At 46.6% G+C, this 70496-nt stretch overlaps 3 protein-coding genes across 3 annotated transcripts; 1 reads left to right on the top strand and 2 right to left on the bottom strand.

Annotated features, from left to right (window-relative positions):
- Nucleotides 1-15615: 15615 nt before the first annotated feature.
- PRDX2 (peroxiredoxin 2) lies at nucleotides 15616-32984 on the bottom strand. The gene is made up of 6 exons (XM_060240652.1): nucleotides 32750-32984; nucleotides 26030-26135; nucleotides 24510-24663; nucleotides 23385-23507; nucleotides 22638-22768; nucleotides 15616-15915 (listed from the first exon to the last, which is right to left on the bottom strand). The coding sequence occupies exons 2-6, from the start codon at nucleotides 26130-26132 to the stop codon at nucleotides 15830-15832; spliced, it is 597 nt and encodes a 198-aa protein (XP_060096635.1). The 5' UTR covers nucleotides 26133-26135; nucleotides 32750-32984; the 3' UTR covers nucleotides 15616-15829.
- Nucleotides 32985-34950: 1966 nt separating this feature from the next.
- Nucleotides 34951-42968, top strand: RNASEH2A (ribonuclease H2 subunit A). The gene is made up of 8 exons (XM_060240651.1): nucleotides 34951-35160; nucleotides 37448-37519; nucleotides 37702-37828; nucleotides 39722-39809; nucleotides 39896-40033; nucleotides 40478-40565; nucleotides 41046-41169; nucleotides 42625-42968. The coding sequence occupies exons 1-8, from the start codon at nucleotides 35034-35036 to the stop codon at nucleotides 42761-42763; spliced, it is 903 nt and encodes a 300-aa protein (XP_060096634.1). The 5' UTR covers nucleotides 34951-35033; the 3' UTR covers nucleotides 42764-42968.
- A 5421-nt stretch (nucleotides 42969-48389) lies between these two features.
- Nucleotides 48390-70080, bottom strand: RTBDN (retbindin). Its single transcript, XM_060238347.1, has 5 exons — nucleotides 69906-70080; nucleotides 58584-58668; nucleotides 56869-56997; nucleotides 53613-53721; nucleotides 48390-49061 (listed from the first exon to the last, which is right to left on the bottom strand). The coding sequence occupies exons 1-5, from the start codon at nucleotides 70072-70074 to the stop codon at nucleotides 48765-48767; spliced, it is 789 nt and encodes a 262-aa protein (XP_060094330.1). The 5' UTR covers nucleotides 70075-70080; the 3' UTR covers nucleotides 48390-48764.
- Nucleotides 70081-70496: the final 416 nt, after the last annotated feature.

Raw genomic sequence — 70496 nt, 5'->3', positions numbered from 1 at the left:
CTAGCCAATTAGAGTAACTAGATTCTGAGAGCATTTGAGAGATTAAGACTGGAAGGATCGAAGTTATAGTGTATTCGCAACCAATATTTAACAGTTAAGAGCCATGCCCTAGTTTCAAGTGGGACCTGCCCCGATTCTAGGCATAGGGCTGCATAAGGCACACAGCATGGCATTCCCAAAATTTTACGAAGAAATTTGGCTTGGATGCGTTCCAAGGAATAATCAAACGCACCAATCCATAATGCCATACCATATTCACACCAGTTTAAATGGCTCAGTGATAGAGCATTTGCTTCACATGCAAAAGGTTCCAACTTCAGTCTCTGGCATCACTCGTTAAAAGAACGAGGTAAAGACTTCTGCCTGAGATGCTGGGGTGTGGCTGCATGCCAGAGTAGACAGTACTGACGTTGCAAGACAAGTGAACAGGCACAGTATAAGCCAGCTTCATGTGTTCAACCTCAACTGTTGAATGCAAGACAAGAGAATGACAAATGGGACTGTGATGGAAGGGAAGGAAATTCCACAGCTGGGGATCACCAAGAATTCCTCTTCGTATCTCCTCGTTACTACAAAAAAGGAGCTCAGATGGTTCCATCAAGAAGGTGCCTTGATTTGATCATGATAAGTCATAATGATCCAAAGGAATTAAGGCAGCTTTAAGAGAAATCTGGCATTCAAGGTTTATAGGCCAAACTAGAACAATGCTCAGAGACAACGATGAACAATGGAGCACTGCAGTTGTATGTAGGGGCGGGGGAAGGATTAACAGAATTTAAAGTTCACCTCAGTCAGCTTCCTAGTTGACTTGGGCTTGGGAATTCAAAGTTCATTTATTTTATTTATTTATTATTTATTTATTACTTTAAATTTCTATCCCGCCCTCCCCGCAAGCATAAAAAAAGGACTTCAACTTACATCATATTACACGATAATCCAAAATCGGGTGATTGGTTTATGGAAAGATGGTTTGTCTTTTTGGAGTATGGAAATAACAAGGATTCTACAGATGGTACTATTCCATCCAAATACTTGAATTTGATGATTTATTAAGTATATGTCTAAATTTCTTATATAGAATTTTTCTTAGGCTTGTTGACGTATGACTTACTTATTACCTACCTTATTTTTCATTCCACATTTATGAAGTTTTGTAAAAATTGTCTGATTTGTTTGAGTTTGTATTGCTTTATAAAAGTTTTAATAAAAATTAAATTGTTAAAAAGAAGAAGGACTTGGCTTAGTGGAAGAGCTCTGCTTTGCATGCAGAAAGGTTCAGTCGCCAGCATCTCCAGTTAAAAGGACCAGGCTTCAAGTGATGTAAAAGACTGCTGCCTGCAGGGCTGGGGCACCCATTAGGTGACCTTAGGTAGTTGCCTAAGGTGTGGCCCTAGGGGGCACTGAATTGGCCCCCTTGGGAGGCTGGGGGCCGCCCCCTCTCTTCTGGGCAATTTAAATTGTGTGGAGGCACCCAGGAGCGGCCACTGCCCTTCCTATGCCCAGGAAAGGTCCTGGTGATCAGCTATTCGGCAGGGCCTTTAAATCACCTGCTCCTGGGCGCTCTCCCAATCACACGGGAATGCTGGCAGAAGTAGCCAGGCTGGCTTCCCCCTGCATTTAAAGAGCCAGTTGGTCGTCAGGATCTTTGAATCGCGCAGGAAGTAGGGTTGCCAATCCCCAGTTGGGGGCAGGGGATCCCCCAGTTCGGAGGCCCTCCCCCCGCTTCAGAGTTGTCAGAAAGCGGGGGGGGGGGAGGGGAGGGAAATGTCTGCTGGGAACTCTGGTATTCCCTATGGAGATTTATTCCTATAGAAAATAATGGAGAATTGATCTGCGGGTATCTGGGGCTCTGGGGGGGCTGTCTTTTGAGGTAGAGGCACCAAAATTTCAGTACAGCATCTAGTGCCCCTCCCCAAAATATCCCCCAAGTTTCAAAACGATTGGACCAGGGGGTCCAATTCTATGAGCCCCAAAAGAAGGTGCCCCTATCCTTCATTATTTCCTATGGAAGGAAGGCATTGAAAAGGTGTGCCGTCCCTTTAAATGTGAAGGCCAGAACTCCCTTGGAGTTCAATTATGCTTGTCACAGCCTTGATCTTGGCTCCACCCCTAATGTCTCCTGGCTCCACCCCCAAAGTCTCCTGGCTCCACCCCCAAAGTCCCCAGATATTTCTTGAATTGGACTTGGCAGGGCAGCGGCTGATCCTGCTGCTCTTCCTGTGTGATTTGGATTGCCGGAGGGGGCAGCTTCCAAGCCACAGCGGAGGCACTTGAAGGCCGCCGCTGCCAGCGATTCAAATTGCACAGGCAGAGTGGCAGGAGCAGCTGCTGCCCATCCCATGCGGTTTAAAGACCATCTTTAAATAGAGGGGGAGGCTCTTTAAAAGAAACGGCAGCCCAGCCTGGCTGCTCCTGTGATTGGGAGAGTGAGCAGGTGCCGCCCTCCCAGGCAATTTAAAGGCCCTGCCTATCAACTGATTGACACTACCTTTGCCGGGCACCAGAAGGGCAGTGGCTGCTCGTGGGTGCCCTCCCAGCCCAGGGCGCCAGCAAGCCTGGCACTGGCCCTGTCTGTCTGCCTGAGATCCTGGAGAGCCTCTGCTGGTCAGAATAAACAGTCCTGACCTTGATGGACCAAGGGTCTGATTCAGTGTTAGGGAGCTTCATAGATGTTCGAAACTCAGCCATCCCTGTGCCTTTGTGTTAAAAGCAATCCTGTCCCTACCTTGGTTCCTTATTTGATACAGTACATGATTTCAGGGGAGGGGGAGGAATTTGGCTGATACATTGGGATTTCTTTAAGGCCTTTGACCTAGTCCTCCTACAAAAGCTTGCACAAGAAGGAGTTGAAGAAAGTAAGGTAAAACAAGTGTGCAACCGTTCACCTAAACAGGCTCTTGTGGTTTCACTACGTCATCAACTTGACTGCTGCTCATTGCAAAGTTCGCGATTCTTTAATTCAGGGTAGTTGGGGGTGTTGGGATGACAGCCAAGATGTTTGGGATCTCTTGCTTGTGAAACAATTATGATATCCTGCCACAATTAAGCCCAGCAGTGTATAAAGTGGAAGACAGGGAGAGAAGGTAGATAAATAGTGTGTATGTGTGTGGATTAAAGTTTATGAACTACGGCCAATCTCCTTGGCCCCTAAAAAATTACATAATGAAAATACACAAAATAATGAGTTTCGTTAACTCTTCTGCCACACAAGCAAAACAGAGCCCTCCCCCGCTACTACCAGCTGCCTTTAGGGTTGCCAATCCCCAGGTGGGGGCAGGGGATCCCCCGGTTTGGAGGCCCTCCCCCACTTCAGGATCATCAGAAAGCGGGGGGAGGGGAAGGAAATGTCTGCTGGGAACTCTGTTATTCCCTATGGAGATTTATTCCCATAGAAAATGATGGAGAATTGATCCGCGGGTATCTGGGGCTCTGGGGGGGCTGTTTTTTGAGGTAGAGGCACCAAATTTTCAGTACAGCATCTAGTTCCTCTCCCCAAAATATCCCACAAGTTTCAAAACAATTGGACCAGGGGGTCCAATTCTATGAGCCCCAAAAGAAGGTGCCCCTATCCTTCATTATTTCCTACGGAAGGAAGGCATTGAAGAGGTGTCCCTTTAAATGTGATGGCCGGAACTCCCTTTGGAGTTCAATGATGCTTGTCACAGCCTTGATCTTGGCTCCACCCCTAATGTCTCCTGGCTCCACCCCCAAAGTCCCCAGATATTTCTTAAATTGGACTTGGCAACCCTAGCTGCCTTTGTAGATCCCCTGCCCCCCACAACAATACACAGGCAGGCCTGGCGCCTGGGAGTCGGCCAACTAGGTGGCCGCCTGGGGTGCCACACGCCTAAGGGCGCCAAAAGCGTCCGGCTGTTGCTAACTTCCCGACCTTGCAGAGCCTCCGCAACATTGGGAAGAAAGCGGACGCGCTCCCCACCCCCTGACCTTGCTGAAGCCCCCGCCCCCCTCACCCTGACCTCACCACTGCCAAGCCCCCCCCCCAGCATCGGCAAAGTCAGGGAGGTGCTGCCCCTCTCTGGGGGGGTGGGGAGCGAGCGCACTCAGAGCCAGTGGTTCTCAGTGTGCCCACTGTCTTCCGGCTCTCTCCTGCTCCAAAGTGGGAGACAGCCGAGAATAGCGGGGCCTGCCCGCACAGCCTGATGACGTCGTTGGGCCGTGCGCTTGAAAGTCTATTAAAAAAAAAGAGGGGGTGGGAGACAGATTTCGGCCTGGGGCGCTGGAAACCTCAGCGGCGGGCCTGTACAGAGGGCAAGCTTAATGCATGCTGTGGAGGACTGGTCCTGCGTCTGCTAGCAGGCCCCAATCCTGCCCAGGCCTTCCTGGTATACTGAACTGAAAGGGATGTTCCACTGTTGCCTCAGGGTATTCGCTGCCACCACTGTTCCTCTCTGGGTTCTGGTTAGGCAGGACAGCCTCCTAACCTTCCTCTAGACTCATAAGAACTCTTCTTGGGGCTTCCTAGGAATCTTTGGGGCTCCCCTGGAGAGTTGGCAACCAGCCATTTGCCTCTTCTCTCCACCCTAGGGATTCTCCAACCCACTCCTAGCATTCCAGGAGGCTGGGGGGACTATGTGGTACAGAGGGACTCCACTTCAAACAAACATAACATTTATTTAAAGTATACAACTATTTACAGGCATTTTTAAAAAGTGAACAGAAGAAACAAATCATAGTTGGGGGAAAAAACGCTCCTTCTCTCCCTATTATAATACTTGCCCTAACTGGATGACATGCACTTAGATTGTTGCAAACCTGACCATACTTTCCGGAGTCTGTTGTCAGACTGACTAACTGAACTCAACTTTTTTAACTGAGGGCTTCCCACCCAAAATCTCCTATATCAAAATCCAGTTCCCGCCCAGGAACTGGTTTACCTCTCTTCTCTTGCAGCATTCTGGGAGACAAGCCTCAAGAACTTTCTGTTTTTAACTGAGGGCTTCCCACCCAAAATCTCCTATATCAAAATCCAGTTCCCGCCCAGGAACTGGTTTACCTCTCCTCTCTTGCAGCATTCTGGGAGACAAGCCTCAAGGACTTTGTGTCTCTGTAGGAGCTCCCCTCTCAGAATTGCTGGTTCCAGGCAGGAGGGGAGGGGGCAGGAGGAAGAGACTAGACCAAAGCCTCTCTTGAGTTTGACAGCCTCTTCCTGCCAACTTCCAGATAACCATAGCCTAAAATGGTGTTTCTCCACACATGCCAAGACAGGGTTCAAGCCTGTCTGAGAATTCAGGATGCTGGTTTCTAGTACGGACACATTCACCCATGCCTCATGATATAGATTGTCTGTTATGAGCCATTATTCCTTTTGGTTAAAAATACATTATCTCAGGTCCAGAACTGCCAAGTCAGGTGGCACTCTCTACTGATAAAGCTATTCATCAACATTTGCCTTCACTAAAGCAACATGTATCATTCATATTAAACTCTTGTGTTGTTGGAACTCCACAGTAGATAAATTAAGTCATCGTTAGAATAAATGCACAGTAAGGTAACAAATATATTGATTGATTCTGATCAAAATATTAAGGTACTGCACAAATTCTAAGTTAAAATACCAATTGGCGTTGGTCAATTGTATCAAGAGTGCCTCTTGCCATTTAGCCAAAATGTTACTTTCATTTCTCACTTATAGGTTTGCCAAGTCCAATTCAAGAAATATCTGGGGACTTTGGGGGTGGAGCCAGGAGACTTTGGGGGTGGAGCCAGGAGACTTTGGGGGCGGAGCCAGGATCAAGGGTGTGACAAGAAAGGGAGTTCAGGCCATCAATTTTAAAAGGACCGCACATCTTTTTAAATGCCTTCCTTCCATAGGAAATAATGAAGGATAGGCTACCGGGTCATGTGAGCTTCAGGGTCAGAAGCAGCTTGCTGAACCTCTCCCAGCAGCTCTTCTGAGCCGCGTGAACGGAGGGGCCCCTTCAAGGGGGGCTCTATCGGAGACCTGGTAAGGATCTCTGGCACCAAGAGGCATGATGGTGGCGTAGAATTCCAACAGGTGTGGGATTTGTAGCACCTTCTTTGCCTCCAGCTCCACCACGCGGTTGCCATTTTCGTAATGGCACTAGAAGTGAACCGCTCATTAGTCCAAGAGCAATGAAGATTAAATAGTGATATTCTACACTGAATTAAACATCTATAAGTAAGTCACTGAAGTATTTGTCTTTTTGCAAGAAAGAAAACTCCATTCGCTGCTTTGAATTGGGAGAAATGCAATTTGAATTTGGAGTTCAATGATGCTTTTCACAGCATTGATCTTGGCTCCACGCCTAATGTCTCCTGGCTCCACCCCCAAAGTCCCCAGATATTTCTTGAATTGGACTTGGCAACCCTAGGTGGGGAACCTCCATCCCGAGGACCGTATGTGGCCCTCAATGTCACTTGGTGTGGCCCTCAGGAATTGGCCATGTGGCAGCCTCCCTGGGGCCTGGCTGGCCAGCGAGGATCGTGGGGCCCAGCCATGCTGTGCAGCAGCCTCCCCAGGACCAGGCAGAGATCACAGGTCCCAGATGTACTCTGCAGCAGCTTCCCTGGGGCCTGGCTGGCCAGTCAGAATTGCTGCAGGGCCTGGAAAAGTTACTGTCACAGTTCAGTTTGCACTTGATTATCCCAGATGGTGTGGCCTAATATGCCAGTGAGAGTGTGACCTAATATGCTAATATTAGAGGATGTGGTCTAATATGCTAAGGAGTTCCTGCTGGGCTTTTTCTACAAAAAAGCCCTGGACCTATGCATTTGCCTAGGGCAGTGGGCTGTGTGTGTTTGTGCGCACGTGCCAAATTAGGCTCTCCCCACATGACTTCAAATAGAAAAACAATTATTTGCATTAATTTTGCTGGCCTGAATCATTCTCCCTTGGAGGAGCACTGTTTTTTAAGTTGATAATTTTTTTGGCCCGCGAATGATGTTATAAATATCCATATGGCCCTTGGCAGAAAAAAAGGTTCCCCACCCCTGGCCTACAGCAATGCTGATTCTGTAAACTTTGGCAGATCATGAGAGGAACGGCAAGAAGAATCGTATGTGGCCCTTTCTTAACATGCTCAGGGAAACGCTAATAGCCACTTAAGAGTCCGGAAGCAATTTTCTCCAGACCAGTTTGACCACAGATCCTGGAGGTTTGTTTTTTTAACCATTATCTGGGCATGGAGTAGGGGTCACTGGGAGTAGGGGGGGGGGGAAAGGTATTTGTGGATTTCCTGCATTGTGTAGGGGGGTGGACTAGATGACCCCGGAGATCCCTTCGAACACTATGATTCTAAGTCATCACCAATAACTAGTAAGGCAGAGTGGAGAGAACTGACTCAGTTTGCTGGTTTTACATTTGCTTATGTACAGATTTAAATTTAACGTGGTTGTTAACGAGTTTCTTCTGTTGCACTTGAAGTACAGTGCAAAGGAGTATATAAACATTTTAAGTAAAACAGAGACTTATTTTTAAAATCTAAAAATACCCAATTTTGTTGATCTTTACTATAGCAAATTATGACTCCTATAATTACGATCTGCAGTTATTCCTGCCCTCTCACCAATGGAAAATAAAGCCTAGCTATGTGTTTGACCACGCCTCTTTCCCTTAGGACAGGTTGCATCCTGCCTGGGATTCAAAGGCAAAGCTTCTTTCACAAAGCTACAGCATCCCCTAGTGGCAAAATATGTGTCCCTCTCTAACATTTCTTTCTCAAAGTATGACCACTAGTGTAAAAACATACCAAGACGAAGCAGTATCTGATCTATCAAAGATTTCAGGTTTTCACGGCTGGTAACATCATTAGGGTTTGTAGAATCTTTCGGGCTCAAGTGCCGTGTTCTACTGGAGAAAGTTTTCCTTCCAGACGTTTCGTTCTCAGCTGCGGAGAACATCCTCGGTGGCGTTGCAGCCGGAGCAGGCGCTCTGACCTTCTTGGCTGATCCGTCCCTTCTGCACAAAGCCAGCTGTATCTCAGAAGTCCCTAAAAAGGCACTTTCCGCAGATGGCTGTCTGATCAGTCAAATACATGTTGCGTTCTGCATGGGAAATCCAAAGAGGTAAGAGCACATCCAGGCATGATCCCTGTCTAGCAGACAGCAGTATAGTATGCTTGGCCTCATCTTTATTTATTTATTACTTCACATTTATATCCCGCCCTCTCCGCAAGCGGACTCAGGGCGGCTTACAACATCATAAAAACAATTCAATTCAATAAAACATATAAAACCATCATTTACTTATCAATTTTAAAAACATCCTAGCGCTGTTTCTGAGGGCCTATGTTGCAAACTTAGTACAGCCAAGAAGCTAAGGATAAAAGCTGTTCTACAAGTCATATCGTTTGGGATGCTGGAGAGAAGTGCCCTGGAGATTCAAAGGGGCATCACAACTCACATGGCTTCAAGCATTCCTCCCCCCTCCCCTCCCACCAATTCTGGAGAATTTGACATTAGCACTTATTTTTGGTTGGCCATAATAAGGGCATGTCATAGGGCAACGGAGCTGCACTTACCTGTAATTGATATTCATTGATGTTTTCCATGCAGACATGCACTGGGGACTGCACCTGCCGCAGACAGAGCTCTTCTAGCTTCAAGCCCCTCCCCTTTCTGAAGCTGATGTCATGGCGTTTTCCCATCTAACCATCACATGCTCAGGGGTCACCCCCCTCCCCCATGCACAATTCCTGCCAGGCTGCTGCAAACCCCCAACAAGAAAAAGCATAGAGTCTATGAGAGCTCACAGTGGGGCAAGGAGGGAGGGAATGTGTTTCTGCACAGAAGACATCAATGAACATAAGTTACAGGTACAGTATGTCACAGAAGGGAGTACACTCCCTCACACGCTGCATCAAATTGGTCCGCAGGGCTGTCGTCCCAGAAGGAAGCCTCGTCTAAAGATGATGCACAAGAAAGCCCGCAAACGGTTTGCTGCAGACAAGCAGACTAAGGACATGGGTTTCTGGAACCATGTCCTGTGGTCCGATGAGACCAAGATAAACTTATTTGGTTCAGATGGTGTCAAGCGTGTGTGGCAGCAACCAGATGAGGAGTACAAAGACAAGTGTGTCTTGCCTACATCAAGCATGGTGGTGGGAATGTCATGGTCTGGGGCTGCATGAGTGCTGCCGGCACTGGGGAGCTACAGTTCATTGAGGGAACCATGAATGCCAACATGTGCTGTGACATACTGAAGCAGAGCATGATCCCCTCCCTTCGGAGACTGGGCCGCAGGGCAGTATTCCAACATGATTACGACCCCAAACACACCTCCAAAACGACCACTGCCTTGCTAAAGAAGCTGAAGGAAAAGGTGATGGACTGGCCAAGCATGTCTCCAGACCGAAACCCTATTGAGCATCTGTGGGGCATCCTGAAATGGAAGGTGGCGGTGCGCAAGGTCTCTAACATCCACCAGCTACATGACATCACGGAGGAGTGGAAGAGGACTCCAGTGGCAACCCGTGAAGCTCTGGTGAACTCTATGCCCAAGAGGGTTAAGGCAGTGCTGGGAAGTAATGGCGGCCACACAAATTATTGACACTTTGGGCCCCATTTGGACATTATCACTTAGGGGTGTACTCACTTTTGTTGCCAGCAGTTTAGACATTAATGGCTGTGAGTTGCGTAATTTTGAGGGGACAGCACATTTACACTGTTATGCAAGCTGTAGACTCACTACTTTACATTGTGGCCAAGTGTCATTTCTTCAGTGTTGTCACATGAAAAGATATACTTAAATATTTACAAAATGTGAGGGGGTGTACTCACTTCTGTGACATACCGTAAGTGCAACTCTGTTTTCATTTTCAGTGTAGCCCCAGGGATTTTAGTGAGAAAAGGTGATGCTGTCATTGAAGCAGTGATTGAAGAGAGCTGTCTCGCCAACTTCCGCATCCTTCCTTAATTGCAGGTCCAGAGTGTTCATGTCTGACAAATTTGTCCTCAGCTCTCCATGTCACTGCTTTACAGAGGTCCATGATCAGAACCCTGGGCTGAAAAGCGGCCAATGAACTCTGCACCCTGGTGTAGGGGGCCTTAGTACTGAGAGGTCAGGGCTTGCTATCATAGACCTCTGTGGTGAAAGGGGTAGGTGTGGTCGAATCCTCCAAACTGTAAGGTGCAGGTGGCCCACATCATGGTACAACAGGGGCCCCCAAGTCAAGAGATCCCAAATGGTAGGGAAAGTTTCATATTCAGAACCTGCCAGACACAGGAGTTTTGCAAAGCACCTCTGCCAAGACAAAAAAAAGGTGCTACAAGACTGGAGTCCACGTTTTCTGCTGCAATCTTTCCAAGAACCCTGTTCAAAATGGGGAAAAGGCATAAAACAGATCCTCCTTCCAGGGGATCTGAAATGCATTCCTCAGTGAAGTGGTATCACTGTCTGCTAAGGAGCAAAAACTTGGGGCTTTCATTGACTTGTTTGTGGCAAAGAGGTCCATCTGGGGGAAAGCCCTACCTCTTGGAAACCCAAAGAAGGGTACTTGGTCTTGGTGGACCATTCATAATTTGAAAGGTAAATCCTGCTCAGTCTATTGACAGTGGAGTTCAGGGAATCTGCTATGTGAATTGCACTGAGGGAAATCTGGTTCTCGACAGCCATTATCCTGATTGCAACTGCTTCCTCTTGCATAGTCCTCAATCCTGAAGTTCCCTGCTTGTTCAATTAATAACCTGTTGCTGTGTTGCTGGTCTAGAGAATCTAGACTGGAACTCCCTTGCCCCATGGATATCTGCTAGAGAGGTGAGAGTGAAACAGACTGCACACAGCTTGAGGGTGTTGGTTTGCCTAATACAGACTACCTACACTGAATGTGGAAACCCTCACAATGAACTCCCCATCCTGTTAAGGATGCATCAGTTGTAAAGGGTGCTGTCTGCAACCTAACACCCAAAACTTCAAAAAGATTAGCATCTTCTTTCCGCCATAAGAAGAACCTGATGACCAACCTAGGGATGGAAAAATGATGCCCCAGTGCATGGTCCATAGTGTTAAACTTCCTGTTTGGTGTAGTGGTTAAGTGTGCCGTCTCTTATCTAGGAGAACCAGGTTTGATTCCCCACTCCTCCGCTTGCACCTGCTGGCATGGCCTTGGGTCAGCCATAGCCCTGGCAGAGGTTGTCCTTGAAAGGGCAGCTGCTGTGAGAGTCCTCTTAGCCCCACCCACCTCACAGGGTGTCTGTTGTGGGGGAGGGAGGGAGATAAAGGAGATTGTGAGCTGCTCTGAGACTCTTAAGTGGAGGGTGGAATATAAATCCAATGTCGTCTTCTTCTGACAAACTAATTCTGAAGGTCACACTTGTGAAGCTTGCCTAAGGGAATATCTGCTGTAGTGGACACCATCAAATTGAAATAGGCATTGAATATTCCTAACAAACTGCCATTTTTTTTCTTAACAAAACACGAGACCATCTTCTTGATAATCCTTCTGTATCTTGTGGTAAAAAGGCTTTAGTGTTTAAGGAATCAAGAGAGGACCCTGATGAACTGAACCAGGAAAGACTTCTTTCCATCAACCACTAGCCCCAGTCTGTGACAGGTAGTCAAAACTGTTTATATCTACCCTCAGGCACTTTCTAGAGGGAAAAATGATGAGCCAATAATCCAAGTAAAGAAAAATGTCACAGCCCTGAGTTCTCAGGTATGCCACAGCCAGAGCCATACACTTGGTAAAAATCCTAGGGCAGGGGTGTCAAACATGTGACTTGGGGGCTGAATCAAGCCCCCGGAGGGCTCCTATCAGGCCCGCGAGCAACTCACTGTCATCTGCTTCCTTCTCCCTCTCTTGCTTCCTTCTGCATCACAGCTTGCTTTGCCAGACTTGCTCAATTGCACAGGAGCTATGGAGCAAAGCTCCTCCCTTGGGGAGGAAGTGTGGGAAAGAGTTTGCTTTGCCAGGCTCTCTCAATTGCACAGCAGAGCTACTGAGCCAAGTCTCTCTTGCTTCTATTGGCTGAGGTTCAACAAGCCAGTAAAGTGGATTAGGCTGTGTGTGTGTGTTTGTGTCCTTTGTAAAGTTTATATCTCCCCTACCTGTCATTACATATTATGGCACGCATGGTCTGGCCCGAAAAGGCCATGCTTATGTCAGATCTGGCCCTCATATCCAATGAGTTTGACACCCCTGCCCTAGGGGCTGTGGCTAAACCAAAGGGAAGAGAAGAAAAATCTCAGAACTGTACCTAAAGCAAAGGTACTTCCTACATGTGGGTTGAATAGTGATGCAAAAGTAGGCATCTTTACAGTCCAGAACACGAAACCAAGAGCCAGGAAAAAGGCATTCCACAACAGATGAAGGAGGGACCATTCTAAATTTCAAAGCAACTTATTTAATTTCCTTAGGTCAAGGATGGGCCTGCAGTTCCTGACCTTGTCAACAAGGAAAAACTTCAAATGAAATCCCTGTGATTGGAGGCCGGAGGGAACGCTCTCAACTGCTCCCTTGTCCCGAAGCTCCTGGAGCCATAACTGTAGTTCAGGATAAGGATTATCAGCTGCTGCCATCATAGGGGAACAAGAGAGCAAGAAAACAAACTCCAAAAAATACCCACTATTATGTATAGATAAAACCAAAGTATCTGAGCAAACAATTTGCCACTCTTCAAAAAAGTGAGCAAGCCAATCCCTGAAAAAAGGAGCCTCTGTCTGGGTTCAGTATTAGGGGAGGGATGGTGGCTCAGTGGCAGAGCATCTGCTTGGGAAGCAGAAGGTCCCAGGTTCAATCCCCAGCATCTCCAACTAAAAAGGGTCCAGGCAAATAGGTGTCAAAAAACTCAGCTTGAGACCCTGGAGAGCCGCTGCCAGTTAGGGGAGGGACGGTGGCTCAGTGGCAGAGCATCTGCTTAGGAAGCAGAAGGTCCCAGGTTCAATCTCCGGCATCTCCAACTAAAAAGGGTCCAGGCAAATAGGTGTCAAAAAACTCAGCTTGAGACCCTGGAGAGCCGCTGCCAGTTAGGGGAGGGACGGTGGCTCAGTGGCAGAGCATCTGCTTAGGAAGCAGAAGGTCCCAGGTTCAATCCCCGGCATCTCCAACTCAAAAGGGTCCAGGCAAGTAGGCGTGAAAATCCTCCGCTTGAGACCCTGGAGAGCCGCTGCCAGTCTGAGAAGACAATACTGACTTTGATGGACCGAGGGTCTGATTCAGTATAAGGCAGCTTCATATGTTCATCTAGTCAGAACTTTTTGGATGCTGACCTGGGTCCTTGGCTCCCAGTAGAGCTTTTCCTCTTTTGCAAGGGAGAAAGACTGGCACTGGAGTGAAGATTTTGGGGAGGGTCACCCTGCTACAGTTGTTGCCTTTGGCCATGATAGAAGGGGGTGGCAATTCTTGTTGATGTGGAGTACAATGCTGCTTTGGCGCTGTAGAAGAGAGAACCTCCCCCCCCCCCGGTGACTTGGCAATTTGCTTGTTCTTTTCTATTGTAGAGAAGAACTCATCGGTGTTCCAAAAAAAACAGGGTCAAGCCCTCAAAAGGCAGGTCATGCATGTGGCAATGCTCATCTAGAGGAAGAGCAGTCATGCATAGCCTTCTTAATATGATGGCTGAGACCATGGACCTCACAGACAATTCTGTAGCATGTCTCCCGGGATTTATTTCTTGCTTCGAAAGTTTTATACCTCTGCCAGAAAAAGTTTGGCCAGAGACTTTGCATCCTTGGAGAGCTTACCTAGACATCGGGATAGTTTCTCCCACAGGAAAAGCTGATAGCAGCCCATAATCACCTGATAGTTTGAAATCCTTAAATTCAGAAAAGCCTAAGAATACATTTTATGACTGAGAGAATCTAGGTTCCCAACTCTCCCTGTCAGACAAAGAGGAATGTTGGCCCTTTCTCTGGTGCAACTGTATCTCCCCAGTGCCATGGGAGGAAGGTAGGGGGTCTCTCTCTCGGCTTGGCTTCGCGAACGAAGATTTAAGAAGGGTGCAATAGTCCACGTCTGCTGCAGGCTCGCTGGTGGCTGACAAGACCAATGCGGGACAGGCAGGTCCGGCCACAGTGGCTGCAGGGAAAAGTCTGATTTAGGGTTGGTGCTGTAGCAGTGCGATTCTTCCTCAATCTCCTTTTGTCCTCAAGACCAGCTATGCGTGTGTTCTCAAAAGAAGAAACAGCCTGGTGGATGGTGTGCCTCCATGCTTTGCGATCTGAGGCTAGGTCAGACCACTGGTGATGGTTGATGCGACAGGTGCATAGATAGAAACTCACAAGAATCTTACTTAACCTTATATAGGGTTTTCGTCTTTTGTGAGGTTGCCAGTGCTGATGCTGGTTTTTGCCACACTTGAGTCATGAAGACGATTGCAGACTTATACCCTGCCCTGTGAGATGGGTGGGGCTGAGAGGGTTCTCACTGCAACTGCCCTTTCAAGGACAACTCTTGCAAGAGCTATGGCTGACCCAGGGCCATTCCAGCAGCTGCAAGTGGAGGAGTGGGGAATCAAACCTGGTTCTCCCAGATAAGAGTCTGCGCACTTAACCACTACACCAAACTGGCTCTCAAGATCCTCAAGCCCTTGCAAGACTGGAAAGGTCATGACGCCCAGAGAATCTGGACAGAAGCAACTCAGAATTTTATCCTTTGGTTTATTATCCATTGTTGAGACATCGAAACACCTTGGCTATCTTCCATATCTGCTTGCCGTATGGGCAAAGGTCATCTGAGGAAGGTTCAGACAGGCTCCCAGAACTAAAACAAGATACAACAGTTCTTTCAGCCTCAGGTTCGGAGAGGGGGGACACCAAGGGCACCATAGGAAGTTGAGATTTATATAGACCAAAGCCTTCTGTGGAATAGCTATACCCTGGAATGAGTGGTTTAGGTCAGGGGTATCGAACGCATTTGTTATGAGGGCCGGATTTGACATAAATGAGAACTTGTCGGGCTGGGCCATGTGTGTCATAAACTGTAATGCCAGGTCGTGGACATATAAACTTTATAAAGGGCACAGACGCACCATTAAAGAGTTTTTTTTTTTAACTTAAAATAAAACATGCTTAAAATATTAGCCCACTAGCAATATTGTTTTACAGTCTCTGATAAATGTCACCTCTTGCTATGAACGATTGCATCAAAAACTGCAGACAACGTCTGCGCTGTAGCGGTCTTGAATAGGTGCTGTTCAGGTGTGCACATCTGTAAGTTGCAAACCTACTTTTGATTCATTGACATTCATTACAGACATCTCATGGTCAATGCTTTGAGCCTAAGACCCAGAGGAATGTGAAGCAGCTGGGCATTGTGAGCTTTTGTACAGAAATACTTCAAGTACTAGGTCAAGAACATGAGAAGGCACCATGGCACAGACTGAGGGCTATGTGCTTGTCTACAAAACTATAATTTTCCCCGGAAAAATGACTACCACTAAAAAAAAAAATACCATGTCCCTCCCAAAAAACTACTACAAGAACAGAGAGACAGCCATGTACAGTGGTCAGCCTCATCATGGTAACACTTATGCCTTGCTTCAATTCTGTTTTTAGATTTCTGGTTAGTTCTACAAGTCTCATCCTCTGTAATTGTTAATTGAATATTCCATCCTATAGATTGTACCGACTCACTCTGTGTAATCTGCCTTGAGTCCCAGTGAGAAAGGCGGACTATAAATAATGTAAATAAAATAAAGTTTTGATCGATGCATTTATTGGAGGCAAGAACATCCAATTTCCTATCCAGACTTACATTCAAGCTAGTTCTATGAACTACTCATGGGAGACTTTTGTCGCTTAGCTCAACAGAATGAACTCCTCTAGAAGCTGGAGTGGAAGATCCGGTACCAAATACCCTTTCACATTTGAACAGATTCTCTCAGTAGCACAGCAGACACACAAGAAAAGAGGCTACTGCTGCTTGGCAAAGTATTCCTTGCTATCCTTCACCGTTGGCTTGATAGTATCGCCTCCAGGCTGCCAGCCAGCTGGGCACACTGTAGGAAAAGCAGAGGAACATGTTAAAGCAAGTGGAGAAACAGAGGGTTAGAAATCCAAAAGCTTCAGCATGCAAGAACAAAACTAGGACAAATAGACAGGACCTCCCAGAACAGCAAAAGGAATGCATTATGTCATGCTCCCACTCTACACTGCATTGGTCAGGCCACGTCTGGAGTATTGTGTGTAATTCTGGAGGTCTCACTTCAAGAAGGATGTGGACAGAATGGAGCCGGTACAGGCAGAGGAGAGCGAGAAGGATGATCAGGGGCCTGGTGACCAAGCCCTAGGAGGAAAGGCTGAGGGACTTGGGAATGTTCCATCTGGAGGAGGCTGAGGGAGGACATGGTTGCTCTCTTATTTGAAGGGCTGCCACTTAGAGGAGGGCAGCGAGCTGTTCCCATTGGCAGCACTTATTTATTTTTTTATTTATATCCTGCCCTCCCCGTCGAAGGAGGCTCAGGGCGGCTCACAACATAAAATCACAGCAATTAAAATAAATAAATATTTAAAATTGCACATTTTACAGTGAAAACAGAGCATTAATTTAGTGCTATTTCAGTGGCGAGGGCATTTCTTCAAATTCCCTGAGATACAGGCACTGTGCCAGTTAAACGCCAGCTGGAAGAAAATGGTCTTGCAGGCCCTGCGGAACTGCGCAAGGTTCTGCAAGGCCCTCACTTCCTCTGGCAGTTGATTCCACCAGCAGGGGGCTGCAATTGATAAGGCCCTGTCTCTTTGTTGTTCAGTCACACAGTCGAGTCCGACTCTTTGCGACCCCATGGACAAAGTCATGCCAGGCCCTCCTGTCTTCCACCATCCTCCAAAGTCTGCTCAAATTCGTGTTTGTCACATCAGTAACACTGTCCAGCCATCTCATCTTTTGCTGTCCCCCTTCTTCTTTTGCCTTCTGTCTTTCCTAGCATCAGGATCTTCTCCAGGGAGTGCTCCCTTCTCAATTGGTGGGCAAAGTATTTGAGTTTCAGCTTCATCATCTGACCTTCCAGGGAACAGTCAGCGTTGATTTTCCTTAGGACTGACTGATTTGATCTTCTTGCAGTCCAAGGGACTCTCCCTCTGCCCGGCCTGCCATGGCTCCCTTGGAGCTCTCCTCTTCTTCATCTAAGCCCCAAGTTCAGTACATTCCATGGAGCCTCAATGAGCGGGAGCAGCAGACAGTGGAGGCTGCACCTCATTCTTCCCACTCAATGAACCCTCTCGAGCCCCAGCCGTCCCTTCTAGATGTAATGAACCTGGACACCAACCTGGGCCCCTCTATGGGGGGTTCCTCTGGCTCGATTGGGTCAGTTTGTGCGTTGTTGGTTTTGGCCTCATCTGACATGGTTAGCGGTGGTGAGATACAAGGCGATAAATCAGTTTTCACAATATGTCAAGTCCCCAGCAGTTCAATGATCGGAGACAGTTCATTGCCAGCATAGCTGTTTATTGATGCATGACAGGTCAGGGTAAGACGGCCTTTGCGAAAACTGATTTTGGCGAGCACTTTGCCCCTTCTTATAGATCAGGCTTAGACAGTTAAACATTCAAAGTAAAGGTACGAAGCAAGCAGTCCCTCCCCCCAGAGTTCATCCCAGGCCCCTTGCAGGTGCGAGCATTATCAGGCAGGAACAGCCTTGGCCATTCCAGAGACTAGGCAGAAAGGAATGCTTCACTCGTTACACAGAGATAGCGGCAGTGCAAAGCAGAGACGTGGAAAGTGAAAGAACTCCCTGTTAATGGCAAAAGTCCTCTTGACACCCTGTGGGGGACAGATCAGGCCTGTGGGATGGACGTTTGACACCCCTGCCCTGGGCCGATCCTGCATTGAACAGAGGGTTGGACTAAATGGCTTATATGGCCCCTTCCAACTATGTGTTTCTATGATTCTGTGAATTCAACAGCAACGTACAGATGTGCTTAAACAGGATATCTCCAGTACTCCAACTCACCTGATCAATCTCTTTTCCCAAGCGCTGTGTAAGACTGTGTATTGGAGCCTCTGGCCAGTGAGCCTCACAAGTTCTTACCTCTACTGGAATGGTTTGTTGTTCCCTGTCCTTGCTTAGCTGAATGTCAATACATGCATGTTGTGTTTATCTGTTAACTGGCAGATATTCGATAGGAACCGTTCTGCTTTTTTGTTGCTCTATCAGACCCTGGCAAGCCGTACTGTAACGTGTCAAGGTGTTTTCTAGCAGCAGCTTCTCTTATGTCCTGCTCTTCCTTCATTGAGTTCAGGGTGAAACACATGGCTCTGTTTTATCCTTTCAACTATCCTCCGAGGTCAGTGACGCTGAGAGAGTGAGTGGCCCAAGGCCACCTGGTGAGATCTGTGTCTCAGTCTTCCAGATCCTAATAACTACAGCACACTAGCCAAATTGACCAATGTCATTCAGATGTTCATTCTCCGTTTGGCTGACAGACACTGAAAACAAATTGGTGGGGGAAGGGAGCTGAATGGGCAACGCAAGTGAACCTTTATGGAGGTAGGGAACCCAAGAGAAAAAGGGAGGGCGGAATGAAATGGACCATGGATTCGGAAAGAGACAAGGTTCAAAGAAATGGCAAGGAAAACAGGAGGGTTTGAAAAGGCAGTAGCTGCAGTAAACCCTCAATGTGCCCAAGGGTGGGTACTATGCTACCGCTGGAGGAGAGAAAGAGATGAGAAGGTATAGCAGGCAGGAAGACTGGCTAAGAGAGAATTCCTAGAAACGTGGGTGGCAGATGGGCGGAAGAATTCTCCAAGTACTGCGGAATGCAGAACCCAGGAGGGATACAGGTTGGCTAGAAGCTTCTGTACCTTAAAGAGTGGATAGAAGGGGGATTTTTTTTAAATTAGACCTGGCAGAGTTTTCCCTTCTCTGCAGCTTTTTAGAGGCAAAAGTTCTTTCAGAGTATAGGCTTCAACACCCTAAGGGAAAATATACATTTGTGTATAAGACAGACAGACCCAAAGCTGGGTGGTTCTAGGAAGCCCCACTCCTAAATCTTTTATCTGTTAAGAGCTAATCATGTGCAGGCATAGATGGCAAGCCATCTCCAGGCTTCACTTTGCCTTCCTTCCAGCACCTTTGCGGCAGGAAAAACACAGCTGCTATGCAAGCTGTAGACCAGGGGTGGCCAAACTTGTTTAACATAAGAGCCGAACAGAACAAACGTCAGATGTTTGAGAGCCACACGACAAGGGAGGGAGGGAGGGAGGGAAGGAAGGAAGGAAGGAAGGAAGGAAGGAAGGAAGGAAGGAAGGAAGGAAGGAAGGAAGGAAGGAAGGAAGGAAGGAAGGAAGGAAGGAAGGAAGGAAGGAAGGAAGGAAGGAAGGAAGGAAGGAAGGAAGGAAGGTAGGTAGGTATGGGGGCAGGGAGAAAGAGGTGGAAAGAAAGCAATTTTAAATGCATCATCCAAGCCACCAGCTGGCTTGGCGAGCCACACAAAATGTGAGAAAGAGTCACATGTGGCTCCCAAGCCAGTTTGGCAACCTCAGCTGTAGACTGTGGTCAAGACAGAATAATCTGGGTCTCACCTCACTTTTCCAGCACTGTAACCTACAAAAAAAGGTACTCACCACCAGTCTTAGGTTTGTAGCGTATTAAATTGGGTTAAGCCAATTTATGATAAAGCCTCTTTTGCCCTGGAAGGTCAAGGTAATACTGGCCATATGGCCAGACCAAGAGGGATGTTCTGCTCCACACCTTAGATCGAGGGACTCTGAGTAGGTGGTGCAGCATTCTGTGTGTATGGTCTTTCTGTGGGCGGGGGAGGGGGGGTTAGGCTATATGTACCACAAACTTAAAATCTACGGCATTCTTTGAGAACCATTCAAGTTGTCCATTTCATAGGACTTTTACACAGGTATAGCATGTAGCCTGGATTTTGTCCAGTTTAGGAACCACAGCTGTTGGATTTTGTTCCCTTTTCATTATTGCCATGTTGTGTGTGTCGCGGGGCTGTCATCACTTCTGATTTATGGCGACCCTATGAATTAATGACCTCCAGAACCTCCTATTGTTAACAGCCTTGCTCAGGTCTTGCAAACTGAGGGGGTGTGGCTTCCCAGACTGAGTCAATCCATCTCATGTTGGGTTCTCCTCTCTTCGTGCAGCCTTCAACTTTTCCTAGTGTTGTTGTCTTTTTCAGTGAGTCTTGTCTTCTCATAATGTGACTACAGTATTATAAAGCCTCCGTTTAGTCATTTCAGCTTCCAGGGAGAGTTCAGGCCTGATTTGACCTAGAACCTAGTGTGGTGGCTATGGGATGAGGGTGGGGGGGGAGAGACTTTGAAGCAACTGCCTTCTGTGTATTATTCAATCCAATCCCCTACTCTGGCCTCTCCTACAGATTCTTTATACCCCACTGCTCACTATCAGATAAAAAGATGGTCACAAGTCAATAAAAAAAACGCTAAGAGACACCATAAATTTTAAAGACAGTGTAATTGTAAAGGTCAGTGCAAGCATACGATTGAGGGTAGAGCATATTTTGAATTAATGAGCTCTTTAGGACTCCAGGCCAATTTTTTTGCAAGTTGTAAAAACTTCCAATGTAATTTATTTACCAATTTGTGTTTGCCAGAAAAAATATGTGGGATCTACTACAAGACCAATTAAGGATCGGGTGCTGGAGCATAACTTTCTGGATTGGTTGAGAATGTCCCTATGGGAGAACACTTCAGATCTACAGGCCATAGTACAGATGATTTAGAATTGTGTGTGATTTTTGCACAAAGAAATAAACCATTTCAGAGACTGGATATACAGAGATGTCTTCTGCAGAGAGAATCAAGGTTCATCTATGATTTAAAAACTTTTGAACCTATGGGATTGAACAAGGCAATTGATTACACTGTAGTTTTATAAATTGCTTGTTTGGTGTTTTTTGTATGTATAGTTAGCTTGAACATGTATAGTTAGGGGCCCCTTAACTATGCTTCTGTTGGCTTAATTAGGCTCATCTGTTGGTCTTTTAAATGTTGCAACATGGCTCTAGAGTTTTGAGAACCTGGAAATCTTACAGACATGTTCTGAACCTTGTTCGTCTCCTGTGAATGCATTGTAAAGACTGGGTTCCAGTGCTAAATAAGCCTCCAAACTGAAGACGGATGAAACGTCTTGATATCTAGAACAGACGTCTTTGGAAGGGCTTCTTTTAGTTTCATGAACGAAACACTGGAATATTGTCACTCCTTTGTGATTGGAAAGACTGCTTTTGACCTGTCTCCTGTTAATGTTTTTTTGCTACATGCTATTTAAAGTTCTGTGTGCAAGCTTAGTCAGAACACCACTGACCTTTACATTACGCTGTCTTGTTTAAAATTTATGGTGTCTCTTAGTATTTTTTTTTTTATTTACACAGCTGTATGCTAAGATCCTATCGTTTCCTTAAAATAAAGACTGGCAGCATGTAATCTATATGCTCCCTAAAAGGTCTCTTTATTTGAAAACCTGACAGACTAATAGAGACTGCTGCTTCTTAGATATTTGATCTGACCGACAAGGCACAGATGGAGACTAACAGCAAAGGTTTATTTAACAGACAGTAAAATATTTAATAAGGTACATACGCTGTATGGATAATTTAAATACGTAAAGTAAAGCTGGCTCTCAAATAAAGTAAATAACTCCTGAGGGAAGATTTGATTCCGCCTCTCTTTCTCTGGACCCTTCTCAGCGGGGTCAAGGTTGCTCTTTTCTCTCACAGTGCAACCTTCACTCACCAGTTGGGACTGGTGCACCAGTTGGGTGCATATTTGTACCACCAAAATGAACTTTCTTCCCTAAGTTGACCCCAAATCCTATTCAAAAAGCCAAATAAAAGACTGGCTACGCTGACACTTCTTTCCAGAGCCGTGAAATCCCTACTCAATTTTTAAAAGGTTTCTTCACCCTTTTTAAGCTGAGGCTGGCTTATCCTCTCCCATCCGGTAGTGTTCTGTGGGCTCTGACTAGCAGACAATCACTTGGATTGGCATGAGGTCAAAATCACAAGGATGGGTTCAGAGCCCTGGAGGAGTGGTGGGACTTTTAAGGATAATTGCCACACCACTTATTAATTATAGCCATACTTTCCAAATCCAATATCATCTTCTTCTTCTTTCTAAAATACTATATACTGGATTCACAACAGCTTGTGGCTTTTTAAAATTCTCTCTAGGTGTTCATAATGGCATACATAAAAAATAAGGGCATCATCTTGGCCCATGGTTAGTTCTAACAGAAGAAAGTACAAGATAATGCACGGGATGGAGAAAGTAGAGAAAGAGGTACTTTTCTCCCTTTCTCACAATACAAGAACTCGTGGGCATTCGATGAAATTGCTGAGCAGACAGGTTAAAACGGATAAAAGGAAGTACTTCTTCACCCAAAGGATGATTAACGTGGAATTCACTGCCACAGAAGGTGGTGGCGGCCACAAGCATAGCCACCTTCAAGAGGGGGTTAGATTAAAATATGGAGCAGAGGTCCATTAGTGGCTATTAGCCACAGTGTGTGTGTGTGTGTGTGTATATTTGGCCACTGTGTGACACAGAATGTTGGACTGGATGGGCCATTGGCCTGATCTAACATGGCTTCTCTTATGTTCTTAAAGTAATGTTTCTGAAGACTCCAAGAGCAATGATAAAGCAGGGCTACTTCATACACCCCTGACTTTCCCTACACTGAGACGATGCAGCCCATCTCCTTACCCCAAGTTATCTCAACTCTTGTTGAAAGATCCAACCTCTTACCTTCGCCATGCTGGTCTGTGAACTGGAAGGCCTGCACCAGGCGCAGTGTCTCATCTGCTGAGCGTCCCACTGGAAGGTCATTGACTGTGATCTGCCGCACAATGCCTTTATCATCAATTATGAATAGACCCCTGGAGTAAGAGGGGAAATGACATATAACTAATTCAGTCCTCTTCCAAGGGGACCAGACTATGGCAAACGAGGGGGAACCTCGCACAGCACTGAATATTAAGAGTCTGGACTCTCCACTGCCTTGAGTGAACCCTTTAGCCACCACCATGGGCAAATTTAGACTGCGGAAGTTTGGAATATCTGAAGGTATGGACACTGCAAATTAAAGGACTGAGGAGGACTGGGCAAAGATAAAGGGGGAGGTAGACTCAAGTAGGTTCTCCTCAAGATGACCACCTGCTTCTATAATACCCCAACTCATATGCACTAAGGACAACATTCTGCACCAACTCCGTGTTGAATAGCTTCTCTCGGTCATGTTGCCACAGTTGGCTTGACCATGCTGGTGAAAAAAAAAAACAAAGTTAGGTATGAAGCAACTCTGGGGAAATAAATCCCTTAACCAGCTGTAAGTAGACTGAGATGTACAGCACTGCAGACAATTTATAAACTAGGATTTTGAATCAGTCAGCTTGCTGTTTTGCTGCTGAAAAGTAAAGAGGTTTCACACCCATCCAAATGCTATTGGCCACAACCTATTCCATGCATTAGAATTAGGCCTTAAGGCCTTCTGACCTGTATGCGATGCCATCGTCCTCCTTCAGCACTCCATAATCCTGGGCAATACTGTGATTGATATCAGCCACAAGTGGGATACTTGTGGGACCCAAGCCCCCTTCTTTTCTTGGGGTATTGATCCTATTTTTAAAAAAATAATCAGTGTTAACATCTGTAAAGGGTGTGTTTCTATTTTAATCCGTAGTACCCATCCCATTTCATTCCAACTGAATGTGCAAACCACAGCTGATTCAGTCACATTTATGATTTTGAAGTAGTTAAAACCAAGAATTTTACAGGGTATCTTCCTCTTAGCTTTTATTAAGTAGACAAGGGAAGACTCCCAGATTGAAGCAGAGATGGCACAGGGGCCAGGCAATCTTCCCTCACTAGAACTTTAGCCCACGGCAGACAAATGACTGTTTTCTTGTTACAACTTGTGTCTCTACCTCATGGAGCAAAAAGTTATTCTCCACACTCATTTAGCATGAAGTGTTAGCTAGGCCCCAACTGCTCAGCGTGTGACAAAAAAGACAGTTGATCTAACTCCAACAGGCAGGCTTTGCTAGATAAGATTGGTGGAGGACCTCCACGCCCTTCTAGCCGCTGACTTTCGTCTCACCGGATACCTCCCAGTGCCAGATCCATGGACACCACTTGAGGCACCAAACCCAGTGCTCTGCCTTAGCAGAACTTAAACTTCCTCAGCTAACCATGCAGTTATCCTTACCAACTCAGGGCTGTCTTACACAAATTAGAAGAATCCCTGCTTTTCAACAATAGTTGAGGGTGGTGGTGGGGGAGCTAACAGGGAAAGTATAGTGGCAAAGTTGTTCAGAACACCATCTACAGTGTTACATAAGATACACACTTCCCCCTAGAGGTCTGGGAGACTCTTCAATCCAGTGTTCGAGCATAAGATGCTTTCTTGGCTATGGAAATAGATGACCAGAGGTCATATAAAACTGGTACTCCAAATGCAGCTAGAGATTTTCTTGAGTCTACTAGACCAGCTAAGCTTCCTCTTTGGGATCTGCAAGTGCTTGCAGTTGGTTCCTGACTCTCATTTTCTTAACCAGTCTTTGGCATCAGCCTCCAGCATGATGGACACATATACCAATATCTAAGTGCTAGGTGCCTCACCAAGCCAGGTGGGTGAACTGGGAGTCCACAGAGGCAGCAATAATCTCACAATTGATCTTGCGGAATTCTTCAACTCGATCGCTGAAGGTTGTGATCTCCGTGGGACAGACAAAGGTGAAATCCAGTGGGTAGAAGAAGAAAACCAAATATTTGCCTGGGTGAAACAGGATATTAACAATAAAAAGACCCAAGTTCTTTGAACCAGAAGCCAAATTTTGCCTAGTTCTTCTCAGATAGGTATTCTTACTCATGTAGAAGGATACTGAACATGCAAACTATTTTGTCTTTGCCAAATCCACCAACTCATTTGTATACCAGCATAATAAAACATATACATTAGACATTGTAAACCATGGTGACTGGATACTTGACATTTCTAGTTGAAACTTTGAATACTATTGGTGCTCATGTGCCCCAAACCTAGAAACTTTGAATACTATTGGTGCTCATGTGCCCCAAACCTAGAACGCAATAGGAGGAAGAGGAAAGCTCTTAAGAACATAAGAGAAGCCATACAGGATTAGGCCAATGACCCATCTAGTCCAACACACTGTGTCACACAGTGACCAAAACCCAGGTACCATCAGGAAACCCACCAGCAGGGCCAGAACTCCAGAAGTCCTCCCACTGTTGCCCCCCAAGCACCAATAATACAGAGCATCACTGCCCCAGATGTAATGTTCCTGTGGATAATAGCCGCTAATGAACCTATGCTCCATATGTTTATCCAATCCCCTTCTTGAAGCTGTCTATGCTTGTAGCCATCACCACTTCTCGTGGCAGTGAATTCCTTGTGTTAATTACTCTCCAGAGAGAGTAATCTTCTTAGTGACCCCATACTACAGATGTAGAATTTCTAGAAATATTACCGACCCAAGGGGTGACGTCACATCAGGACGTTTTCTTGATAGACTTTTTACGGGGTGGTTTGCCATTGCCTTCCCCAGTCATCTACACTTTACTCCCAACAAGCTGGGTACTCGTTTTACTGACCTTGGAAGGATGGAAGGCTGAGTCAACCTTGAGTGGGCTATCTGAACCCAGCTTCCGCCAGGATCAAACTCGGGCCGTGAGCAGAACTTGGCCTGCAGTATTGCAGCTTACTGCTCTGCACCATGGGGCTCCTTGTATTAATTAGTCTAGTTATGGAATTTAATAGTATAAATTCCTTTGCTCTATACAAAGAAAACTCCTAACACATCCAGTAGCACAACAAGATTAAGCTACAAGTTGCTGCACATTTCACTCATTCCAGAAGAAAACTATATTCATAGTTTCCCCCCTGCTCAGTGCTCTCCCCAAATCTCCCAGCTTATCCACCAGAAAAAAAGGGGGAAATCATGGGAGGATCTTTTTCTTGCAGGGCCTTATCCCTACCCCAACCTCTGTTCCTTCTCTGATATGGAGCAGGGCAGCCCCTACATCTACATCCTGTCTTTCTACAAGCTCAAGGCAGCATACAATATTGAAATGACACAGAACATGCTGTTAGACAACACGAAGCAACAGCAGCTTTTTACCTCTGTAGTCTGACAACTTTATTTCCTTGAAGGCTCCATCCACCACTGCTGTGGCACTGAAGTTTGGAGCTGGCTTCCCAATATGAGCATTACCAGAAGACATTTTCTGAAACAATGAACAACGCAATGTTTAGCAGGGCTATTAAGAGTCAAGAAGCAAAGAACTCTCTCACCAAGTCTTGGGCATTACTTAGGCCCAAATCCAGGATCGCCCCACCCCTGGTAGGTTCTGTGACCATCTGCTCCATAGCACAGTCATTAAGAGCATCTAGAAACTCAATCTCTTTATCTCGACCTGAACATATATTGAGCCAAACAATCTGCGGGTAGTTAAAATTACCTATTATGACAGTTTTTACGCTTAGCCACTATCTTTAATCCTTCCATCATATTATAATCGTCCTCTATCTTTTGATTTGGTGGACGATAACAAATTCCCATAGTTAAATTTCCTTTTGGGCCCTCTATTTCGACCCAAAGCATTTCTAGAAGGGAATCTAATTCTTTGACCTCAGTCTTACTGGACTGTATACCCTCTCTGACACACAGAGCCAACCCACCTCCAACCCTTCCCTCCCTATCCTTCCGATATACCTTCTATCCAGGAATCACCGTGTCCCACTGATTCTCCTCATTCCACCAAGTTTCTGAAATTCCCACAATGTCTATGTTTTCCCCAACACTAAACATTTTACTTTGAACACTTCTAGTATTTGTATACAAACATCTATAATTTCCCAGGCAAGTTAGGCCCGAAACCTTCCTCTTCCTGCCTCGAGACTTTGGCAGACAGTCCATACTGTTTGTCACCATCTCAGTGGACAACTCTGATCCATTACTCAGTAGAAAGGTAACAGCTAACCCTTCATCTCTTTGAGATGAGTCCTCCCGAACCAGAGACATTTCATCTCCTGTCGGCTTTCCCCCCAAGATTTAGTTTAAAAACTGCTCTGCCACCTTTTTGATTTTAAGCGCCAGCAGCTTGGTTTCATCTGGAGACAAGCGGAGACCGTCTCTTTTGTACAGCTCCCGCTTGTTCCAGAAAGCATCCCAGTGCCTAAGAAACTTAAACCCTTCCTCCCTACACCATCGTCTCATCCACACATTGAGACTTCTAATTTGCGCCTGTCTCTCCAGCCCTGCACGTGGAACAGGTAGCACTTCTGAGAAGGCTATCTTGGAGGTCCTGGCCTTAAGTTCCCTGCCCAGCAGCCTAAATTTTTCCTCCAGGACCTCACGACTGCATTTCCCCACATCGTTGGTGCTAACATGCACCACAACCACTGGCTTCTCCCCAGCACTGTCTATCAGCTTATCTACAACACGCGTAATGTCGTAGATAGGCTGTAGCTGCTGCCAAAGCAACATTTTAAAAAATCTGCACAACCAGTCCAATCTACAGTGATCAATCAGAAGCCTTGCTAGGAAAAAGAGCCTCCTGGCCTCACCCACATTCTAAAAACACTTGGAAGGCACCATGTCACCCATGGGCCCTACATTGGGGACCCCTGGAATTTGATCAATAACATTTCTTAAAATGGTATAAGAAAGCAGCTAGATTCATTGCTATAAAAGAGAGGTTTACATGCAATAAGATATTTTTGAAAGACTCATTATGCGAAGGCCAGAAACGGAAAGCTCTAGTTTGGTTTCAAGAACAGGGATTAAAATATACTTGTTAATAAATTCTGCTTCACTTCAACCTGTACTAAGCTGTCTCCCAGTCCTGGTCTTTTCCCTCTTGACATCTGTTTTCTACAATATTTTTTCTTGTTGCCTATAGTGTTTGCAAAGTCCATTAATTAGATACTATGTAGACACTGACAGGACAGGAGCGAGTCTTCACTTGTGTTGAAAGCGTTTGCAAATCAGATGGAACAAAATCTTTGTGTTTTCAAATCAGAGCTATAATGAGCAACCATTTTTTAATTCTAAATGGTGGTCAGGCATCTGGAACCTATATTATTAGATTTAGATGATCTATCAAAATACACAAGGAAGTGGGAAAGATCTAAAGGCACCTATTGAAACAGAAGAATGCTTGGGGATTTGAGGTTGTGGTAGTTCTGTAGTTTCTATAAGGCCACCTCCCTACCCCAATAGTATCTTACAACCAGTTTTTACACACATAACTTCCTTAAATTTTTGCTGGAGATGTGGCTCCTTATTAACAGATTTTATGTTTTATGGACATATTCCAAGATTCAGGGTTTTTCCCAAAATGTTGTGTCTGTAAGCAAAATACAAAGTTTTTGATTCTGGAGAATATGCTACAGGATAAGAAGCAGAGCTACCATTCAACTGGCTGTAGGTGCCTTTCTCTTCCTTTTGTCAAGTGGCGGATTCACATGTGACCGAGCCTACAGCTTTCCATCAATGCCAGCCTTAACTAGACGCTGACAAAGCTGGTAAGACGTTTCTTCAGAGGAAAAAGAAAAAGCTGCCTCCTCTGACCCTACATAAATCCCCAGTCACATGAGAGTCAGTCAAATGAGCTATGGAGTATAATCTGTTGACCAAAAACAAGCTATGGGAAGTGTTACATCAAGTAGTCCTACACTGGAATTCCTTTGCTGAATCTTATGGCTTCTGGGTAGACACAGTCTTTTTTTGTTTTACAAAAAATAAGTATCAGTGCAGATCACTCACAGCACATCATGAATATCCTTGCTACTACCTAAAATTTAAATTAGCACTTAATTAACTTTATACAGAAAAAAGAGCTTTGAGCAGAAATATAGGCAAAGCTCGCAAGTTGCTTGATTGTACCTTGCTTTTTTTTAAAAAAAAAGGGATATTGCCATTATCCTAAGAATTATAACCTTGGGGGTTGTTTCTCATGGTGGGCATATCCACGAGGGTCATTCAAAAAACGGTTTAGTACAGTGATCTGCCACTGTTTAAATTTCACTTTCCCATTTCTTTGGGCAAGAGTTTGTGTTTTTTTAGAAGCACAAGCTTTCCCAGGACTGCTGCAAACCAAGGTCTGACGCAATTTCTTCTCCATTATCAGATTTCTTTATGGCAACTTCACACAGTTTCACCTGGGCACTCGTTCATCTAGGCTTGCTAAAGTTTTGCAGAAGTGAAGACACATTCATAATTCATTTGAGGCGCCTCCTGCCTTCCGGCAAAAGACATTTAAATGGGGAGCATGTGCAGGCCCAGTGATGTAGATGCACCATTTACTGAAATAAAAACCCAAGATTCTTCAAGGATGTCATTTATTTCAGACCACACTTTCCTCCCCAACAGAGATCCACAGTGGTTCCTCCATGTTATCCTCACAACAGCTCTATGAGGTAGGTGAGGCTGAGAATACGTGATTGGTCTGAGGCCACCCAGCAAGCTTCCATGGCAGAGTGGAGACTTGAACCCAAGTGCAAACAGGAAGGTTAGGGTTGTGGCAGAGGCAAAACTCAAGCAAACTGCAACAAGCTTTGGCCTGAATGGAACCAGGATGCTGCACGTTATTGCCACACCTAGATTCAGTACATCAGTGATCAATGCTGATGGACACTAATCACTTAGTAAGTAGCATCTTCCAGTTAGGCTGTGGGATAAACACACAAATTGTTTCCTATAGCCAACGGTATATCAGAGAGAAAGCATTTCTAAAGAGAGTGAAGCCAGATCAAGCAAAGACAAAAAGGGCAAGCTTAGAGAACAGGGAAACGATTCCTCTTGCACTGCACCATGGGTCAACGCAACACAATTCTTACTTGGGAGACACAGTCACCAACCAAGTGGAAACTAACATGTTTCAAGGAGATTTACACATCATCTTTGGTAATGTTCCAAGGCTGGCAAGAGTCACCTGTAACTGTAGGAAATCATTTTACTCACTACTGATTGAATGGGCCAACCACAACATTCGGCATTACTGAAATGAAGGTCAGAGGATACGTTCCATAGATTTGTTGCCATTGTTCTAGTGTAATAAGATAAAGTAATTGCATCACCAACAGTTATTCTAATGCATGTGTAAACCAGGCCTTAATCGGAGGTGGCAAAGCAAAGCCCAGAGGTGTTAGAAATAGACTGTGCCACTTGAGACTGCGGGTGGGGGCTTCCAACTTGAACCATTCCTCCATATTAAAATCCCCATACAAACAGAAAACCAGTGCATCAAGGAGAAAAGGCATCAAGCAAAGAGTAGTCAAAACCTGTTTTTCCTCTCTGCAGTGGGACTTTAAACACAGGAAAGCTTCCAAAAAAAAAAAAAAAGTGATCTTCCACAATTCGTCACATCTAGTCTGAAGTGGCACATTCGTTTTACTGTCTCAGGTCTCATTCTCCTACCTGGTTAAGTAGGACAATACTGTTATACGCACACACAGCAACAGAACTCCTACTGAATCAGGGCTCCGGCACTAGGGCAGTTTGTCCCCCTCCCCCATCAGACTGAAGAGGGGGCCACAGTAGCCTCAATGATAAAGATGGCATCCAGCGATTAAGTCAGATCTCTGTGATCCGTTGTTATTGATGAAGAAACAAAAATAGAGGGCATGAAGCCTGCCTAGGTGCGCTAGACTCATCTCAATGCCGGATCAGCCTACAGCATCTCTGAGCAGCGTTTGTCCAGCCGCTGCTTCAAGACTGCCAGCGAGGGGGAGCTCACCACTTCCCTAGGTAGCTGATTCCACTGTTGAACAAACTCTTATTGTAAAAAAGTTTTCCCTAATATCCAGCTGGTACCTTCCCACCCTTAATTTAAACCTATTGTGAAGCTCGCTGCCCTCCTCTAAGGGACAGCCTTTAAAATACTTAGAGCAATCATGTTCCCCCTCAACCTCCTTTTCTCCAGATGGAACATTCCCAACTCCCTTGGTCTTTCCTGAGGGGAGGGATGGTAGCTCAGTGGTAGAGCATCTGCTTGGTAAGCAGAAGGTAACAGGTTCAATCCCTGGCATCTCCAACTAAAAAGTGTCCAGGCAAGTAGGTGTGAAAACCTCAGCTTGAGACCCTGGAGAGCTGCTGCCAGTCTGAGTAGACAATACTGACATTGATGGACCGAGGGTTTGATTCAATATAAGGCAGCTTCATATGTTCATATGTATGTTCCTCACAGGGCTTGGTCACCAGGCCCCTGATCATCCTTGTCCCTCTCCTCCACACCCGCTCCATTCTGTCCACATCCTTCTTGCAGTGAGGCCTCCAGAACAGCACACAAGACTCCAGGTGCAGTGTGACCAATGCAGTGTACAGCAGGACTGTGACATCTTGTGATCTGGATGCTGCTGAATATCTCATAACAGTTCAATTGTGCAGTTTTCTTTTATGAATTCAACCCATTTCCATGTCATTTCGTTTCCTTACATCAAATCTCTCCCCCCCCCCTTCCGCATTAAATGCATACAATGTAACATTACTTTATATAAAATGGGGCAAGGGAATAAATTAAGCAGTAAAAGCCACTGTTCAAAATGGGATCTCACCAACGCTGAAGAAAACAGAGAGATAACTGGGGCACATATTCACGTCTCTCTGATTCTAAGACAAAATCCAAGCAATATCAGTACCAATTCATATCTGACAAAGGGAGCTTTGATTGTCAAAAGATCATGCCCTGGAAATCTTGCTGGTCTCCAAGTTGCTACTGGATGCAAATTGGGCTGTTCTACTCTAAACTTATCACAGCTACCCTCTGAAACTTCAACCCAAAATGAAAGCTTCGCTGCAGGTGTTAAAGCTAGGACCCTCAGCTTATGAAGTCATCTTTAGAGAATGCGCTTCATTACAGAAAGAGATTCTTTTTTGGCAAGAGCAGGAAGAAAGCTGTATCACATTTTATGTAAATGTTACAGGATGGGTACCCGGCCATTAAGTACACAGACTCAGGATTCTATGCCCCCCTTTCAATTAGGCAAATTGAGGTGCTAAGACGGAACTGCTGCATCTCCGCTACAAGCGAGCAGCTCTTCTTACTACTCTCTGTCCTCCATCCTTACGCTCTTCTTGGAGAATTCTTCACAGAAGACTTTCACCTTCTTCTTACCCGCTGCTTATCCTTGCCTGTGAATCCACCCACTCAGTCTTTGCCATTTTAGGGCAATATTAACGCTTTAAAAAAAAAATAACACTTTTATTATTAACCCCTTTTTGCATGTTACTATCACGGGGCCTCACGATTTGGAATGTTGGTTTGCAGAGCTCGTTTGCCCAGAGGCGATGCTCAAAGCGAGCCAAAGACAGAAAGGGGCTGGTGTGCTGTGCGCACGGGAGAGGAGAGAGGGGAAAGAGGCAAGTGAAAAAAAGAGAGTCGGCCGACGACGACCCCTGCAGTGGAGGGACGAGAAGCCAGCCTTCGCTCCCGCAGCCCCTCCCCCGGTTGTCTAGAGCACAAAGGAGAGCCCTGCTACTAAGAGGAGGACACAATGGGAGGCATTCGCGGTGCATGCAAGGGGAGGAGACAAACCAGCCAAGAGCAGATCTTGAGCTAACCGGCGAAGAGCGTTCCTTCCACCGACGCCGCGCTAAGAGAGCAGCCCTCCCCCGGTTCGCGGTGGATTTTGCAGGTTGTTTACAAGGCCCCCCGTTCAAAAGGTTCATGCAGCGCGCGTTGCAGAAGAGCCCTTTCTGCCCGAAGCGGGATTCCCAGGCAGTGAGCAGCAAGCGCCACGAGGCCGGCCCGCCCACCCGCGGTTTCAATAGCAGCCTTTTGGAGCCACAAACCCGCGCCAAGGGGGAATGCAAGGGGCGGGCGGGCGCCCTCCCTACCGACTCGTCCGCGCACCGCGATCCAGCAGCAGCAGCAGCAGCCCGAATCCCCGCGGCCTCTTCTCCGAGCAGGCGGCACGAGGACCCGCCGCGCTTTATAGGCAGCCCGCTTGCGGTGGGCGGAGGCAGCGCGGAAGACCGGTTGTGCCGCTCCTTCCCTCTCCCGCTGGGCTGCAGGAGGCGGGAACAAAGACGCTGCCCTCCCCTTCCCTTCCCCGGGATCCGCAGATGAACCTTCCCCAGCTGCTCATTCCACCCGCAGAGCTCCTCGGCTTCTCTTCCCCGCGCTCCCGACGGGAGAGGGTCCCTGGGTTGCCAAGTCCAATTCAAGAAATATCTGGGGACTTTGGGGGTGGGCCCAGGAGACTTTAGGGGTGGAGCCAGGAGACTTTGGGGGTGGGGCCAGGAGACTTTGGGGGGGTGGGGCCAGGAGACTTTGGGGGGGGGCCAGGAGACTTTGGGGGTGGGACCAGGAGACTTTGGGGGGGTGGGCCCAGGAGACTTTGGGGGGTGGGGCCAGGAGACTTTGGGGGTGGGGCCAGGAGACTTGGGGGGCAGGAGACTTTGGGGGGTGGGGCCAGGAGACTTTGGGGGTGGGGCCAGGAGACTTTGGGGGGGCAGGAGACTTTGGGGGGTGGGGCCAGGAGACTTTGGGGGGGGTGGAGCCAAGATCAAGGCTGTGACAAGCATCATTGAACTCCAAAGGGAGTTCTGGCCCTCACATTTAAAGGGACCGCACGCCTTTTCAATGCCTTCCTTCCATAGGAAATAATGAAGGATAGGGGCACCTTCTTTGGGGGCTCATAGAATTGGACCCCCTGGTCCAATCTTTTTGAAACTTGGAGGGTATTTAGGGAAGAGGCGTTGGATGGTATGCAGAAAATTTGGTGCCTCTACCTCAAAAACAGCCCCCCCCCAGAGCCCCAGATACCCGCGGATCAATTCTCCATTATTTTCTATGGGAATAAATCTCCCTAAGGAATAATGGAGTGTCCAGCAGACATTTCCCTTCCCCCTGCTTTCTGAGGACCCTGAAGCGGGGGAGGGCCTCCAAACCGGGGGATCCCCTGCCCCCAACCCTACCTTCTTGGATTTTCCTCTTCCATCAACAAAGATGGCAATCATACCCCAAACTTATTTTAACGGCGCCCACGTGCTGGAGCCGCTTCCCGAATGCAAAATGCAGCGGGTGTGCGACTCTCAGTTATATAACGGTGGGATGGTGAAGGTCCCATTGCATATCGCGTGTGCATGCCGCGAGAAAAATACGCCTGTTGAATTTCTGTCCGTCAAAGGCAGGGGAGCTTTGCTGCAGGGGAGAATGGGCCATTCCCCATGAAAACACAAGACTGCAGAATTTATTACTGACGCGAGTAACCAACATGTTGAAACAGTGGAGCGTTCAGTGTCCTCCGCCACGCTTTATGCCATAGCCATAAAGTCACTTGTGGCATATCCAATTAAAATTATTCCCGAGCCGCGGGCTGTGCTTCTGGCGCTCTTTCGCAGGACTTTTCAAGAAGTGGGAACAGAAACCGGGGCTATTTTCTTCTTGCCGTAGCACAGTATCATTAATTGATGGAAACGCCAGCAACCTTTTTTTTTATATCCAGGTCGGAATGCAGCTTTGAAGCTGCTCATCCGGAGCATAAGAAAGAGCCTCTGATGATTGTTTGCGAGCATGCGTGAATAAAGCAATTGCAATGAGGTTTAAAACGTCGGGAATGAGAACAATTGCAACTCTGGTTTTGTGCCTTCATCTTACTATCCGAATTCTGGGCCAGTATGTGTGAGTTCAAGAATTGGGAGCGGAAACCGGGGCTATTTTCTTCTTGCGATAGCACAGTATCATTAATTGATGGAAACGCCAGGAACCTTTTTTTTTTAATCCAGGTCGGGATGCAGCTTTGAAGCTGCTCATCCGGAGCATAAGAAATAGCCTCTGATGATTGTTTGCGAGCATGTGTTAATAAAGCAATTGCAATGAGGTTTAAAACGTCGGGAATGAGAACAATTGCAACTCTGGTTTTGTGCCTTCATCTTACTATTCGAATTCTGGGCCAATATGTGCGAGTTCAAGAATTGGGAGCGGAAACCGGGGCTATTTTCTTCTTGCCGTAGCGCAGCATCATGCATTGATGCGACCTTTTTCATGCAGGCCGGAATGCAAGTCTGAAGCCGCTCATGGGGGCCGTGAGCGCGAACTCCGCTTCCCAGAAGGCAGTGCTCTCCAGGCTTTCGGAGCGCGTTTCCCGTCCTGCGTTCCGAGGGCGCGCGCGCGAAGATGGAGCTGGGCGCCTTCGAGCGGGACAATGCGGCGAACTGCTCGGTGGACTCCGCGGTGCCGCCCGTTTGCCGGCGCGAGCTCTGCAGCCTGGGCATTGACGAGGCAGGCAGGGGCCCGGTGCTGGGTAGGGGCTTGATTGCGCGGAAGGAAGGGGAGACTCCTCGGGGCGTTTTTAAAAGGATCCGTATTGCACAGGGGTGGCCAAACTGTGGCTCTTTCACGCGTATGGTGTGGCTCTTGAAGCCCCCATTGGCTGGCTGGCTTGGAGAAGGCATTCCTCTCTTTAAATCGCTTCGCCAAGCCAGCTGGCAGCTTGGAGAATGCATATGGACATATGATGCTGCCTTATACTGAATCAGACCCTTGGTCCATCAAAGTCAGTATTGTCTACTCAGACTGGCAGCAGCTCTCCAGGGTCTCAAGCTGAGGTTTTTCACACCTATTTGCCTGGACCCTTTTTTGGAGATGCCAGGGATTGAACCTGGGACCTTCTGCTTACCAAGCAGATGTTCTACCACTGAGCCACCATCCCTCCCCTGCTCTCCAGGGTTTCAAGCTGAGGTTTTTCACACCTATTTGCCTGGACCCTTTTTTAGTGGAGATGCCGGGGATTGAACCTGGGACCTTCTGCTTCCCAATCAGATGTTCTACCACTGAGCCACTGTCCCTCCCCATATAAAGTTAAAGTTGCTTTCTTTCCCCCTCTCCCCCATCTATTTGCCTTCCTCGTGGCTCTCAAGCATCCGATGTTCATGTTTGGCGGCTTTCAAGCATCTGACATGGATTCTGTGTGGCTCTTATTTTAAGCAAGTTTGGCCAGCCCTGCTATTGAATCTGGACCCTCAACGCAGCAATACGAGCGCCCCACTCGCGAATCCTTATTGCCTGCGCTTTCTTCTTATTCTACAGGACACTGTATGAATTTCCCCGGGGGCGTCTTGGAACGGCCACCTGCCCTTCTCAAAGTTGCTCATCTTTAAAATGGCAGCAGTTAATAAATAGCCTCTGATGATTGTTTGTGAGCATGCGTTAAAAAGCAATTGCAATGAGATTTAAAATGTCGGGCATTAGAACAATTACAACTCTGGTTTTGTGCCTTAATCTTACTATTCGAATTCTGTGCCAATATGTGTGATTTTTTTTTCCCCATCTCCATTTCTGTTCTGTCTTTCCCTTTGTAAACCAGCCAAAAGGTTTAGAAAAAAAAATGACCTGCCCCTTTAATAGAAATTTAAGATGTGGAAATAGGCAGCCGGAGGTTTTTTTTTGTGATATAAGTAAATAACCTGGTATATATCATCTCATTCATTGTCCATTAAAGAGACTGCAGTTTTCTCCGGCTCTCGTTGGCAACTGTGTCTCTAAGCCTATCTCTTACATTTTTAGTGTTTCCCAAAGATTTAAAAAATCTAAACACAAAAATGAATTAAGACAGTTTCCTACAAAGAAAGCTATAGCTGTGCTATAAAATGGAATGATCTCTGCCATCTTTATGGGAGAACAGCTTGTCATGATGTGAGACGGCCCGGCTGGGCAACATTGGGATGCTATGGAAATTTTCCGAGCGCTGTTGAGTTGTCTGTTCATAAAATGTTTTTATTGTATTTTATTGTTTTATTATATGCTGTGCTCCGCCCTGAGCCCTACGGGGAAAGAATGGAATAGAAATATACTAACATAAAATAAAAATAAATAATATTAAAATATGATGCTATATATATATATCCATAACTTTACTTTAAAACAAGGGGGGAAAGCCTTTAAGGCACTTGACGCTTTCAATTCCTGGCAACAGTATCTGCGAGGGAAAAGTCACTCTGAAGTAGGCCTAACACTACCCGGACTTCTGTGACAAGAATGTTGACTATTTTAGCAAATTCACCAGGACAATGGTCAACCTTTGAACATTTCTCCATCAGTGCTTTAGACCACACTATTTGTCCCCAGGAGTTAACACAAAGGCTTGTCGTTGTTTTTCTTTTCCTGGCAAATTTCTGCTCTTGCATTAAAAATAAGGAAGAATATAAGATTTTTTTTTAATGTAACGTGTTTTACTCTTGAAAACTCTTAATAGTGATAGATTTGGATCTGAGATTATATTCTGTCTTGTCATCTTACTTATTTCTGTATCTTTCTGACTCCCAACTTCTAAATCTGTCGAGGAGGGCTCAGTAGAAGGTTCTGTGATCACAGCTAGAGAAGTAGAATCTTGGGTGATTGAACCGCTTTTGAAAAGTCTCCTTTGTGCTATGGCTATAATAACACCTGTCAATTACTTTGTGCACTGAGAGTGTTTAAGGCATCTCACATATATTATGTAGTGATTTTACAGAAAATCTGTAAGGTAGGCCCAAATTATCTGTGTGCTGTAGCTGGGAAACTGAGACTGAGTGGGTTTCTTTTCCTCCCAGGTCCTATGGTATATGGAATATGTTACTGTCCTCTGGCCCGGCAGGGAGATCTGCAAACTCTGAAAGTAGCAGGTAAAGAAGGAAATGCTTGGCTGGGGTTGTAATGGAGTAGTCGCAAAGCAGGAGGTGAGATCTGGACAGGAATTGCCTCTGCTTGCACTGAGGAAGAGTTTCTGCTGAGCACAGCCTCAGTTCACATCTTCTGAGCCCCATGTCTCTGAGCTGGTTTCCCTCTGCTGCTTTCTCCTTTTCAGACTCCAAGACACTGACAGAGGCTCAGCGGGAGCAACTCTTTGAGCAACTGAACGCAGCCAAGGATTATGTAGGCTGGGCTCTGCATATCCTCTCCCCCAATTTCATCTCTACTAGCATGCAGCAGCGGTGAGCAGGGGATAAAGCGGACTAGCCATTAGATGGAATAAGAAGCTACTGTGTATCGTCACGTGAACGTTTCCCCCCAACATACAGGCCTGTTCTGTATCTGCCTGGAAATGGATCCCGTGTAGATCAGATTCCAGAACAGACAACTGCAGTGGTCAGTTGGAATAGGTCACATTTAATAAACAGTCATGTTGTTATATGGCCGAGGACCTGCCTACCTCAGGGACCGCCTCTCCCCATATATTCCCCAGAGAGCACTAAGATCCAGCTCCCAAAACCTCCTACAAATCCCTGGGCCAAGAGAGGCCAGACTGAAGATAACCCGGGAGCAAGCCTTTTTCACTAATGGCCCCTCGTTGGTGGAACCAACTTCCAGAGATGGTGCGAGCCCTGCGGGACTTGAACCAGTTCCGCAGGGCTTGCAAAACCTCTCTTTTTCAGCTCCCATTCAAATCAGGACCAGACCAAATTGATTAACTATTGTAATTTTAGCCACCTTATGTATAACTGAAACTGATGTATGACAATGTGTAATTTGTGACTGATAGAAGTATAGCACCTATTTCTATCTATTTTTATATTTTTATATTTTTAAACTTCAATTAATTTATGTAATTGAACCATATTTTTAAATTATTGTTATCTGTTTTAACCAAATCATGGCTTGCCATGTCTGTGAGCCACCCTGAGCCCGCCTTCTGGCGGGGGAGGGCGGGATATAAGAATAAAATTTACTTTACTTACTTACTTTACTTTACTTACTAAGGGAACAAGGGGAGAGCATTATTGGGCCCTCTTCCTTTCACGGGCAATTTGCTCATGAAACTCAGCAGCTTTCACAGAAACTGAGTTTTGTGGTTGTATCCACGTCATAAACTATGATTATGGGGAGGGACGGTGGCTCAGTGGTAGAGCATCTGCTTAGTAAGCAGAAGGTCCCAGGTTCAATCCCCGGCATCTCTAACTAAAAAGGGTCCAGGCAAAGAGGTGTGAAAAACCTCCGCTTGAGACCCTGGAGAGCCGCTGCCAGTCTGAGTAGACAATACTGACTTTGATGGACCGAGGGTCTGATTCAGTAGAAGGCAGCTTCATATGTTCGTATGATTTCTTCTCTCACTTTCAAACCAGAGCTTGAAATTCAGATTGGTAGGGGAAAAAAGAAACCACAAATGGTTGCCTATGAAAGTCTTTTGCTTTTAAACAGCCCATGAAAGAGAGCATGCGAGCTTGAAGATCCTGCATACTCATTCCCATACGTGTCACTACTGGTGACCACTGTGGTAGTTTAACAGTGCAATCCTGAGAAGAGTTACATCCTTCAAAAGTCCATTGATGTTAATGGTTTTAGACAGATAATGCAGTGTAGGGTTACACTGCAATTTACCCTTTGGGGCCATTGTGAAATATTGCCAATGTGATGTGTCTTGTGTAGTCTCAGTGGACAGTCTATATTTGGGAACAGAACAGAGAAGGATGCTAGAGAGCTGAGGCCTCCCATCCTGTTCTGGTGAGTGTCAGAAAGGTTAGAGGGCCTTTAAGGCTGAACATTCGTCAATGACGGGCATCTTGGCTGTATGTCTCCCTTCATGCTCCTTTATCCTTCATACCTGTGCTTACTGATGTGAGCTCAGCTTTCCTCTTTCAACTGGTTATGGCACATAACAGACCTGCAAACATCATGTAATTGCCAAAGGTATAGAATTTGAATTCCTGGTGCTCTACTGTGCACTGTGTGCAGACTGTAAAGCTGCTGCTGATAGTGAATTGGGAAGGTGGCTTCTGGTTTCTCCTGCCTGTGGCAACCAGGTCCTGATAAAAGTTCCATCTCCTTTTCCAACATCCCTTTTTGATAGTTAAAGTCTGTGAGTTAACAGCATTTCCTTCTTCCTGCAGAGCGAAGTACAACCTGAATGCTCTTTCACATGACACAGCCATTGGCCTGATCCAGCATGCATTGGACTTGGGGGTACAGGTTGCAGAGGTGAGCCACCCCGGCACCTACATGCCTGTGGAAAGTAGCAAGAATATTTTATCCTCTAAATGCAACGTGTCTCTTTCCTCATTAAGGTCTTTGTGGATACAGTGGGGCCAGCAGACAAGTACCAAGAGAAGCTGAAACGCCAGTTCCCAGGACTGGAGGTCACTGTAAGAGCCAAGGCAGACTCCCTCTTCCCCATTGTCAGTGCAGCCAGCATCTGCGCCAAGGTGAATTCCGGACTTGGAACCCCTTTGTGAAACTGCTGTTGCTCAGTTAGCCATAACAGCTAAATGGACCCTTCATGCCCAGAGGCAGAATACTTGTAGATACTAGAGAATGGCTGTCATCATCATTAGTCAGTTTTCTACAGGTCTCTCAAAGCTAGTGCCTGATGGAGACAGAAAGCTGGACTGTGATGGTCTGATTCAGGAAGCTAGTTTCAGAGAGTAGCCGTGTTGGTCTGCAGTACAGCAGTTCAACTCAAGTCCAGTAGAACCTTGGAGACCAATAAGATGTTTGGGGAATAAGCTTTCAGGAGTCAAAGTTCTGATGAAGGGAGCTTTGACGCTTGAAAGCTCCTACTCCACAACATCGTTGGACTCTGAGGTGCTGCTGGACTTAAGCTGATACCGGAAAATAATTCTTATGTCCTTATCTCTCACATTCTGCAGGTGGCAAGAGACAGGGCTGTAAAAAACTGGAGATTCGCTGAGGATCTGGAGGACGCTGCATTGGATTATGGCTCTGGCTATCCCAATGGTAACCTTCAGTCTTTCTGTTTGGAGGGGTGGGGGCAAACTGTTGCCTTTGTAGTAGCTAACTTTTAGTTCTGCTTTTATTCTTGGGTTTAGATTTCTTTATTTTTTAGCATGATGTGGGCCTTTTTCTCTGTCAACTGCTAAACATCCTCCACTTCTGTCCATCAGCCCTGTTGAAGTGGGTGGCTCTTCTGCCCATTGCTGTGCTCCCACAAAAATGCCCTGCGTTGACTCCTTTATCTCAGCACAGCACTTCCTGACCCTTAATCTTAGATGAGGTTCCAGGAGGGCATAAAGTGATGTGTAAGAAATACAGAGCAAATTCGAGAACTTGGGGGCATCTGCTATCCCCATAACACTATTTCCTTCCCATGGATGACAAAAGGAACCCACAAATCCTGACGGAGACCTGCTCTTGGAAGCAAGGATGCCGTGAATGCGAATGTCACAGGTTATCCATCTTTTCCCCCCCACCCTTCAGATCCCAAGACTAAAGAGTGGCTTGCGCAAAGTCTGGACCCCGTCTTTGGATACCCACAGTTTGTCCGATTCAGCTGGAGTACTGCTCAGACCATCCTGGAGAGCAAAGCTGTGCCCGTTCACTGGTAGGTGGGAGGCAAGAAGGACAGGACTTTGGGGCAGTGAATGTCGCTTTGGGTTGGAGGGTGAAGAGACCCTGGAGCTTAGCAGGAAACTGCTGCTGCTGTAAACAGTGGTGAGTCAGGGCTTCTTTCTGCTTTTGGGAGATAATTTTGCAGACAGACAGCGAGGCAGCCTTTTGATCTGGAAGCTACAGGGCAGAAAATCTATAGCACAACAGTGTCCTCAGTGTGACTGGCGGTGAGTTATCACAGAGGCAGGAAAAAACCTGGGTTGAAAGTTTTAGGTTCTGTTTAAGTGGAAGAGCTGAGAGGGGGTAGGAGGGAAGAATGATTTAAGATACACAGCAGACCTGCTCACCTGGGAGATTCCTTCCCTTAAATCAAGCCATTCTGGTCTAGCGGTTAAAGTTTCTGCCTCGGATCTGGAGACCCAGGTTTGAATCCCTGTGCTACCATGGGTGCTTGCTGAGAGGCCTTGGACTAGTCACACACACTCAGTTTAACTTCCCCCACAGGTTTTTTTGTGAGGATAAAATGGAGAAGAGAACGATGTAAGCCACGTTGGGTCCCCAGTAGGGAAAAGGGCAGGGGATCGGTGAAGTAAATGAATAATAAATACGTATTACGGCTCTACGGGTGGTTTGCCTTTGTGCTCCTGCATGCCACACTCTCTGATCACTGATGATCTGCCCTGGCTCAGGTTCTGCAAAGTTCAGGCAAGACTCATTAGTGCCACAGGACTCTCCTCTCTGGTTCTCAGTGCTCTTGGGAAGGGCAGCTGCCTCCTCCAGGGAGCTCCCTGCTTGAGCCAAAGAGCGCTGACTGCATCACTTCCTTTCTTTTCAGCCTGACTTCGGCAGGCAGGCAAGCAGTTCTAAAAGGAGCTTAATGGGCAGCCATGCTACTTTCCCCTGAGTTGAGTTAGGTGGGAGCAGGAATCCAGTGCTATCTCCTTGAGGCAAGAAGGTCTGCCTGCTAAAGCACCTGTTTTCCCTTTTGACTCTCAGGCTGTTTTCGCACTGACCTTAATCAGCAGCGACGCCCCTCTTCACTGCGCAGGATCGGCGCGGATTTCGCACTAATTGCCGCAGAGCACCCGGAAGAGCCGGAAAGTCCCGCGGCTTTTGCGGCGCAAACGGAAACCGCCAAAAACCAGTTAACATTTGCGCCGCAAAAGCCGCGGGACTTTCCGGCTCTTCCGGGTGCTCCGCGGCAATTAGTGCGAAATCCGCGCCGATCCTGTGTGGTGAAGAGGGGCGTCGCTGCTGATTAAGGTCAGTGCAAAAACGCCCTCAGTGAAAGTCAGTGGCTGGGGCAGGCAGGAGAGGCTGGAATCCCAGATAAGCTGGTGCAGCTCTCTACCGGGGATGGAGTGGAATGCAGCATGATAACAAAAGCATGAGAGATTCTTCAACCTTGGCCCCTCATTTCTCACCATCTTTTTGCCTTCCTCTCCAGGGATGATAGCGAAGACGACCCATCCCAGAAAAGCACACAGTCCCTGCTGAGCTTCTTTGCCCAGAAAGATGCTCCTACTGGGCGCCCTCTCCATCGCTTCTTTCATGAACGCAAGCTAGAGACGATGACAAGCCTCTAGGGGAAAGCACACCCTTCTCTTCTTGCTGCAATGCAAAATACTGTCATTTGTGAAGCACAGTGTGTTTGACTTCACAAGAAACTTTTCTCATTAACTTGTATTTAAGCAGGAGCGATAATTCCTTCGAGCGACAGCTGCAAGGTGCAGAATCTCACGGTTTCTATGTTTTTTACTTAGTTTTGGGGTAATAAAAATTTCAAATGCATATTTTCAGTCCTGCTTTGTGTAAATTGACCAGTGGTACTTCAGAAAAGCAGATTGAGATGCTCCAGTGTCTGAGGCACTTGTATCAGAAGGAATATATATATATATATATATATATATATATATATATATATTTAAAAAGTGAAGAAGAAGAAGAAGATATTGGATTTATATCCCGCCCTCCACTCCAAGGAGTCTAAGAGCGGCTCACAATCTCCTTTCCCTTCCTCCCCCACAACAGGCACCCTGTGAGGTAGATGAAGATATTGGATTATATCCCGCCCTCCACTCCAAGGAGTCTAAGAGCGGCTCACAATCTCCTTTCCCTTCCTCCCCCACAACAGGCACCCTGTGAGGTAGATGAAGATATTGGATTTATATCCCGCCCTCCACTCCGAAGAGTCTCAGAGCGGCTCACAATCTCCTTTCCCTTCCTCCCCCACAACAGGCACCCTGTGAGGTGGGTGGGGCTGGAGAGGGCTCTCACAGCAGCTGCCCTTTCAAGGACAACTCCTACCAGAGATAAGGCTGACCCAAGGCCATTCCAGCAGCTGCAAGTGGAGGAGTGGGGAATCAAACCCGGTTCTCCCAGATAGGAGTCCGCACACTTCACCACTACACCAAACCAGCTCTCCACACCAAACCAAGTGAGTTTAGCTTTGACAGCTCGTAGCAGTTGCATCAAACTTAGTAAGGTGAACCCTCAGCCAAGACTTCTGCTGGAGGGGAGAAGGTTCTTTCCCTCTCTGTCAAGGCAGCCACAGTGAACTGAGACATCGGAATGGGGGGATCTCTGTGCAACCCAGGGCTAGAATGGCTTCTGGTCTCTGTGGGCGAGTGGCTGAGGCAGAAGCATTCATAGCTGTAACGAATATGTAAGTGAAACCACTACCAATAAAGCCTTCAATGAGAACTCTCTGCAGTTTCAGTACTGGTTGACTCTGTTCCACCTTTACTTGTAAGCCATTTCTGATGATTTAGAGAGAAAAAAGGGGGTGGAGGAATTTCCCTAGCTGTACATGAAGGCCCGAAGGCTATATAGCAATTGAGCATAGCGGCTAAGAGAGGAAAGTCCCTAATCTGAGTCTGTCTTCAGTAATTAAGTCACTAGGGCTGCCAGCAAGCGGGGGGGGGGGGGGGGGGGGGGGGAAATGTCCTGGCCCTTGAATAGAGGCTTAATGTGTTTAAATGGGCTGCTGGAGATTGTCATGGCATGGAGGTAAATAATAGCACCTGGTAAATAACATCCTATTAAGCATCTGTTAAAGGGACAGGGTATTTTTTCTCCAGGCCTTTTGTCAACTCTGGAAGTCACTGGGTGCTTTAAATTCAGATCCCCATCTGCAGTATGGACATAATAAAAAAGGTAAAGGTAGTGGTCCCCTGTGCAAGCACCAGTTGTTTCAGACTCTGGGGTGACGTTTTCACAACGTTTTCACAGCAGACTTTTTACGGGGTGGTTTGCCCTTGCCTTCCCCAGTCATCTACACTTTCCCCCCAGTAAGCTGGGGACTCATTTTACTGACGGAAGGATGGAAGGCTGAGTCAACCTGGAGCCGGCTACCTGAACCCAGCTTCAGCTGGGATCGAACTCAGGTCGTGAGCAGAGTTTCGGACTGCAATACTGCAGCTTTACCACTGTGTGCCACGGGGCCCTTATGGAAATAGCCTTTCCTTTATCTCAGTAATCGCTTCCTGACACCTCCGCTTGTGGCCTGAGCTTTGCACACGCTGCCATACAACGCATTCTCTCTGTGTCCTTTGCTGCCACTGTCTGCTTGGAGCTGCGTCCCCCTGCTCTGCTTGCCAAGCTCCTTTCCATGTCTTTCAAGGTCTTTAACAAAGCCTTTCCTCAGCCAGCCCTGCCTTACTTTATCCACTTTCCCAGACTCATCCTCATGACTTTACCTGTCAGAGAATAAAGCTGCCACTCGTCTTTGTCATTTGAGTGGGTGAAAGGCCTGTCTCTTGCATGTCAGTGTTCATCTCAAGGGAGAGCCACCTGATTAGAAATGCACAAGTCATAAAGAGAACTGAACACGGGAGGGCCGGGGAGAGAAATGCACAAGTCTGTTGGATACTCTGGTGATTTAGTCTTGCACAAGGGATGGTTTGGTTGGGCAGATGTGGGGGGGGGGGGGGCTTCAGCAAAACAACAGCAAAAGGTCTCCGTTTGGAGAAAATAAGCTAGTGGTCCTTCGTGGTCACAGATGTGCAAAGGGGAGTCAAACTCATTTGTTATGAGGGCTGAATCTGACATAAATGAGACCTTGTCGGGCCAGGCCATGCGTGTCATAAAATGCAATGCCAGGTAGCGGAGATATAAATTTTATAAAGGACACAGATAAGCACAAAGATTTTTTTAAAAACTTAAAATATGATTAAAACATTAGCACTTGTTGTAAAGGTGCTTTCTTTGTATCTTTCCCATGGGATCCAGGAAACCGGGCAAAGGATGCTCCAGCTCTTTTCTTCCTTTCTCAGGGGCCCGGGAGGGGGTGGAACCTCAGTCAATAGGAGGAAGCGCGGCTTGGCTCAGTAGTTCTGCTGTGTGATTGAGAGAGCCTAGCAAAGCAAGCTTCCCCCCCCCCCCAAGAGAGGAGCCTCAGCAAATGAAGAAAACGAGGCTTTGTTCTGTAGCTTCCATGCAATTTAGCAAGCCTGGCAAAGCAAACTGATGCAGAAGGAAGCAAGAGAGATGGAGAAGGAAATCGACAACAGCCAGTTGCTCAGGGGCCTGATTCAGCCCCTGGGCCACATGTTTGATACCCCTGCCTTGCACGATTAATGGAAACAGTCCTGCCTTTCCCCAGCATTTCTTCCATACCAGTCAAATTGGCATGGAGAAAGTTGCCCAAGTCCTGAAGGTGGTTTCTGCCTTTTTATGGGTCGATTTGCAAATAGGATTCAACTCTAGCCCATAATTTTCTTTAAAACAAAATATTTTGCTGCACAGAAATGCACACACAACGATCATATGTATATTTAATACCCTCCTCGATACACAAGTACTGATAAGATTTGAACCGATACAGAATGTGCATTTTTCAACAAATATAACCAAGGAGGGGCATGAAAATGCAACTCAACAGTGTTTTGGACAAGCGGGCGTATGCCATTCCAACAGGAATTTGTACATGGCTTCTACTTGAGCCTACTAAGGGTTTGAGTTTGGAGGAAATTCAGCAATTGTCACATAAAGATGTGGAGGCTCTGAGGCAAGCTCAAGGTTAGATGTTCTCTTTACTTACAGCCAATACTCCCTCTAGGTCAGGGGTGGAGAACATGGCCCTTGAGATCACTTGGTCTGGCCCTTGGGAATTGCTGGGCCAAGCCGAGCCACGTGGCAGCCTCCCTGGGGCCAGCCTGGTTAACCAGGATCGCTGTGGGGCCTGGAAAAGTCAGTGTCACAGTTCAGGTAAGTTTTCCCCTCATTTCTTTATTTCCCTTTCGTTCTATTTCTTCCCCCTATTTCTTTGTTTCCCTTAATTCCCCTTTCTTCCTTTCCCTTTCAGTTTCTTCCCCCCATTTCTTTATTTTCCTTTATCCCCCTTTCTTCCCCTCTTTATTTTCCTTTATTATCCTTTCTTCCCTAGTTTATTTCACTTTCTTTCCATTTCTTCTCCCCTTTTTATTTCCCTTTCTTTCTCTCATTCATTTCCCTTTATGCTCCTTTCTTCCCCCATTTCTTTATTTCCCTTTATCTTCCTTTCTTCCCCTCATTATTTTCCTTTATTACTCTTCCCCCCATTTCTTTATTTCCATTCCTTCCTTCCTCCTTCTCTCTCTTTCTCTCGGTGGAACCTTAGTGGGCATTGTGAAGGACTGCTGCTGGGGTATGTGGGTGCCTTTAAAGGTCTGCTGGGAGCAGCTCCAGTTTCTGGAGGGAGAGGTGGCTGGAGTGGGGAGTGGGAGCCAGCTACCTCCAGTTCAATTTGCACATGATTATCCCAGATGGTGTGGCCTAATATGCTAATTCTAGGGGATGTGGTCTAATATGCTAATGAGTTCCTGCTGGACTTTTTCTACAAAAAAAAGCCTTGAACCTAGGCATTTACCTAGGGTGGCAGGCTGGGGTGGGGTGGGGGGGGGAGGTACGCAAAATTAGGCTTGCCCCACATAACTTCAAATAGAAAAACAATTATTTGCATTAATTTTGCTGGCCTGAATCGTTCTCCCTTGGAACACTGTTTTTTAAGTTGATAATTTTGTATGGCCCACAAATGATGTTATAAATATCCAAATGGCCCTTGGCAGAAAATAGGTTCCCCACCCCCCTGCTCTAGGCTGTGGAGTCTTGTGAGGAAAAATTCTTCTTTGTGAGCTTCTGGCATTAAAGTTGTGTGCTGCTGCATAAATTAGCTTGCTCTGAGGTCATTTTTCCTGAGCTAAGACAAAAATGTGTGAGACGGAGTCTAAAAAACTGAGCTAGCTCACACTAACTCAGCTTAGAGGGAACACTGCTTACGGCCTTTGTTGCTAATTTAGAACAAACAACACATGGCATCGCTTCTAATAGGGTGCTGTGCATTTTATACACAGTGCTTGAAACTTTGCTTTTCCTGACTCAAGTGCTGCACAGTAATAGCTACTAGCAATCTATCAATTTCACAGTCTTGTCTCTGCTCACGTCTGAGTTGCATGAAAAGCTCCTGCTAGTCAGGCGATGGCTTTGCTTGGCCAACTATGTAGCTCTCTGGCTCCACCTACTGGCCAGAAGTTTCTCTAGTCAGTGCCTGCTGCCTCCATGCTGAACTCAAATAGCGAAGGCTTTCCCCCCCCTTTTGACTGGTCTCACAGTATCTGAAGTCATGTAAGCAGTTGGGCAAGACTCCTCCTGCCCAGCAGCAATTGCCTCACCTGTTGTTTTCAACTTCTGCAATCTCTGCATTCTTAGGGTTGCCAGATCCTGCTTGGGACTTGGGCAGTGCAGCCAGGAGCCCTTGTAACAAGAATGATTGAACTCTGAAGGGAGTTCCGGCCGTCACATTTAAAGGGATGGTGCTCCTTTTAAATGCCTTCCCTTCATTGGAAGTAATGGAGGATAGGGGCACCTTCTTTTGGAACTCACAGAACTGGACCCCTTGGTCCAATCTTTTTGAAATGTGGGGGTTTTTTTTAGGAGAGGCACCAGATGCCCCCCCCCAAGTCCCAGATACCCACAGATCAATTCTCCATTATACCCTATGGGAAGAGGTCTCCATAGGGTATAATGGAGTGCCCAGTGGATATTCAGCCCCTCCCCCCCATTTTCTGATAACCCTGAATGGGGGGAGCGACTCCAAACCAGGGGATTCCCTGCCCCCAGCTGGGGATTGGCAACCCTGGTTCCATGCCCAAGCCTTCGATGGATGTACATCTCCCTTGTCTTTTACTGCACTAGAGGGGAATCTTATAAAGGACCATAGCTCTTGGAGGTACCTGAGGACAGTAGCTAGAGAGGAAAGGTGCTGGGAATGAGGTTGTCACCAGCAAATTACTCTAACCCTGTCTTTCAAACTAGACAAAATGAAGAAAGCTGGGGAGACTACACTGGTCATGGGTAGGCTTGTGGGTGACGAAGGTGCCCTTTTAGGACAAACTGTATTCTAGAGCATAAGGCTCAGAGCCCAGCTACAGTGCCAGATCTGTTTCCTACTCCATGACCACAGCAAGTTGCACAGAACTAGACAAGATGACAAGAAGCTGGTAAATGTGGGACATGACTGATTTGCATAGATCACAAGTGATCCCCCCCCGAGCCCAGGCAATCACAGGGGAGGGGGTAGTTTTCCCCTGGAAGGGTGGCTTCATTGGATCAGAACCCACTCCCGCTTCCCTCCACATCTTCCATGAAGACAGAACGCTTCTGCAGGTTCTTTTTCAGACGCTGGAGCAGGGGGCTACCTGGACAAAGCCCTTTGCGGCCCATTCTTCTGCTGTCCACCTTTGTGGCTTCCAGATCTTCAGTGCTATCACTATCTTCATGGCGGGAATGAGAGGCTGAAAAAACTGTGTCAGAAGCAGTCAGTGTCAGGCACTCACAGGGATCAGTGCTTACTACGAAAGAGTCGTCCCAGATGGTCTCACACAGCTCCTTCCCATCCTTGTACATCTGAGGAAGGAAAAATAATAATGTAAACCAGCACAGAGCTTTGATGCAGCTTTCAGTGGGTGTCTGAGTGGCGCAGGCTCACAGAAGCACAGGCTGAGGAAGCTCTCTGGTAGTAAGAACATGGACTAGAATATGTGTGGAGGGGACCTTGAAATCTTGTTGGTTCTGATGGCTTTTACTGAGTCCAGAGAATGTCAGCATTTCTCTACCCCAACCCCCAAACAGCTCTCTTAGTTTTCAACATTTATTTGATGCAAATAGTAGTGTGCTATAAAACGTTCATTCTCACCAACGATCTGGTTACAATTGTAGAGTAGGTGCTGGTTCTAATACAGTCAGCGACAGTGATTCGTCCGCTTTTTGAAAAAACCAACACTGGATCCTATGGGTCCACCAACTACCGCCCAGTGTCTAACCTTCCATTCCTCTGGGCAAGATAGTTGGGAAGGTGGTGCCTGAAGAGCTTCCGGCCTTCCTGGAGGAGGAATCTATCCTTGATCCAGTCCAGTCCAGCTTCTGCCCAGGCCACAGAACAGAGACTGCATTACTTGCCCTCACAGATGACCTCCAGAGACACCTGGATTGAGATGGGTCAGGGCTGCTGTTGGTTTTAGATCTGACAGCAGCATTTGACACAGTCAACTATGACCTCAAGACCCACCGCCTTGCGATATAGGAGTTCAGGGCTTTGGCTTACAGTGGCTTTCCTCCTTTCTCCATGGTTGGGGACAGAGGGTGGTGCTTTGCGAGGAGGTTTCCCCGCGATAGCCACTTGAACGTGGTGTGCTGTAGGAAGCAATTCTCTCACCAATGATTTTCGACATCTATATCCACCCCCTCACCCAGTTAGCCTCGGGATTTGGGTTGGGTTGTCACCAGTATACAGATGACATCCAGCTCTATCTGTCGATGGATGGTTGTCTGGACTCCACCCCAGATCATCCGATGAGGCACTGGGGGCCGTGGCTGGGTAGTTGCAGCAGAGTCATCTGAAGCTTAATTCAACGAAGACAGAGGTCCTGTAGTGGAGTAGCTCAGGGTATCAGGCTACCAGACCTGGATAGCACACCTCTTGTGCCAGCCCAGGTGAAGAGCCTGGGAGTGATCCTGGATGCCTCACTTTCTACGGAGGCCCGGGTCACGACAGTTGCCAAGTTGGCCTTTTGTTACTTTCAACAGATTAGGCAGCTGGCACCCGATCTCTCCCTCAGGACTTCGCTACAGTGACCCACGCAATGGTCACTTCCAGACTGGACTACTGTAACTCGCTCTATGTGGGCTTGCCCTTGGAGTTAATCCAGAAGCTCCAGCTGGTGCAAAATGTGGCGGCACCCCTGTTGATGGCATTGCCTGTGCGGGCATGTATCCGACCAGCGCGATGCCATTTGCATTGGATTCGCTTCAAGGTTTTGGTATTGACTTTCAAAGCCCTGTGCAACCTGGGACTGAAGAAGAAGATATTGGATTTCTATCCCGCCCTCCACTCCGAAGAGTCTCAGAGCGGCTCACAATCTCCTTTACCTTCCTCCCCCACAACAGACACCCTGTGAGGTAGATGAAGATATTGGATTTATATCCTGCCCTCCACTCCGAAGAGTCTCAGAGCGGCTCACAATCTCCTTTACCTTCCTCCCCCACAACAGACACCCTGTGAGGTAGATGAAGATATTGGATTTATATCCCGCCCTCCACTCCGAAGAGTCTCAGAGCGGCTCACAATCTCCTTTACCTTCCTCCCCCACAACAGACACCCTGTGAGGTAGATGAAGATATTGGATTTATATCCCGCCCTCCACTCCGAAGAGCCTCAGAGCGGCTCACCATCTCCTTTCCCTTCCTCCCCCACAACAGACACCCTGTGAGGTAGATGAAGATATTGGATTTATATCCCGCCCTCCACTCCGAAGAGCCTCAGAGCGGCTCACCATCTCCTTTCCCTTCCTCCCCCACAACAGACACCCTGTGAGGTAGATGAAGATATTGGATTTATATCCCGCCCTCCACTCCGAAGAGCCTCAGAGCGGCTCACCATCTCCTTTCCCTTCCTCCCCCACAACAGACACCCTGTGAGGTAGATGAAGATATTGGATTTATATCCCGCCCTCCACTCCGAAGAGTCTCAGAGCGGCTCACAATCTCCTTTGCCTTCCTCCCCCACAACAGACACCCTGTGAGGTAGATGAAGATATTGTATTTATATCCCGCCCTCCACTCCGAAGAGTCTCAGAGCGGCTCACAATCTCCTTTCCCTTCCTCCCCCACAACAGACACCCTGTGAGGTAGATGAAGATAGTGGATTTATATCCCGCCCTCCACTCCGAAGAGTCTCAGAGCGGCTCACAATCTCCTTTGCCTTCCTCCCCCACAACAGACACCCTGTGAGGTGGGTGGGGCTGGAGAGGGCTCTCACAGCAGCTGCCCTTTCAAGGACAACTTCTGCCAGAGCTGTGGCTGACCCAAGGCCATTCCAGCAGGTGCAAGTGGAGGAGTGGAGAATCAAAGCCGGTTCTCCCAGATAAGAGTCCGCACACTTAACCACTACACCAAACTGACTGACATATCTGAGGACCACCTATCCCTGTATGTACCCTGAAGGGCTCTACACTCAGAGAACCAACATTTGCTGGTTGTCCCCGGCCCTAAGGACACCCATCTAGCCTTGACTAGGGCCAGGGTTTTTTCTGCCCTGGCCGCGGGCCTCACGGAACATGCTCCCATTGGAGGTTAGAGCCCTGCCGGATTTGTTACCGTTTTGCAGGGCTTGTAAGATGGAGCTGCTCTTCCAGGCCTTCAATTAAGGCAATGGACTTCCAAGCTAAATCAGATCGGCTCCCTTATTGTAGCACACTGAAATGTACAGAAATGTGCTGAACGGTTTCATCTAACAGCCCAGTTATCATTGTTTGGATTTTTGGCCAGCTGAAACTGTTATGAATTATTTTGCCTCCTGCTCTGTAACCAGGAAGTCTAGTGTTTTTATGCATTGTTTTTATTGGTTGTCACGTTATTGTTTTAATTGTTTAATTATGTTGTAATCAGCCCTGAGCCCATTGGCAGGGTAAAATATAAATTTACTTAAAAAAAAAAATAAGCATTTACTATCTGGATAGACAGGGAAAGACTGGCTGAACAATAGAGTATTTGCTTTGCATGCAAAAGATCCTAGGAACAGCTCAATTGTTCGCATCTCCAGGATAAGTGCTGTGAAAGACCTCAACCTGAGATCCTGCAGAGCTGGCTGATCTTTATATACCAGGGGTGGCCAACGGTAGCTCTCCAGATGTTTTTTGCCTACAACTCCCATCAGCTGCAGCCAGCGTGGCCAATGGCTGGGGCTGATGGGAGTTGTAGGCAAGAAAACATCTGGGGAGCTACCGTTGGCCACCCCTGGTATATACAATGATTTGCCTTTTAGGGATGTCAATACTCAAGACTAAAAACTGACATACAGTAGCATTTAAACAGAAACCAGAGCAGATTCTTCAACTATTGTATAACCCTTGCTTCACAATTAGCTTGATAAAATAAAAGAGGCATCAGGTGGCACCTTGAAGATTGGGGGGGGCGGGGGGGGAGAACAGTTATGTAGGAATAAACAATGTGATGCATATAGTGATACGAGTGCTGGAATTAAAGTTATTAATCTTTAAGGTGTCAGCAGACTTCTGTTTTATTTTGCAGCTGCAGCCAGATATGGCTACCTATCTGGACTTTGCATGACCAGCAAATCAAATGCTGATTCGACTGTTACTTACAAGTGAGTCATCACATATACAGCAGAATGTATTTATTTATAAGAAGGAGGAGATAAGAGTGTTGTGGGTTTGTGGGGGCTTGGTCTAATCTCACTCTCAAATGTTTGGATTTTGTTAAAATGTATGCCTTTTTATGAGGGCTGAAAACATTATTCTGTAAAAGACTGGAATTTTCTAGAAAACCCCACAGCCTGAGATAACATCAAATTCCCAATAAAGCACTTATCACACCACTTATTTGATTTCAGTAACATCTGTCCTCTGGGCAGGCTGAATTGGTAATTGGTGCCTGCCTTCCTGGAGGGAGGAGAGTCCCAATTTCTAGTCATCCCCTCAGCTTCAAAACAATTGCCTCTCCCTCCCGAATAGAGCTGCCCACAGAATCTGTTGGCACAGGGAGGAGGAGGAGGAGGAAGAAGAAGAAGAAGAAGAAGAAGAAGAAGAAGAAGAAGAAGAAGAAGAAGAAGAAGAAGAAGAAGAAGATATTGGATTTATATCCCGCCCTCCACTCCGAAGAGTCTCAGAGCGGCTCACAATCTCCTTTACCTTCCTCCCCCACAACAGACACCCTGTGAGGTGGGTGGGGCTGGAGAGGGCTCTCCCAGCAGCTGCCCTTTCAAGGACAACCTCTGCCAGAGCTCTGGCTGGCCCAAGTCCATGCTAGCAGGTGCAAGTGGAGGAGTGGGGAATCAAACCCGGTTCTCCCAGATAAGAGTCCGCACACTTAACCACTACACCAAACTGGGAAGGAGGAGGCACTGTGTCTGTTGTTAATTATCATGTTTGCTGCTCTCACCTGGCCATATGAAACGCACTCCTGACTGCAATTATTCCCATCAGGCCCCCAGTGCCAGTCTGTAAGCCAATTGTGAGCGCAGGTCAGGTCTTCCTTGCAAGCATCGTACCTGTGAGGTGAGGCGGAATGGGGAAATAAGGAAGGCAGGTGAAATTTCATGGTAGAATACAAAGTGTGGCCACTTAACCTAGGCTGTTCACAGGCACATATAGTAGCCACACAGGATATTTGTTCTTTCCTTAGAGCTGCTGGGACAAATGCTGTAACAGTGGCCTGCAGGTTGCCTTTAAATGGGAAAACGGCTTCCCATGAGCCCAGTCAGGAATGGAGAAGTGACAGGGAAGGAGAATCCAAAACCCTTAACCGTAATAGCCATCCCTCCCTTTATCATTTCTCCATTGCTGATTGTGCCTACCAGAAGTAGTTTTTCCATTGTTCTCCTAGTCTTGCTCTGATGTTTTGAGTCAGCTGATCTGGGAGAAAACTGTTGCTAGCACCACAGGAGCACAGTCCCTTTAAATGTGATGGCCAGAACTTCCTTCAGAATTCAGTTGTGCTTGTCACAACCTTACTCCTGGCTCCACCATCAAAGTCCCCAGATATTTACTGAGTCAGACCTGGCAAACCTATTTGCAACTAGGCCGGACTTTTCCCAGAGAGAGGCTGCCAGGGGGAGGGAAAACTGAGAGCCTGTGTGGTGTAGTGATTAGAGTGTCTGCCCAGGATCCAGGAGCCCCAGGTTCAAATCCCTACAATCACTCTCTCTTAGACTAATCTACCTTGCAGGGTTGTTATGAGGATAAAACAGAGAAGGGAATAATATAAGCTGCTTTGGGCTCCACTTAGGCTTGCCAATCCCCAGGTCTCAGCGGGAGTTCTTCTGCTTTCCCAGGCTCCTTCCCGCCCCCAGTCAGCTGGCCGGCGGGGGGAAGCCCCGCCCCCAGAGGACCATGTGCCTTTGCACCTCCGAAGGCTTCAGTCTCCGATTGAAAGGCTTCCTCTTGGGATGGTGTGTCTGTGCTGCTGTGAAGAAGTTGGCAGCAACTTGTGAGTAGAGAGGCCAATCCCCTGCTTCAGACTCGCCAGAAACGGGGGGAGGGGGGGAGGGAAACGTCTGCTGAGCACTTCATTATTCCCTATGTGGAGATCGATTCTCATAGAGTATAATGGGGAATTGATCTGGAGGTTTCGGGGGCTCTGGGGGAGCTGTTTTTTGAGGTAGAGGCACCAAATTTTCAGTATAGTATCTAGTGCTGCTCCCCAAAGTACCCCCCAATTTTTCTTTGTCATGCTGTTTTTTTTACCTGGAACCTCTTTAGTGGGCTCCCTATATCTGAAAAGGCAGCTGTAGTTGATAAACTGGAAACAGTGGCAGCCTGCCTGTGAAGGAACATTTTGGATGTTACAAGCCACTCACCTGCTACACTGTCATCTCCAGTAGACACTGCTAAGGATCCCCAACAAGCCCCTGAGAAGAGCATTCATCTTTCAACTCAAGCTGAGATGCATACTACTATCTCAGAAACTAATAATTCCCACCTTAGCAAGGGGTTTAAAATAACTCAACAAAACCTGCAGGAAACAATCTCTGACCTTCAAAGTGGCTCAGCTAATGGCTGTGTATTCCATGATATGAACAACTCTCTTGACTGACTCTTTGCAGCAAACTGACTTTCAGTTACTCCTGCTCCAACCACATTAAAAATAATTTCCTGGAGCATTGCAGGATGGAGGAGTAAGGTCAACGATGTGAATTTTCTTCGTTAGCTAAAAAGCTTTTCTTCGCTAGTTAAAAACTTTTGCAGGAAACATGGTCTCACAATGCGATCCAATTAGAAGGATTTAATTTCTTCTGTCTCCCGGCCTATAGAGTCAAACCTAAACGTCTTTTTCAAGTTGGGCTATTTTTATTTCCTTACATTTAAACTGTACAGCTACTATGTTACTTATTCAGAACAAGCTGTTAAACTTCTCTTTGAAAGATCCATTTTGATTATGGTTAATCTATATGTGTCCCCTACCCTAGATAGCCATGCCCCTTCACAACATTGGGAACATATGTCTATTTTTATGGGAACATTAGAATGGAAATTTCCCTCTGTTGGGTATTTTATTGCGAGAGTAGGTAGGGACCGCCTGATATTTTTCAGAGCTCTTGAAATCAATCAGAATGATACCCTTCCCCCTCTCTTTTTCTCAGAGAGATTAAAGATTGCTACAATAATTCATCTCACCAAATTTTGCTTTCAGTTCAATAGAGTATGGCTGAATGGACTTACCTGTTTCCCTAAAGCCAGCAAATTCACTTTTGTTTCTATAAAAGGTTGTGACGTAATTGATTACTTTCTAGTTTCTCCTCTCTTGGAATCTTGCATTTTGAACTTTGAGATTGGGGATTTTGTTATTAGTGACTACCTGCCTCTGATCCTAACACTCAGAACCAGCCTTTTCGCTGCCCCTTTCCATCCACCTGTTGCTTTGACCTCTGGGCCAGAAATCCTACCTAAAATTGTATGGAATGACCATTCTATGCAGGTGACATCTCAACTTCAGCTCAGATCTTTTTCTGATCTTAGAGCCTCTATAATTGATAGCATGGATCCCACACCAAAGATCTCAGCTTACAATACTCTGATTTCCCATTTTTCTCAATCATTCAGTATAAAACCTAATCATTCTATTAAAAAGAATAGGGGCATTAACTCTTGGTTCACTGAAGACTACAGAGTATTAAAAACTCAATTACGTAACATCTATAGCCAATTCCGAATTTCTAATGACCCCTCTTTTCTTTTAGAGTACTTCTTTAAATACTAGTCATTTGCTAATGTTCCACTATCCTAAACCATTCTTTACACCAGGGGTCCTCAAACTTTTTAAATAGGGGGCCAGTTCACTGTCCCTCAGACTGTTGGAGGGCCGGACCGCCGTTACTGTACAAGGCCGCGGGCTGTCAGTTCTCCGTCTTCTGCATCTCTCTCCCTTCCCCACACCACACACCCCGGCCTGGGAACTCACCTCACCTTGGTATCACCTCACACTCTGTCTCCGCCGCCTCAGCCCAGTGCCGGAAGTGTGCGTTGCTAACGCGAGTTTAGGTCGAACGTCACTTCCGGTCTGATTTTGCCATAACCCGGCGGGCCGCATAAACGTCCTCAGCGGGCCGCATCTGGCCTGCGGGCCGTAGTTTGAGGACCCCTGCTTTACACCATTCCTTCATATTCCACATGATGCTTTCTCTGCCGATTTAACTCACCATTCTTCACAGAAGTTCTGGCAAAGAGGCACAGCCAGCACAGCTGTGGGTCGCTGAGGATGAGGCCATTGGGCAGCAATAGGGGAACAACGATAAAAACATTCCACTTGCTGAAGATACTCCTCACATCTGTGGGGGAAAGGTAAACATGGACATCAAAAAGGCTAAAAGATGGGTCAAAAATCACCTGTGTATCATTCTTGATATATACATCATTCTTGAGAGTGAGACTCCACAAGATATTGAACCAGAGACAGAAGATCTTACAGCAGCCCTTGCTCTACACTGACGCTACGCCATTTGTGCTGGCCAAGAAGGTGAAGAGCCTGAGAGTGGTGCTAGATCCCTCACTCTCTATGGAGGCCCAGGTCACTGCAGCTGCCAGGTCGGCCTTTTATTACCTCTGGCAGATCAGGCAGCTGAACACTCCACCTCTCTTCTCAGGATTTAGCTACAGCGACCCATGCAACGGTCACTTCCAGACTGGATTACTGCAGCTTGCTCTACAAGGGGGCTAATCTGGAAACTCCAGCTGGTGCAAAATGTGGCAGTGCCCCTGCTGACGGTGCTGCCCGTGTAGGCGTGTATTCAGCTGGTGCTACGCCATTTGCACTGGCTACCTATTGAGTACTGGATTCACTTCAAGATTTTGGTATTGACCTTCAAAACCCTGCACAGCCTCGGACTGACATATCTGAGGGACTGCCTCTCCCCATATGTGCTCTGAAGGGCTTTACACTTCACACTCAGAAAATCAACACCTGCAGTTGTCCCCAGCCCAAGGGACGTCTCACGAGCCTCGACTAGGGCCAGGGTTTTTTTCTGCCCTGGCGGAACATGCTCCCATTAGAGATCAGGGCCCTGTCAGATTTGTTACCATTCTGCAGGGTTTGCAAAATGGAGTTGTTCCACCGGGCCTTAAAATGAAACAGTGGGTGTCCAAATGAAAATAAACCAGCCTCCCTCGCTGAAGCCTTCCACCTTTCGACGGCTCACCTAAAGTATGGCGTCACCCTTCTGATATGTTGGCCGGCTGGAAACTGTATTAACGTGAATCAATCTTGTCTCCTGCTCTGCAACCAGGTTGTTTTAACCGTTTTAATGTAATGTTTTATTGATGTCAATTGTTTGATTTTGTTGCAATCCACCCTGAGCCCTTTTGCGGGGTAAGGCAGAATATAAATCCACCAAATAAATAAACAAATAAGAGGAAAGAGAAAAGTAGGCCAAAGAGCAACAAACCCAGCAAAGTCCTGTAACCTCCCAAACAGAATTTCATAAGGGAGCCCACATCCTGCCCCCCAGAGGTTACAACCCTATGGCTGCTGGTCTATGAAAAGAGGAATACAACTGGTTATAGCAGGCAGCTTCTTTTACAGTTCCGCAGGGCCTGGAAAACAGCCCTCGTCCGGTTGGCATACAACTGATCGATACCGGGATGCCTGAATATTTAAACTTATGAACATCAGAATATTGAACACTGGAATACTTGGAAGAATTGATTTAGGGAAGAGGTAGCATCGTATATTGATGTGAGTTTTATGTATTTTTATGTATTTTATTGTATAATCATTAATGTATTTTAAACTGATTTACTGTTAGCATTCTGTATTGTAAGCCGCCCTGAGCCCGCTTTGGTGGGGTAGGGCGGGATATAAATCGAACAAAACAAATAAATAAATAAATTCCTCTGGAGGGCTGGATCTATGCCTGACCTGCTGCTGAGGCCCCCACAGCGATTCCAGTAGATGTCGTTGGCTTTGGAAAGGTCCTGGGTAACATCTGGTGAGCAGCAGGCATCTGTGAAAAGAACCATTCTTTCAGCACCTTCTGGACTGAGCCGACCCATTTGCATTGTGACAACATCGTCTGTCATTAATAAGCACATGAAGCTGCCTTCTAGTGACTCAGACCATTGGTCTATCAAGCTTAGTACTGAAGTGCTCTGACTGGCACCAGTTCTCCAAGACTGCAGGGAGAGGTCTTTCCCATCACCTGATCCGTTTAAACTGGAGATACTGTGAATGCAGCTTGAGACATAGCGGCCCTGTTCAGACGCACAGTTTAATCAGTTGTCGCTGCTGTTTCCTACCGGATTAAAAGTGGCTGATCAGACAGCATCATCTGCCTCCCGGTAGTCAATCGTTGTGGGCCCCCCCCCCAATCCTTCTCCAAACCAGATTATTTTGTTACCTGCTCCTTTGTGGTGTTTTTTGAGTTGTCTGGTTTCACCTCGTAGTTTTCTTCATCTGGATAGTTTTGCTACAATATTAACCAACTTCTGGATGTCTGAAGGCTGTCCCAGAGCAAAAGGAGCCTCAGACATCCAGTTTATGGTCATCTTTTTTTTTTTACTACTTTGCGATATGCACATACCCGCATAACCACATAATGTTTTTTGACCTATGCACATGCGCATATGCACATCAGCACATCATGTGCGGAGTGATTCAAATTGCAGTATGGCAGTCTGATCGATAATATCTGGAACAAAGATAATTCGGAACAGAACCGGGTCAGTTTGACACAGACTCAACACGCTGTGTGAACAGGGCCTCTGTATGCAAAACAGATGTCTGCTGCTGAGTAGAGGGTTGCCAAGTCCAATTCAATAAATATCTGGGGACTTTGGGGGTGGAGCCAGGAGACTTTGGGGGTGGAGCCAGGAGCAAGGTTGGGACAAGCATAATTGAACTCCAAAGGGAGTTCTGGCCATCACATTTCAAGGGACCGCACACCTTTTAAAAGCCTTCCCTCCACTGGAAATAATGAAGGATGGGGCACCTTCTTTTGGGGCTCATAGAATTGGACCCCCTGGTCCAGTCCTTTTGAAACTTGGGAGGCTATTTTGGGGAGAGGCACTGGATGCTATGCTAAGAGTTTGGTATCTCTGCCTCAAAAGACAGCCTCCCCCAAGAGCCTCAGATACCCATTGATCAATTCTCCATTATACTCTATGGGAATTGGTCTCCATAGGGAATAACGGAGTGCCCAACAGACATTTCCCTCTCCCCCAATTTCTGATGACCCTGGAGCGGGGGGGGGCCCTCCAAACTGGGGGATCCCCTGCCCCCACCTGGGGATTGATAACCCCACCACTGAGCACAGTCCCATTCCTGCAACGACTGTTGTTGTCACTTAATAAGGTACATGTTTGAAATTGCTGTCGGGTATGTGATGAATGATCACATACAGCATTCTCATCAGACAGCTAACGGAAGAGCCTGGTACTTCCCTCCCCCTAATCTTTGTAGGATCTGATATGAACTCACAATTAAAAAAAAAAAGCTCACAAAGACACAGGGAGTACTGCCCCTAAAATGCAATCCTCCACACTGTTCCCTCTGCATCTTGTCCCAGAAAAGGCCCTGATAATAAGAACATAAGAACATAAGAGAAGCCATGTTGGATCAGGCCAACGGCCCATCAAGTCCAACCCTCTGTGTCACACAGTGGCAAAAAATTTTATATACACACATACACTGTGGCTAATAGCCACTGATGGACCTCTGCTCCATATTTTTATCTAAACCCCTCTTGAAGGTGGCTATACTTGTGGCCGCCACCACCTCCTGTGGCAGTGAATTCCACATGTTAATCACCCTATGGGTGAAGAAGTACTTCCTTTTATCTCACAGGACTATTCATTGTTCATGTTCAAGGCTGCTGAGAGGTGAGAATAGGGCACAAAAGCCCTATATGGCCGAGGACCTGCCTAGCTTAGGGACCGTCTCTCCCCGTACGAACCCCAGAGAGCACTGAGGTCAGCAGGGAAGAACCTGCTGACTATTCCCGGGCCAAAAGAGGTAAAACTCCAGAGCACCCGTACTCGGGCTTTCTCTGCTATGGCTCCACAGCTGTGGAATCAGCTTCCAGACTTTGAACAGTTCCGCAGGGCCTGCAAGACCACCTTGTTCCGAATGGCCTTCACCGACTGAAACTGCTAAACTGCTAAGTAAACTTGCCATCGGTATTTATAGCACCAACATACGAATGTCATTGTTTATAGAATTTTAATCGATTTTAATCAAGTGTAATTTAAAATGTTATATATTGTACAATGTATGTATTAAATTCTTGTTGTTAGCCGCCCTGAGCCGCTTCGTCGGGGAGGGCGGGATACAAATAAAATGTGATGATGCTGCTGAAAATTCTGGGGGCCCATGAAGTTAGGCGAATAATGTGATCTGCTTTCATGTGATACTTGAATTCAGACAAGGAGATACAAGAGAATCACAGAGGAACACTTTGTCTGGAGGTCCTTGGCATTAGGCAAGCCAAAATTTGGTCTGAGTTCTGTCATAATTTCAGTCTCCAAAGAAAAACGCACGTTCTTCCCATTAGCATTCCCCCCCAAATAAGTGCTTGTGCTGAAAACATGTCAAAGTATTTGCTTCCCTTAAAACAAAATAAATTCCTGGCTGCCTGTGACCATTTAAGCTGGTTTTTTTTTTAACTTTGTATAGGGTGCCGGCTTCTTGACTTGGGAGTCTAGAACCAAGCAAAATTCAGTTACTGAAAGTCTGCAGGGAAACATCTGGAGGTTGCTAATTTAGAGACAGAATGGCAGTTGTAGTCATGTACAATGGAGAACACTGCTCAATAGTTCCTTCCCCATACTTAATAGACCAGCTACATTATGTAAAACCTCTGTTAAACAACATAAGTCAGTGCCCACTCCAAAGCTGTATGGAACTTTTGGTTGTAAACACATCATAAAACATTGTTGTGCTGTAATTCTGTTGGCAGACAGTATCATTGTTATGTTTTATGATGCTGCTTGTGAAAGTCAAAAATAAGGAGCCAGAAAAAAGAAGTTTGTAATTCCGTCTGAGGAACTGAAAGTCAACCAGTCAGTAGGGGACAATCTGAATGTTAACTCCTTGTCCGCTGACTGTGCAGAACTTGAAGAGATGTAGTTGCAAGTGCTATACATGGGTTTATTACTATGGATAGGGATCATTTTGTAGAAAAATAGGTGTCAGAGCTCATTAGTATAGCTCATTAGCATATCCACCCCCCAGCCAAAAGCAACCCAATGCAAGAAAGGAGAGCCTCGGGTAAGAGAGACCTGGTTGGACTCGCTAGAGATCCATCCATCCATCCATCCATCCATCCATCCATCCATCCATCCATCCATCCATCCATCCATCCATCCATCCATCTATCTATCTATCTATCTATCTATCTATCTATCTATCTATCTATCTATCTATCTATCTATCTATCTATCCATCCATCCATCCATCCATCTATCTATCTCGGGCCAGTCCAGCTGTGCCCCAGAAAATCTGGACCTGGCATTGCAAGCCATAGTGAAATGGCTCAGGCAGAGTGGACTGAAATTGAATCCAGCAAAGACAGAGGTCCTGTGCCTTAATCGTAGTGGCCTGGGTAGAGAGATCCCTTTGCCAGCCTTTGATGGGATGCCACTGCTGCCAGCATTGAGGGTCAAGAGCTTAGGGGTGCTCCTGGAGCCTTCATTAACAATGGAGGCCCAGGTAGCAGCCACCACCAAATCTGCATTTTTTTCATCTTAGGTGGATAAGACAGTTGGTTCCATACCTGGAGCGTAACGACTTGGCAACAGTGATCCATGTGATGGTCACCTCAAGAATAGACTATTGTAATGCCCTCTACACGGGGCTGCCCTTGACTCAACTCCAGAAGCCACAACTGGTGCAAAACACAACAACCAGGTTGTTGTTGGAGCTACCTGTACGGGAGCACATCCAGCCTGCGCTGGAAACGTTACACTGGTTGCCTGTGGCATTCCGGATTCATTTCAAGGTGCTGGCTAAAACCTTTAAAACCTTATATAGTCTGGGACCTGTCTACCTTCGGGACTGCCTTTCCCCATATGTGCCCCAGAGAGCACTACGTTCAGGGTCCCAAAATCTCCTCCAGATTCCCAGACTGAAAAAAGTTCGATTGTCCACCACTAGAGCCAGAGCATTCTCAACAATAGCCCCCGCTCTGTGGAACGCCCTCCCCGAAAACATCAGGGCCCTGTGGGACCTGCCACAATTCCTCCGGGCCTGTAAGACCGAACTATAGTTCAATAGTTAAGGGGAGGTAGCAAATGTCCCACAGCACTGACAGTCCCACTGGACAAATATAGATATTGAGAAACACCAACGTGCATCTTGGATTTTATGGTTAAAATGTGTAGAATTGATTTTATTGTATATTGTTTTTAGTATTCTATGTGGTTTTTAACTGTTGTCAGCCGCCCTGAGCCTGTTAGGGGAGGGCAGGATATAAATCTGATAAAATAAATAAATAAAATGTAGAGATCCATCCACCCACCACCCAAGATCACATCAGAAGTGGAGAAAGGGTGGTGCGGGCTTCTCCAGTGGTTAATGAGGGCTGCTGGGGGTGTGGCAAAACCCCTAGTGGCTGGCTGGCTGCCCGCTCTCCTAATCCAGGGACTGTTATGCAGCTGCACGTACTATTCAATGGACAGGGTAGGTGGGGAGGAAGAGGGGGAACCATCAGAAAGGTTCAGGAGCTGCATTCCTGTGAGCTCCTGCTGAATCTGAGGCCTGCTATGGATTGTACGCCATCATGCTGCTCACCTAAGGACAGTGCAAGATTTGCCCTGCCCACGGGGGGAAATTGTTGGATCAGCAGGCTACATCATACGACAACAGAACATGCTGCCCTTATCTGAGTATGGGATGCAACCCCTTGCTTTGCCTGAAGTGGCACATGTTGGGACTCAGGAGTGTCCTTAACAGAATGTCCTTAATATTTGTGGATGATAATGAGCATTAATTGCAAAAGAGGGGGCAGATGTTCAAGTGTGTGTGTAAAAATATCAGTTGAGGAGTTTTGAGAGACAGAAACAGAGAGAGTTATACGTCCCCTAATCGAGGAGCACCCTGAGATGTAGTCTCCTCTTTGACATGGGATATCCAATTTGCTGTTTGTAGGAATGTCTGTACTAGTGCTCTACATGTATAGTTAAAAACAAAGTAATTATTTAAAAAGCTTGATCCAAATAGCACTGCCCATGGAACTTTTCACTGTTGTGGAAGAGAGGATCACATAATAAAATTTTTGCTTATGTTTTTTTAGAGATAGCAGATAATTTTCTTGTTTGGAAATTCTTAAACGAGCAGAATTCCTGGGTGGAATCAAATTCCTCTCATAATTTGTTTAGGAACACTGTTTTTATTCAGGACAAGAGGACATTTCTGAGACATGAAAATGCCTTGTACCTCTCTGGATTTCAGCTAACTCTAGACCATTCCAATTTTCCTAATATATAGCCCACATACCTAGTGCTAAATTATGCCAGTTTCCCCCTCCCCCCCAGGTATAACTTCCAGAAATAATGAATGGATAGTAGTCCAGGATGGCCCTATAGAAGAAGAAGAAGAAGAAGAAGAAGAAGAAGAAGAAGAAGAAGAAGAAGAAGAAGAAGAAGAAGAAGATATTGGATTTATATCCCGCTCTCCACTCCGAAGAGTCTCAGAGCGGCTCACAATCTCCTTTACCTTCCTGTCCCACAACAAACACCCTGTGAGGTGGGTGGGGCTGGAGAGGGCTCTCACAGCAGCTGCCCTTTCAAGGACAACCTCTGCCAGAGCTATGGCTGACCCAAGGCCATGCTAGCAGGTGCAAGAGGAGGAGTGGGGAATCAAACCCGGTTCTCCCAGATAAGAGTCCGCACACTTAACCACTACACCAAACTGGCTCTCCAGTTTGGTGTAGACTACTTGGGAAGGCCTTCTCCCGTTCCATAACAACCAAGTACATAGGAGGCCAGATAGAAACTCTGTTTTTCTTCAGTTTGCTGGTACAGTCAACATCTATTTTAGTAGTTGCATTTTTGAGCTTTTAACAGCAGTCCAACACGAAGAAGTTTAGAATTTTTTTTTCTTTTTTAATGGGATGGAGAAAAGCATCATTTGCTAAACTTCTGTGCGCTGTGCTACTACTAAGTCATGACTAAATATAGAGAGAGACATCTCCCGCATTCTGCTCCTGTAATGTTAAAGGCAAAAGAAGAACAGGACTAGTAAAGAAGCAGCAAACTCACATGCTTCTTTAAAGACATGTCATCCACACAGAATGGACTGGGGAAGGGAAGTGAGGCTTTCCGAGGTGGTTAATTTCTCTGTGAAAGCTACTTCCTAAAAACTGCTGGGGGAGAGGGAGAAATTAATATGCAGCTCAACTCCCCTCTTCTTCCAAACCTTCTAATTGGTGTCTTCCCCCAGTCTGACCCCATATCTAGACTATACGATGACCCACATTACAGTAAAATCCTAGATAACTGCAGATTTGAGTCCCACTGCACCTTAGAAACCAACATCAGGGAGGTTTAAATTTCAAGAGTTTATACCCCCCCAAATCTTATTGGTCTCTAAGGAGCTACTAGACTCAAATATAGATGTTCTACTGCAGACCAACGTGAGTACTCTCTGGAACTAGATAATTGCAGCGTGTGTTATATGGAGTTGCTCTTAGAGGTAATCTGGGAACTTCAACGGATACTAAATGCAGTGGCTTGCCTTTTAGCCAAGACATTGTTTCCATCGGCATCAGTCTTGTAAGGTCTTCTTAGACTGTTGATGTGTTTCTGAGCTCATCAACAGTCTAAGAAGACCTTACAAGACTGAAGTTTTGTCCCAACCTTTAAAGACTTTCACAATCTTGGACCCACCTATCATATCTGAAGGCCGGCCACTCCCTCCAGGAACCTGTGCAACTTCACTTATCCTGCCTCTCCCCTTGTGGTTCCCTCTTATAGAGAAGTTAGAATGATGGTGGCTTCTATCTCTAGAGATACCTAGAACACGACCTGTTGGACAATGCTAACACCAAAACATCAAGATTGCAGCCACAGGCTGCTCAATGGCTTTGCTATAGAGGGTAGCATCTTGAATGTAACTCCCCTCCACTGTGGCGGCGCCGGTCCTACGTCGATGCAAACCCTTCCTGTGTCCACGTAGCAGCTGGTCTGCTGCCAAAAGACTTTCTGCCCCCGCCCCTCTGGATTGTGCTGCTAGTCATCTAGTTTATGGCCATCCCAGTTGTTTATGGTATCTCAACACTTGCTGACTCCTAAACCTGAGCCTGTATTATCTCAGGAACAAACAATTAGCTATGCTACTTTTGCAGAGTTTTCTACTGATAAAATATAATAAATTCACTTTAATCTGAATGCTGGTTGAAATATATATATATATATATATATATATATATAAATATATATTAAATATATAAATATACAGAAGATAGCTGAAGAATTGGCACCCCCAGGATCTTCCCATGATGTTTTGCTGCTGTTTATTTGCATGATGAAGAACTCAATATAGTCTGAAAATATAGATGACCCTGAACCAACAATAAACTCATACTACTTTGCCTAATATTTCATCTCTTAGATACAACATATGCGGCGGTAGGCTACAAATTCAGCACTATATAAGTAGATATATATATAAAACAATCCTTACATATAAATTATGTGGCCAGCTATCACCTAGTCTCTAATCTGCCCTTTCTGGGCAAATTGCTTGAGAGAGCAGTAGCAGATGAATTCCAAGTCTTCTTGGCAAACTCATCTGCTCTGGACCTTTTTCAGTCCAGACTATGGGATAGAGATGGCCCTGGTGGGGGTGGCTTGTGAACTTCTGTCTGAAGGTATGCAAAGTCCATACTTCTTGGTTGCTCTTGCTGGATTTATCTGCAGCCTTTGATTATGCCATCCTGTTGAGGCATTTGGAGGCGGAAGTAGGTTTCAGGAATGTACCTTGATCTGGTTTAAATCTTTCCTTATAGACTGGACTCAGAGGAAGACTAGTTTTCTTCAGTGTGGGAGCTCTCCTGCGAGTTCCACAGGGTGCAATCTCATCTCCCATGGCATTCAACCTCTATGGAAAGCTCTTAGGAGAAATCATTAGTAGCTTTGGAAGTAGATGTTATCAAACCGCTGATGACACTCAGCTCTATCCAACCCTCCTGGCAATGTGGTAGAGGTCTTGAGCCATTGTCTGACTGCTGTGGTTAAATGATTTAAGGTGAACAAATTGAAACGGAACCCAGACAAGACAGATGTAATGCCAGGTGAGAAGCCTCAGATCTGCTGTATTCTGCAGTCACTCTATTGGCTGGCAATCAGTTACTGAGCTTAGTTCAAGGTATTGGCCTTCCTGGCCCCGGAGCCTCATATCTGCAAGACTGCCTCTCCATCTATGTCCCTTCACGATAACATTGCTGTTCTGAACAGGGCTATCTGCAGATGCCACCCAGCAGGTGGGCAAGAGCAACAGCTGCCTGTACATGGACTTTCTCTGTAGTGGCCCCCACCCCCATGGAATATCCTACCCAATGACTCCCCCTTTCCTGACATTTTGCAAACTATGTAAAAGAGAATTGTTCAAGGGGGCATTTTTAATAAAGGGAATAGGGCAACGTTATAACAGACTGATGCAGGAAAACGCACTGTTCCTACTTATGTGATATCATATTCTGCATCGTTTAATATGGCATGTTTAGATGACAGACAGCTTGTTCAGATGACACCTTTGTTTCAAATTTCTGCAATCCTAGTCCAATCGCGTTATTAGATGTATCATCCTATTGATTGCACTGATTTGCATTGTGGAATCCACCTTGATCTCAGTGAGAAAGGTAGACTATAAATAATACAAAATAAACAAATAAAGGTTACAGGGCTTTTTCAGTAGTAGAGCCAATGTTCTGGAATAGGCTACCAGCAGAATATGGACTATTGCCACCCTACCTTTTCTCCTCATAGGATGTTAACTGTGGTTCTGTTTAAGCAAGTCTTATGTTGAGTTCTGTTTCTGATCAGAATGTCCACTTTTGGAAGTCACATTTTTATCTGTTTATCTATTTTTGCGGCAGTCAAAGCCGCAAAGAAAACATACTTTGCGGCTAGGATTGCGTCTGCAACTTCGCGCCCGGCACAATTGTTTAACACAATTCGGACTCTTATAACGCTGCCACAGGGCAGCCCAAACGCTAGTCAATTGGAAATCGGCTGTGAGGCTTTTGCGAAATTTTTTGCAGATAAAGTCGCGTCGCTCCGCCATGACGCCCCCGCCATATTGGAGACAGTATGTGAACCCGAGGCTCCTTGCCTGTCTTCAGACTGTATTCTGGATGGTTTCGGCGCTCTCAGCCTGGAGGAAGTTGACAGGATCCTCTTGTCTTCACGCCCTACAACTTGCAATTCGGACCCGTGCCCCTCCTGGCTTATTAAATCTTGCCAGAGGGAGCTTAGGTATCCTGTATGGGATATCATAAATAGATCCCTGATGGAAGGGCAATTTCCAACACCTCTTAAGGAGGCAGTGGTCCGCCCCCTCTTCAAAAACCAACATTGGACCCGGCCGAATTGGCACACTATCGGCCGGTCTCGAATTTACTCTTTTTGGGTAAACTCATTGAGAGGGCAGTGGCGTTGCAACTACAGAGTTTCCTGGAGGATGCTTCCGTCCTTGACTCCCATCAGTCGGGCTTCCGCCCGGGTCATGGGACGGAGACAGTGCTGGTTGCCCTAGTGGATGATCTCCAGCGGCATCTGGACCGAGGCGGCTCGGTGGTACTGATGTTGTTAGACCTATCGGCAGCGTTCGATACGGTCGACCATCGGTTGCTGACTTGCCATCTTGCCGACGTGGGGATTCAGGGGTTGGCTCTACAATGGCTTACCTCTTTCCTCAAGGGTCGGGGACAGAGAGTGGCGATTGGGGGTGAACTGTCCCGGAGGTACCCGCTGGATTGCGGGATCCCTCAGGGAGCAGTTCTATCCCCGATGTTGTTTAACATCTACATGCGCCCTCTTGCCCAGATTGCCTGGAGATACGGGCTGGGTTGCCACCAGTATGCTGATGACACCCAGCTCTATCTACTTATGGACGGCCGGCCTGCCTGTGTCCCAGAAAACCTGGACCTGGCATTGCAGGTCGTATCTAGATGGCTCAAGCTGAGCGGGCTGAAGCTAAATCCGACGAAGACAGAGGTCCTTTGCCTGGGTCGCCGTGGTCCGGGGAGGGAGATTCCCTTACCGGCCCTCGATGGTGTGCCTCTGTCAGCGGCGCACAGGGTTAGGAGCCTGGGGGTGCTATTGGAGCCTACTCTAACTATGGAGGCCCAGATAGCAGCCACTGCCAAGTCCGCATTTTTTCATCTTAGGTGGGCAAGGCAGTTGGCTCCTTTTCTGGAGGACGGCGACCTGGCAACAGTGATCCATGCAACGGTCACCTCGAGGCTGGACTACTGCAATGCCCTCTACATGGGGCTGCCCCTGTACCGAACCCGGAAGTTGCAGCTAGTGCAGAATGCCGCTCCCGGCTGTTGTTAGGGCTCCCTAGACGGGAGCACATTCAGCCGGGGCTTCGGGGACTGCACTGGCTGCCGATAACATACCGAGTTCGGTACAAGGTGCTGGTTATGACCTTTAAAGCCCTTTGTGGCCTGGGACCTGCCTACCTTAGGGACCGTCTCTCCCCACATGTTCCCCAGAGAGTGCTGAGATCGGGGTCTCAGAACCTCCTTATAATCCCTGGGCCAAAGGAGGCCCGTCTGAAAGCGACCAGAGACAGGGCCTTTTCAATCGCAGCTCCCTGTTGGTGGAATCAGCTCCCGGAAGAGGTGAGGGCCCTGCGGAACCTTGAACAGTTCCGCAGGGCCTGCAAAACAGCCCTCTTCCGGTTGGCATATAATTAATTGTTATCGGAATGCCTGAATATTCAAATCTCGAACAACAGATTACTGAATACTGGAATATTGAAGAATTTATTTAAGGAAAGGTAGCATAGTACATATTGAAGTGAGTTTTATGTGTTCTTATGTATTTATTGTATAATTATTAATGTATTTTAAACTGACTTTGTTAGCTTTTATGTTGTAAGCCGCCCTGAGCCCACCTCGGTGGGGTAGGGCGGGATATAAATCGAATAAAATAAATAAATAAATCTACATGTAATCCCTTGTTGCAGAGAAAAGCACTCTTAAAATGATATTTTAATGATTAAGTCATCAATACTTACTCTCTCTATAGAGATTGCAGGTGCCCAGGTGTCCTTCTGGGGTTGGACTCGCTTTGTGCTTCCCTCCAGGCAAGCAGCGATCCTCCATGCCCGTAGCAGCTGCCCACAGCACCACCAAGGCCCAAGCCACACCCATTATTGAAACAGGAACACCAAAACCACTACTCATCGTTACCTGAGAAGAAAAGACAGTGATAAGGAATGATCAAGTCAGTTTGGACAAAACTTCTCTTTCTTGGTTTTATTCTACATGGCACTGCTTGAAGGAAAGAGACATACTCAGGGACATTCTAGGTCAAATCTCTCAGACTTTCACCTCTTCCATTCCAACAGCCCCCTCACAGCCTCTCTCAGGCCCATGATAAGCCGCTGCAAAGTCCTATCTGCCGCCTTTCGCTTTGTCCATTGTTGAACTTCAAACGGGAAAAAAAAATGTCCTGTATTTGCTGCTGACTCCCTCCTGGTCCTTCAAGGCATGCCAGCTGGCCTGGGTAGCATCAGAAGCTCCTGCACTCTCCCATAAAAGGAAGTCAAGGCCTTAATAGTAATCAAAAGCTGAACCACTCACAACTCTGTAACAACTCTTTTTTT

This window comes from Heteronotia binoei, chromosome 5 (assembly GCF_032191835.1).
Source record: "Heteronotia binoei isolate CCM8104 ecotype False Entrance Well chromosome 5, APGP_CSIRO_Hbin_v1, whole genome shotgun sequence".
Classification (NCBI taxonomy): Eukaryota; Metazoa; Chordata; class Lepidosauria; order Squamata; family Gekkonidae; genus Heteronotia; species Heteronotia binoei.
This window is presented reverse-complemented; position numbering and strand designations above follow the sequence as displayed.

What these genes read in the sequence shown, in the direction of transcription:
- RTBDN (XM_060238347.1), bottom strand. Translation starts at nt 70,074, where the DNA reads ATGAGTAGTGGTTTTGGTGTTCCTGTTTCAATAATGGGTGTGGCTTGG. An exon ending in TGTGGGGGCCTCAGCAGCAG is followed by an intron (nt 56,998 to 58,583) that starts GTCAGGCATAGA and finishes TTTCCCCCACAG; the next exon opens with ATGTGAGGAGTATCTTCAGC. An exon ending in AGTGCGTTTCATATGGCCAG is followed by an intron (nt 49,062 to 53,612) that starts GTGAGAGCAGCA and finishes TTCCTTCCTCAG; the next exon opens with ATGTACAAGGATGGGAAGGA.
- RNASEH2A (XM_060240651.1), top strand. Translation starts at nt 35,034, where the DNA reads ATGGAGCTGGGCGCCTTCGAGCGGGACAATGCGGCGAACTGCTCGGTG. An exon ending in TCTACTAGCATGCAGCAGCG is followed by an intron (nt 37,829 to 39,721) that starts GTGAGCAGGGGA and finishes TTCTTCCTGCAG; the next exon opens with AGCGAAGTACAACCTGAATG. An exon ending in TGGCTCTGGCTATCCCAATG is followed by an intron (nt 40,566 to 41,045) that starts GTAACCTTCAGT and finishes CCCACCCTTCAG; the next exon opens with ATCCCAAGACTAAAGAGTGG.
- PRDX2 (XM_060240652.1), bottom strand. Translation starts at nt 26,132, where the DNA reads ATGTCTTCTGGTAATGCTCATATTGGGAAGCCAGCTCCAAACTTCAGT. An exon ending in AAAGTTGTCAGACTACAGAG is followed by an intron (nt 24,664 to 26,029) that starts GTAAAAAGCTGC and finishes TGTTTCACCCAG; the next exon opens with GCAAATATTTGGTTTTCTTC. An exon ending in CACAGACCAGCATGGCGAAG is followed by an intron (nt 15,916 to 22,637) that starts GTAAGAGGTTGG and finishes CTTTTCCTACAG; the next exon opens with TGTGCCCAGCTGGCTGGCAG.